Source organism: Vicia villosa, unplaced genomic scaffold, assembly GCF_029867415.1.
Source record: "Vicia villosa cultivar HV-30 ecotype Madison, WI unplaced genomic scaffold, Vvil1.0 ctg.000073F_1_1, whole genome shotgun sequence".
NCBI lineage: Eukaryota > Viridiplantae > Streptophyta > Magnoliopsida > Fabales > Fabaceae > Vicia > Vicia villosa.
In genome coordinates this window covers 424870-496958 of record NW_026704997.1, presented here as the reverse complement: position 1 = coordinate 496958, position 72089 = coordinate 424870, and the positions used below count along the sequence as shown (strand labels likewise).

At 35.4% G+C, this 72089-nt stretch overlaps 4 protein-coding genes across 5 annotated transcripts; 1 reads left to right on the top strand and 3 right to left on the bottom strand.

Annotated features, from left to right (window-relative positions):
* Nucleotides 1-39532: 39532 nt before the first annotated feature.
* Nucleotides 39533-41815, top strand: LOC131623485 (transcription factor bHLH63-like). 2 transcript variants are annotated; one of them, XM_058894494.1, is made up of 7 exons: nucleotides 39534-39972; nucleotides 40062-40277; nucleotides 40373-40507; nucleotides 40648-40719; nucleotides 40884-41096; nucleotides 41186-41288; nucleotides 41568-41815. In XM_058894494.1, the coding sequence occupies exons 1-7, from the start codon at nucleotides 39724-39726 to the stop codon at nucleotides 41603-41605; spliced, it is 1026 nt and encodes a 341-aa protein (XP_058750477.1). In that variant the 5' UTR covers nucleotides 39534-39723; the 3' UTR covers nucleotides 41606-41815. The 2 variants fall into 2 exon arrangements, with proteins under 2 accessions (XP_058750476.1, XP_058750477.1); XM_058894493.1 differs by lacking the exon at nucleotides 41568-41815 and having other exon boundaries at nucleotides 39533-39972; nucleotides 41186-41561.
* Nucleotides 41816-46581: 4766 nt separating this feature from the next.
* Nucleotides 46582-49088, bottom strand: LOC131623484 (probable pinoresinol-lariciresinol reductase 3). Its single transcript, XM_058894492.1, has 5 exons — nucleotides 48829-49088; nucleotides 48609-48743; nucleotides 48250-48493; nucleotides 47963-48166; nucleotides 46582-46901 (listed from the first exon to the last, which is right to left on the bottom strand). Exons 1-5 carry the CDS (start codon nucleotides 49006-49008, stop codon nucleotides 46735-46737), a joined length of 930 nt encoding a protein of 309 aa, XP_058750475.1. The 5' UTR covers nucleotides 49009-49088; the 3' UTR covers nucleotides 46582-46734.
* Nucleotides 49089-55293: 6205 nt separating this feature from the next.
* Nucleotides 55294-60825, bottom strand: LOC131623519 (adoMet-dependent rRNA methyltransferase spb1-like). The gene is made up of 11 exons (XM_058894529.1): nucleotides 60300-60825; nucleotides 60182-60229; nucleotides 59911-60069; nucleotides 59764-59810; nucleotides 59394-59550; nucleotides 59225-59286; nucleotides 58908-59097; nucleotides 58530-58616; nucleotides 57700-57839; nucleotides 57197-57323; nucleotides 55294-56615 (listed from the first exon to the last, which is right to left on the bottom strand). The coding sequence occupies exons 1-11, from the start codon at nucleotides 60777-60779 to the stop codon at nucleotides 55581-55583; spliced, it is 2532 nt and encodes an 843-aa protein (XP_058750512.1). The 5' UTR covers nucleotides 60780-60825; the 3' UTR covers nucleotides 55294-55580.
* A 7521-nt stretch (nucleotides 60826-68346) lies between these two features.
* On the bottom strand, nucleotides 68347-71161 carry LOC131623518 (protein RER1B-like). The gene is made up of 4 exons (XM_058894528.1): nucleotides 71006-71161; nucleotides 70282-70649; nucleotides 68827-69007; nucleotides 68347-68709 (listed from the first exon to the last, which is right to left on the bottom strand). Exons 2-4 carry the CDS (start codon nucleotides 70635-70637, stop codon nucleotides 68656-68658), a joined length of 591 nt encoding a protein of 196 aa, XP_058750511.1. The 5' UTR covers nucleotides 70638-70649; nucleotides 71006-71161; the 3' UTR covers nucleotides 68347-68655.
* Nucleotides 71162-72089: the final 928 nt, after the last annotated feature.

The following is a 72089-nucleotide window of genomic DNA, read 5'->3' as shown; positions in this document are numbered from 1 at the left end:
AAACCTATGATTATCCGACAAACTTTAACATGTTATTTGTTAAAACCTACCAATCCCTTTCTTTAAAGTGTAATTGATTAATCAAAGTTTGATTATCAAACATAAGCACTCTTTGAAAAGATTAGACTTTTATTAATTATTCAACATTAGATCTAGCATTCAAAGACAATCTTGTTTATTTTTAAGGTTGTACATTTACAGATCAAAATAAAAAAGACGCAAATTTTACTTTAAAGGTGGACATGACTAGTCAATCAAAAGATTGTTCAAAAATACAAACGTCAATAAAAAGAAAGATTAGAAAGAAAAAAACATTCATAATGAAAGTACGATTATTAAAGCATTGAAATAATTAGAAAGTTGATTGAGACGCTTATTATTATGAGGGAGAAATGGACGCCTATGTATGAAAGCTACTGAGGACAAGACCTTAATCCTCTAAGTGAAACAGAATCTTGGGCTAATTAATCATCAAAAGTTTTGATTATTTTAATAATTGAATGAGCTTGGGAGGACAATTATCGTTAACGTCACTACTAATATGGACTCCATATTAGTAGGGCTGGACATCGGTTGGTTAGGATCGGTTTCGGATTACAAATAGTTCATCCGAAGAAAACCACGGATGGAAGATAAGAGACCATTTCCGTCCGTTTTTGTTTTCGGTTAAGTCGGATTACGGTTTTATCGGATTTCGGTTTAGCTGGGTGGTTTCAAACGGGTTAGAAACAATCTACCTTTTGAACTTTTGAGAGATGAAATAATTTAGAAAAAACTAAACTTTGAACTTTTGAGAGATGAAAAAATTCAGAAAAAACTAAACTTTACAACTTAGATGTGAAAATCCATTAAATGACAGCATATGAGAAAGAAAAGAGATTAACCACAACTCAAGTCCAACAATAGAACAATATTTTTTTTATTGAAATATATGAAAGTGCTGGTGAAAGAAAGTGATGAAAGAAGATGAGATTTCTAAGGGAGAAGATGAAAGACAAAAGTTCAATAACAGAGAGATAGTGTGAGTGAAAGGGTAGAAGCAAAGGTGAGAACTCAGAGAAAAATGTGATCATTTTGATTAAATGAAATTAATAAATTATTTTTAATTATATATTAATGCTTGCTCAGAAAAAGCAGAAAGATTTGACTTATGAAAAGAATGCTCATAATTTACTTTAATTAATAATTATAATAGGAAAAAAAAGCAGAAAAAGTACTATGCACTTGTTTTTTCTCTATCCACTAGCTTAGTAGCAGTATTGTAATTAATTTTTTTCTTGGTGCAGTAGCTTAATAGCAGTATAATTATATCTTTTCCTATACATCGGTTATAATTGGATTACCGTGGATTAGATTAAGGTGGTCTTTTATAATCTACCATATTATGGACAATCATTTAAGGTGGTCTTTTATGGATTATAACTTTTTAACCATTAGATTCAAACATGTTCATAGCAACATTTGATAAGGATATAAGAAGAGCATCAAAAATAATAACGAGTTAATGATTCAAGATTTTTTTTTAGTTATTCAGCTCATCTTAAGTGGTAAAAAAATACTCTATAAAAATTCGAAAAAACTCATTTGATTTTAAAAATGTATTTTCGAACGCACATTAAATCTCATTAAAACACATCATAAGTGAGATTTGGAGGAGTTTTTCACTAGAGAACACTGATATATAGTGTTGGACTAGACACCTTTGTGAGAGACACCATTTTTTGAGTATTTCGATACATGTAAGAGCATTAGTGTTAGGACTATGCACTTTTGTGAGAGACACACCATTTATTCACCTAAAACCTTAAGGCTATGTTTGGGAGTTTGGAGGGGAAGAGAGGGGAAGGCTTTGAAAAATAGGAAGAATTCGGTGAAAAGGATAAAAAGATTTTGGGTAGGAGGGTTTTAGAGGGTTTGAGTTTATTCATAACACCAAAAACCCCATAAAATGGGGGAACTCAAAAATTGTATTTGAGGAGGGTTTTGGAGGGTTTTGAAAGGCTTACATAAATTTTCCAAATATCTTTTAGGTTGTTATAGTATTCTGAAAATTAAAAATTTAATAATGATAATGACTCTTTTATCATTCTAAACAAAATCATTTTTTCAAAAAATGTCAAATATTCTCTTATATTTTTTTAAATTTTCATTTTTGGAAGTCTTCCCCTCTCCTCCCCTCCAAACTCCCAAACATAGCCTAAGGTGATAGGTGAGTGGGTTCTTCCACTTATAAATGCTCAAGTCAGCACATTTCTATCAAATGTGGGACTATTTCTCACTACTTGCACTTTCTATATATTCTCAACAATGCGTCTCCTCAAATGGAAGCTCTTTCTTCCACATTCACTTGTACCGCGCGGAACGTTTCTTACTCACCACCCTTGTGGCGACGTTGATTTTTTGATAAAAGTAAGTCAGTCCCTTTCTCAAAACCAAAGGCTATGATACCATTTGTTGGGGAGTTTTCACTAGGGAGCATTGATACATAGTGTTGGACTAAACACCTTTGTGGGAGATACACCATTTATTCATCCAAAACCTTAAGGTGATAAGTGAGTGGATTCTCCCACTTATAAATGTTCAAGTCACCACATTTTTATCTAATGTGAGACTATTTTCTCACTACTCACACTTGCTATATATTCTCAACAATTTGTTAGTGCGTGAGGCACTTTTAGTGAGGAGAGAAAGAGAGAAATAAGGAAATAATAATACAGACTATAACTACTTATATACAACTATGATTGGATTTGGGCTTACACAACTTAAATTAAATTATATTTGATATTATTATATTAGATTATATTTGATATTATATCTAATATCTTAATAATATATCAATCTCAATAATATCTCAACAAGACTCAGTTCATTTTTTCCTAAAAATTCATTCTATATCATTTACACTAAATACATACGCAAATGAGTCACACTTTCGTTTGGTAAAAAAAATAGTTCTTCCGAAATAAATTTGAAAGTATATTTTTAGAAATATTTAAACTCAAATGATGGATGAGAATAGTAAAAGACGTCTGATATTGTTTGGTAATGTGAAGTATTTTCATTTCGTTTTGCCTTTGATTTCATTGTTGGAATAAAATGTGTCAGTACTCCTTGAATTTTGTTGATAACAAAGTACTTAAAGAACAATAGGGTCTACTAAAAGTTTCTTAAGTGTTCATGATCATTAAACTAATATTTAACTTGATTCTGACCAAGTTCAATTGATTATAAAGAATAAGCAATTCAAATTCTACTGAAGTAGAATTTGATTTTCATATAGAACCTCAGCGTCAATATTGACTCAGCCTCTGATATTCAAAATGGAGCTTTAAACGCCTTACTGAAAACATAGTACAAACGTTAACTTGTTAACAAAAAGATTATTGATCATTAAAACATTTTGTATAAAATCCTAAAACATTGGATATAATTGTAAAATGATAATTAATATTACTTTAATTAACAAAAAAATGATGCACATTAAAACACTTTGCATAAAATCTTAAAACATTTGATATATGAATCACTTCTTATACATGTTCAACATTTGACGAATTTGCAATTGATGTAACAATTAGTCACACACACTTGAACATAAGAACTTCTCCATCGGTGAGCGACTGGGAATTAGAAGTCTCATGATAAATGAAAAATGGATATAATATATATATATATATATATATATATATATATATATATATATATATATATATATAAAATAAGATTTATAAACTCAATATCTTTGAATTATCTATTAGTGGCTACAATTAATCCATTAACTATAAAGATCCTTGGGACTCTCTTCATAACTTACTAGTGGTATAAGAGTCATGGTTACTAAAGAACTAACTCATAGTGTCAAAAATCTTCTTAACAATAGTGGTAAACATTATGCCATATTGATCTAGTAAGTGTCAACAACAATGCAAGTGTATGTAGATGAACAAAACTTTAGGTAAGAGGGAGCATACCCAAATGAATGGATCTATTCACAATTAAGGAAAATATTTTAAGTGTGCAAGTGTGAGTTAGAATGAATGTTAAGCAACATATAAGTAAGAAGATTCATAAATCCAATGTCTTAACAATAAGTTAAGATGCAGTGTCAAATTCTTTTTATGATTGTTCTTAATCCAATGTAATAATCTTTTGACCTCATCTCATGACCCATAACGAGTGTGAGTCTTTATATATATATATATATATATATATATATATATATATATATATATATATATACACACACACACACACGCATTATTGCTATAAGCAAGAAACACAACTCTAGAAAAACTTTCAATATAAGGATTTAAACATTAGGGTATTATTGTAAAGTTATGTTGACAAAAAGAGTTACGCGTGACCACAAATATGAAGGATCCTATGAAACATAAACTATAAAATCTTAGGCTTCATGAGGAAGACCTTAAATATTTATCACCTTATGTGCGCAAATATCTCATGCTACAATACATTTTTTTCAAGCACAATAGAGATAACATGATGTACTATGATGATTTTATTGGGCCATAAAAGACAACTAATGGTAAAAATAATCTAAGTTCAATGATACTAGACCCAATTGTCCGACTAGGGTCGATCGCTTATTTGGACTTGGTCGCTCGATCTGATGTACATAATCCATTTCCCTTGTCAAACATGGGTTATGAGAATTTTGTAAAAGGAAAACTTTCTCCCCCATAATTTAGGGGATATTGAATCTTCCACAACTCCTACACTCCTTGTTATGGAATAGGGAAAACTACCTCTTGGATTTCTTGTCTAAATCCAATGAAACATTTATAAATACTTCAGCTCATAATTGAGGAGGACAATCACTAATTCAATAAAAGATACATAAATAGAGTCTCTTGCAACCTTAAACAAATAGATTCTTAACTCGTTATACTTTTTAGCAAGTACACTACAACAAGGAAGCCCTACAAGAGCGCTTTTTTTGGGCTTTAAGAGCGCTTAAAAGCGCTGTTAAAGGCTGCGCTGGCGTAGCCTACAAAAGCGCTTCTAAAAGCGCTCTGGTAGGCCCCCCCTATAAGAGCGCTTTTCTGGAAAAAGCGCTCTCGTAGGTCCCCCTATAAGAGCGTTTTCCTGGAAAAAGCGCTCTCGTAGGCCCCCCCTTTAAGAGCGCTTTTTCCAGAAAAGCGCTCTTATAGCCCCCCCTGTGAGAGTTAAAAAAAAAAAAAAAGCAACATACGAAAGCGCTTTTGGAAAAGCGCTCTTATAGGGTGGCCTTTAAGAGCGCTTTTTTAGGAAAAAGCGCTCTTAAAGCCCACCCTATAAGAGCGCTTTTACAGAAGCGCTTTCGTATGTTGCGTTTTTTTTTTTTAATTCTTTTTTATTAATCTTTGGCAGCGCTTTTACTAAGAAGCGCTTTAGTAGGTTTGTGAGGTTTTTTAATGTGCAGCCTGTAATTTAATCCTCCCAGTCGACCTGTAATATTTTCGACCTGTAATATTTTCGACCTGTAATTTATTTTCGACCTGTAATTTATTTTCGACGATATTATTTCAGCCATCAGTAAGACAATATATATACCAAAATAATATCCAAAATTATATATATACATCATATATTACAACATCAATAATGTTATATAAAATTGTAAGTAAATCGACACAAATCCTACATGAAAAAGTGCTTAATATAAAAATGACTCAAATCCTCTTTTATTTCTTCCAACTTAAGTTTCGGGTATGTAGCGGCACGGAATTCGTCAAGGTACTACAAAACAAAAAAAAATATGAATGATACATTTAGTTAAATGTAATAAGTTATATGAAATTATCTTAAGTTATAAATTCATACCGTGAGCGGAATCTCTAATTGATTTGCCTGAAGGATTTCTTTTATATACCTCAATACAAAGTATCCGCAATCGTAACTGTTTCGCTGTTGCGGACACTACATAGAAAAACAAATAAGATTCTATAGTTGTGCATTGTTTTATCAAGTAGCATAAATATATTATAAGCAACATTGTGAAAAATAATGTACCTGCACTTGGATCCAAGTAATGTTGCTAGATTTAGTTCGGGATACCTGTGCGTCCCGTTGACTTCGGAACACTTGTATTGATCTAATTAACAAATATATAAAAGCATATGTTTAGATCAATCCCACAAATAAGTAAATATATATATAAATATACACGAATATATATTTAGAACGATCCCACTTACAAATCAACGATGTCCTTCATGGCCTGATAATTGGTCCATTCACCGTTTACCGAATTCAGATAATACACGACTTCCCTTATAGGGTTGATAGCAAGCAGCAACCAGTGTGCTCTATAAATAAAAACAATAGGTTATATGAAAATTTTGCTATACACAAAAGAAACAGAGATTAGATGAACAAAGAATGAGAAACTAACCCTACTGGTCGGGTATTATACGCCCAAAGATGCAGACATTCTGTGTTGCCGGTGGACATGAATCTATCGACTAATCGCTGTCTAACTGATTCCCGTTCCGAAGCAATTGCCATTCCGCTGCAGTGGGCGGAAGACACGAAACGGAATCTGTTAGACAACGGAGTCCCGCGCAACACTCTGTCATACAACAACCTTAAATAAAAACATAACAAACATTAGATTATTTTCATTGAAATGTGTAAATAAATTATATTGTGACACTAATTAAATAATATATCGGATGAGGGAATATTACCGAATGTATGAGTGCATGTTATTGACGCCTAGTTGATCATGCTTAAAAATCTCCTCCAAGTCATCAAGTTCAATAAGTGACTTGAATTCAATACCGAAGACACTCTCATCCATAACGATTTCACGTAAAGCACCGTCCTTCAAATCGGACATATCAACCATTATTGCGAGCGTCGACCGGTACCGAGGCACAAAAGCACCGCCTTTTTTTCCCGCTGGCTTCGGAGGACCAGTGGGTGGTACGGTACGAACATGCTGCGTCACTTGTTGTGACTCCCGAGCGGATGCCTAAAAATCATATAAGTTAGGTAAAATATAAAATCATGCAGATTTAGATTCAGATTAATTATTAACACTTTAAATGTACCTCTTTTAGTGATGCAACAGACTCCTCCTCCTGTAAAATCCCTTTACCCTTATTTGCGGGTTTTATAGGAGCAATCTAAAATTAAAATGTAAAAAATAGTTAATAAACGGTTTAGAATTGACATTCGAAAACTAAATGATTTCTTAATCGTTTTCAATATACCTCATCACTAATGACAATGAGCTCCGAGGGCCATGCAACAAATGATCCTATTGCATCTCGCAGCAATGTCGTCTCTGAGACCAAGTCAGGTACCGGTAGCATCGCATCATGATCTACTACAACATCCACCGATACTTTCAGGTGTCCATCCGGGAGCGGTCTATGGTGAAGTAAATCTCCCACAGTGTTGTGCACTTTTCCCTTGCCAACTAGGCGATAACACGGTGCCGATAAGAATAGTTGGCAAGAAGAAATGCCCTAAACCAATAGTAAATATAAAGTCATTATCGTTAACAAAATAGAACAATTTGTAAGGAAATAGAACAATTTGTAAGAAATACCTCGGGAAATTTTCTTTGACCGTTGAAACTAGCTTTATCACTAGTTTCTCTCACCGATGCAGTATTGCACTTTTCTCTCATATACAAATCTTTATCTTTTTGCAATGCAGAGACTTGTGCTTGCAATTCCGCCAACTTTTGCAACACTTCTTCATTTGAAGGATTTCTTCTCCTAGGATTCTTGTAATAAGAGGTTGGAGTCACACCATGACCCTTACCCCTCACCCGACCGGGATACTCAGGAGCATGTAGGGCTCTACTAAGTACGCTCCTATCATCATGATCCTCACCGGTGGACACCGATTGCGACAAGGTCTCCTGTAATTCATTTATATTTCAATAATTATTAGTGGAGATAAAAAATCATTTATATATTAAAAAACATTTGATTTAAATAAAGACACGGTATTATACTTACACATTCAGTATACACTCTCTGAACTTCGGGATCGACGGCTTGATTCTTGCCCACCCGAGCTTCCCTCCACAACACATGTACAGGAAGTGAGGTTTCCTCACTTTTAGACTCCTCCAACTATGCATTGACACAAATCGCAAAATCGTCAAATAAAACACATTTAGACAATTAATTAAAACGCATTTCTATTTACTTACAATTTTATCCTCCAAGCGTGCATATCCCATACGCCCTTTTTTGTATGGATATGCGAGTTTTGATGCTCTCGCGCTATTTGTGACACTCCTTTTCCGAAAAGCTTCATCTCTTTGATTTACAAACTTAACCCAATCTTCTTCATCAATGAAGATCTTATACTTTAGTGGTCTTCCCGGCGCCTCTTCAAGAAAGTTTCCATCTTTATCCTTAATATAGTTATTTGTCAAAAAAGCTTTCCACCCTCTATATCTTTTTCCGGCCAAACTAAGTATGTACTTTTTACGCTCATCTGGTATGTCAAAGGTCCTCTGCAAAAAAACATACGCATAGTGTGTTAGTATAAGTAATGTAAACAATTTATCGTCAATATAATAACAACAACCATATATGGTATATACCTAAAGCTCTTCCCAAATCGCCTTTTTTTTATTATCCAAGTCGTCACTCTTCATATTCCATTTAGCTACGGAGATTGGAATATGCATACGAACAAGTGTACCAATGTAACTTGTCAACTTTGCAGAATTAGGACCAATTGGTTGGTTTTCAGAATTCCATTCCAAAGGGTATACTAATCCTTGGTCTCTATGTCGTATGATTCCCTTCATAATCGTGATGCCTCGTGCAACTTCTTTTGCTTCAGTATCAGGTGGAGCATTTGTATCCGGAGCATCTCTTTCTTGTGAGTTTTCTTGTGAGTTTGCAGGTGGAGCATCTTTATCTGAAGCCATTGAACCTGTATCAAACAAAGTAAAGCACATTAGTACACTATTAATAAGCTTACAATCTATACAAGTCAAACCATGCATGAACAAGTGTATCGGAAACGAAATCGGTACAAATCAAAATGAGCGTCAAAAAAGAAAGTTGTCGGAATTGAACGAAATTTACATGGCTATGGTAAAACGTCCCCACGGACTCAAAAATAAAGTCGGTTTTCCGAAATTCAGACCCTAAGCCCGACTTTTGATTACGGGCAGAAGCAAAACCGATAAAAAAACAGTCCCGAAATGTAAAGATAAGTGCATGAGCAGCTCCGGAATCGTCAAAATAGTATATTTACATGTAAAGAAGTCGACAAACGGATACATGGTTCAAAACAAATTAGTCGGTAAAAATTGAATAAAATAATCGGTACAAATTGAATAAAACAATCGGTACAAATTGAATAAAACAAATTGAATAAGTACTATACTATTGAATAAAACAATCGGTACAAAGTGAATAAAACTATTACCTTTATCACTAACGTCTCTTTCTTTTCTTGGTAGGATTGTGTTCAACGCGTCTCTTAACAACGCGGACGGTTGGATTAATCCAAATACCCTCATTATGATCATTTCTAGTACAAGATTCATTCTCATTTTGATCGCTTCTTGTACAAGAATCAATGCCAACACCAATATCACCTTGATCTTCAATGTTTTCATCAACTATTTTGTTAGATAAAAGCACTATAGACCATTTCGTACTTGAAGGATCATTGACATAGAACACTTGTTTAGCTTGAGAGGCTAGAATGAAAGGCTCATCTTTGTACCCTACCCTATTGAGATCCACTTGCAAAAATCCTGACTTATCCATTCGTATGCCACTATTATTTTCAACCCACTTGCAACCAAATACAGGAATCTGAAACTTCGCGTAATCAAACACCAAAATGCGCTCGATAACCCCAAAATATGACAAATTTGCAAATTTCGGATTTAAGTCATTCGCACTTGATATGTGCATTGCTTCAGCCACCAAGGTAACACCACTATTTTGCATAGTACTTTTATCATCCTGTTCTTTGGTATAAAATGTGTATCCATTAATTGCGTATGCGCTATAAGAAAGCACAATTACAGTTGGACCATAGGCTAAGCATCTCAACCTTTCTGTTACTGAAGCAGGATCTGAACGATACTTTGAATAAATATGATCCCTAAACCACGTTATGAAACTTCGATTGTGCTCTCGTACTATCCAGTTCTCATTTCTATTTGGATTTAAATCTCGGAGAACAATCTTGTGCATTTCAACATACGGCTCAACCTCAATCTCATTGTGCAGAACATACAAGTGCGCTTGATCCCGTTCGACCATTGATACTGTCACAACTTTATTTCCAATTAGCCTTTTTCCTTCTTTTTTTTCGACAATATGAGACTTAGGGAGTCCAATAGATTGAACATTTGACAGATATTCAGTACAAAACTCAACCGCTTCTTCAACAACGTATCGTTCCGCAATACAGCCCTCCGGTCGACTTCTGTTTTTCACGTACCCTTTTAATATTTTCATATAACGTTCAGCAGGGTACATCCATCTCATATAAGCTGGTCCGCACAATTGTGTCTCTTTCACAAGATGCACGACTAGATGAACCATTATGTCAAAAAACGAGGGAGGAAAATACATTTCAAGATCACATAAAGTAACAACTATCTCTTTTTGCAATGTTGGTAAGATCGCGGGATCGACCACCTTACTGCAAATTGACCTGAAGAAGAAACACAGCTTAGTTATTGCGCTTCTTACTTTTTCTGGAAGAATAGAACGTATACCTATTGGTAAAAAATGTTCCATTATAACATGACAATCATGCGTCTTCAAACTGTTTAACTTGAGGTCTTTCATGGACACAAGTCTTCTAATATCTAAAGAGTAGCCTTCTGGAACTTTAACTTCACTGAGAAACTTACACAATGTTTTCTTCTCCTTTCTAGATAGAGTGTAAACAGCAGGTGGCAGATATGTTCGTCTTCCTTTCGTCACGGGTCCCAATTCAGTTCTCATTCCCATGTTTACCATGTCCTTCCTTATGTTAAGGCCATCCTTAGACTTTCCTTGTATATTGAGTAACGTACCTATGACGCTGTCAAATACATTTTTTTCAATATGCATAACATCCAGGAAATGTCTTACGTACAACGACTTCCAATATGGAAGTTCAAAAAAAATTGACTTCTTCTTCCACCCACCCTTGACAAGTGAATGTGCAAAAGGCTTGCCAAACTGAGTGCTCACATCTTTCACCTTTTCAAAAATTTGATCACCTGACAAAAAAGGCGGGGTTGTACCGTGTTCGGCCTTTTCGTTGAATGCTTTTCTCCACCCACGGTAGTGATGATTAGAATTTAAGAATCTACGATGGCCGAGAAAGACATTCTTCTGACAAAGCTCCAATCGTGTCGTATCGGTTTCATCTTCACAAACGGGACACGCCTTTTGACCTTTATTGCTGTACCCGGATAGATTTCCGTATGCTGGAAAATCATTAATTGTTCCAAACAACATCGCCCTCAAGTTGAAACTTTCCTTCCTATACCCATCGTAAACCTCCACACCGTTCTCCCACAAAAACTTTAAATCTTCGATTAAGGGTGCCAAGTATACATCTATGTCATTCCCTGGTTGTTTAGGCCCAGAAATTAGCATAGATAACATCATGTACTTACGCTTCATACATAGCCACGGAGGTAGGTTATAGATCATAAGAATCACAGGCCATGTGCTATGCGAGATACTTTGAATACCATGCGGGTTCATTCCATCAGTAGACAATGACAACCGAAGGTTTCTTGCTTCTTTTCCAAATTCAGGATATTCAGTATCAACTTTCATCCATTGTGGTGAGTCTGCCGGATGTCGCAACTTTCCATCAATAATTCTTTCATCTGCATGCCAAGTCAAGTGTCTTGAATCGGTCTCACTACGATACATGCGTCTAAATCTCGGAATTATAGGAAAATACCATAAGACTTTAGCAGGAGACAACTTTTTCTTATATCGAGGGGCACCACATTTAGGACACTCATTCAACGCTGCATACTCGTTTCGAAACAAAACGCAATCGTTTGGACATGCATGTATCTTATCATAGCTCATGCCAATAGAGGACAACATCTTTTTGGCTTCATACGTTCGATTGGGAAGAACATTATCCTCTGGTAGCATATCTTTCATAAGGGCTAATAACTCTGTGAAACTTTTATCCGACCATCCATTGTCCGCCTTTAAGTTGTACAACTTTAACACCGCAGACAATCTTGTGAATTTTGAACAACCATCATACAACGGTTTCTCTGCATCGCTTACCAACCTCTCAAACATTTTGGGACAATCCGCAAGATCTTCTTCAAGCGCTTCTGCAATCTCTTCGACTCGATCGCAATCGTATGTGTCTGTGCAATCGTCGTTTGAAGCATACTTCCTATTACAACTCGACCCAGCATTCCCGTTACTTTTCTCACCATGCATTGTCCAACATGTATAACTTCTATCAATTCCAAACCGTAGTAAATGGGATCCCAACTTTTTCCCGTCAACCTTATCCCCATAACAGCAACCCAAGCAAGGACACGGCATTCGAAGCGGGTCTTCGGAGTGCGCAACCGCAAACTCAACGAATTTCCATACCCCTTTCTCGTACTCTTTCGACAATCGGTTTGATCTCATCCATGTCTTATCCATGACTTAATTAAGCTAAACAAAAACGGTCAAACTTTCACTCTTCACAAGTAACTCCTATGGCGAATTCAATTCACAAAGTTAGTAAGTACATCACTTAACGATTAACGAAATTGATATCATGTCGGAATAATGAGTATTACTTAATATAATCTAAAAGTTACAAAGTTAGTAAGTTCATCACTTCAAAATCAGAGAATATTCCACATGTCGGAATAATGAGTATTACACTCATGTCTTAATTAATTAAGCTAAACAAAAACAACTAATTATTTAGGAACAGAACGGTATAATGCGTTTCTGTCAATAAAACGCAATGAATCAGAAGCAATAAAACGCAACATATTACGGAATGAATCAGAAGCAATAAAACTCAACATATTACTTTGGCGAGAGAGAACAATATATTACCTGTATAGTAGTAAGCAACTTGTAGACCCACACAATGTAAGATTCTTGAATGAGATCAAACTTTCACTCTTCACAAGTAACCCCTATCAATACAAAAAGAATAAGTCACAAATCTATAACATTGACAACACTAGAAATTGTGTCAATGGAAAGCAATTAATTACCTGTATAGTAGAAAGCAACTTCTTGAATGAGATCAAACTTTCACTCTTCACAAGTAACCCCTATCTAGCAAAGATATTCCTAAAAAATATAAAATAAAAAACTTAATTGAAGAATATAAAAATTAGGTCATAATCCATAGCTTAAAAAAATCAGCATTGTATCATTATGTCAAATTCATTCAAATTCAAGTGATATACGTATAAATTGGCTCTCAAAATTCACTTCAAACAAGTTCAAGATGAAATAATGTAAAATTTGAAAGAGAATAATGTGAATGCTTCCCATCTCATTTCATTTCAGAAATAAATATAGATATTTCCTTCTTATCTCTTAAAGTCAATTTAATATATGAGCATGTTTTAATATAGTTCAATCCATTTCAAAACTTGTAGAATTCCATAAACCAAGTTGCAATAAAGTAGAGACATCAATATGAACTCATACATTAAATCCAAAACCAAACTAAGACACCTTTTTCAATTTACAAAATAGCAAGAGGAAGAGTTGAAATGTTTGTATTACATTCAAACATGCTCATAGTGCACAACGATCATGTTTTAGAATAAAGATAGCATTTTCATTCTCAATCCCACAAATAAGTAAATATATAAATATACTTCACGAAATAGTATGCCAAAGTTTTCATGTAATCAAAATAACAGTAGAACTTCAAAACTTATACTTTTATATAAAACCTCACGAAACATTGTTCCAATAAGTCAACAAAACCTGAAGCATAACAACCTAACTTAAGTATACTTAAGTATAGTTAAGAGCACAAACCTGAACTAAGGAGAAAGAAGAGTGGTGATATATTGGGAACAAGGTTAAGCAATTTTCTTTTAGAGATTCAGATTCTGCAGATACAAAGAGACAATAAAACAAGATTATAAAAATTGTCTCACCAAATCACCATCTCAAGTAAGAAAATATCATAAAAGTAAGAAAATATTCAATGAAAATTAAACACTCTAAAGACATTTAATCAAACATGTAATATGCTTCATTCTCAAATTGCAGTGCAACCCTTAGTTGAAACCCTTAAAACTAAACCCATAAATCATATTACCTTGTGTCATACCCCAAAATTTGCCCTCCATGTTCCATTCACAATGATTCAAGGTTCAAGATTCAGTGCCAAAAGCTTTGCTCAAACAATCCCCAAGATCCACAGTCAACTGATTCAAACTTGAAGGTCAACTGCAATCAAAGCATGATTCAAACTATGATCATTGGTCAAACATCAAGTATAGAGGTGCATAACTATCATTTGATCAAAGATTGATCATGATTCCATTAATAGAAACTCAGAGATGAACAAATGCAAAAAGGTTCAAATTAGGGTTTCTTAGGAGAAAGTCAACCCAACTTTGACTGGGCATAACTTTCACATGGAACATCAAAAATTCCCCACTCAAAGCCTATTTTGAAGGAAATTGGATTCCCTACAACTTTGTCTCTCACAAGCCAGGGCTAGAAATGATTCATTTGAGAGATACAATACAAAAGATTACAGGTCATTTTCAGGCATCCTCCAAAAGCAGTTTTTTCCCAAAGAGGATATGATCAAGATAAAAGCTCCAAATGAAAAATATATTCCAAAGTGGCTTATAGAGGACCTCTTGAGGTTTCCAAAAAGTCTTAGAACTCCCTCATAGCTTAAAAATTGAGTGAGATATGATTGATCAAAGTTGGGCGATTTTGGAGGACCAAATGTGAAATAAAGGAGGTCTAAGTTGGATTTCTTGCAAATGGGCCTATATTCCATGACTCAAACTTGGTCCACAAGCTACCCAAACCATATGCCACGAATTTTATCACTTTATTGAATTTTACACAATTTTATTTCATTTAAAATTGATTTTTATGATTTAAATAAGTGGGGAATCAAATAATCTTGATAGAAAATATATTTTTGTGATTTTCAATCATCATTAATGATAAAATATAGTATATTTTCGTGGCAAGTTGATTGATGCAATTTTGGCCAAATATGGTAGCTTAGGATTCAAGAATAAAGATCAATTTCTCAAACATGGCAAAGTTGGATTTAGTGAGCATTGGGCTTCAAATACTTGACCTAATACAAGCCTATAAATATCTGGAGCTATGCACACGAATAGGGGTTGGACACTCTGCTCAGAGGCATATATTCAAGAACCAAAAATCCTTCAAGAAAGACAAACTCGGTTTCAAAGATTGGGAGTGTTTCAGAAGGATTTAAGCATTGCTACATGGTCGTGGGATCACTCTGAAGCTGCTTGGATACTTGCATAGCATCAACAACCCCAGAAAACTCTCCGTTTAACTCAGGTATGTCGCTCTGAAACTTTGATCGATCTGAGTAATCCATGCACTTTCATTAGAAATTGATTGCATATTTTGGTTAATGATGATGCTCTGAACATATCTGGATTGTTCAATCTTTGTTTAAACGTGTAAATCATGTTTGGCCATTGGAGGCCGAGTTAGGGTTTTAGGGTTTTATTTGGGGCTTTCTGGTAGAGGCAAAATTAGGATAAAAAGAATGCATGGTTGTGTTCGCACGCTTCAAACGAGAGGAATTGGGGGGTCGCGCCATTTTTGTTTGCATCCGTGAGCTGTTCGCTATTTTTGGTGGTTTGGAGTTGCTACGAAATATTTCTAGCAATTTCGTAGCAAAAGTTGCAGGGTCTTATGAGTTTAATGGAGAAGATGATGATGTGTCTCCATAGCACTGGTTCATTTGAATTTCGCGCCCAGAATTTCTCTTACCAGGATTGTTTCATATATGACATGTTGGAAGTGTGTTTCAAACATAAGCGCGCGCTAGCTGGGTTGGTTGGGGAACGCTTGTTAAAGTTTAAGGGTGTGGGTTCGATCCCCCACGCCCACGCATATATTTTTCTGAATTTTCAGATCCATGATCCCATGTGCACGCACCATAGGTCCCCACCATACACAGCCAGATCTGGACTTTCAACCCAATCTCTCCAACAGATCCAACGTCCAAGAATTAATCCTCGTACCATAGACCTCCAATCCAGCCACATGGTATCATAATCCCTAATAACTAAGATTATTTTAATTAAATATTTATTTTGATTAAATCTCTTTTAATATATTTAATTATGTAATAATATTTATTTTTACAAATAAATTAGTACATGATATTTATATTAAAAATGCAATTTATTGTTCGTGCCGATTAAATCGATTAATCGCTATGGGCAATAATGATTTTAATTAAAATGTTTATTTAATTAAAATACAATTAAATTCTATTCGATTAAATGGTTGCAATCATCTTATTGATTGTGATGATTAATCCTCCCTTGTTCTAAATTTAATTTGTTATTATTTGTAATCGAATCAATCGGTTATGAGGGGTAACAATACAAAACAAAATTCACAAGAATAATAAAATACAATAATCCGTTATTAGCGATAATCGAATCAATCGATTTGAATTGGTAATGGTGCAAATCAGTAATCTGTTAACTATGGCGATTGAATCTATTGATCGTTGCGGTTAATAGTGCTAAATCAAATCAGGGTTGTACGCCCAGAACATCTAAAACAACTTCAAAACCCTTTTCAAACATCTTTCAAACTTCAAGTTCAAAATACAGATTTTTATCTACGATGGGCTATTCAAAGCCTTCAAACCTTCAAATCAAATTTCAAACCTCAAGGGCGTACAACCCGTCCCCCGAACTACGTTGACTCTGATTCTCCATAAGGAGATACGTAGGCACTTGGCAACAAGGCGAGTCCCCTTCCCAAAAATCTCAATTTTCCCCCTTCTCATTTCCTTAGCTATTAACCTCTGTAATTTTGCTATAAACCTTACCTCAATACTCTTAGCCATAAAATTATTAACCCTGTTCTGTTTGTCACTTTTCTTTATATTTTGCCACAAACCTTCATCTTTGTGATGGTAGCCTTTAGGAAAGGGTTGAGGGTGCCTAACACCTTCCCTCGACCTGAATATAGTATCTTACCCTGATCTCTATACTGCGTAGGGTTTCCTATTCGCCCTTCAGAATAGGTGGCGACTCTCTCAGTCTTAATTTTTAGGGCAGGTTGCTACAGCTGGCGACTCTGCTGGGGATAACTTAAATGGTGAATACTATGCTCCTATAGGTTTTAGGTTTTGACAGGGTTTAGGTTTGGCAACTTTTTTTTAGGGTTTGACTAATTCGCCTTTTTTAGGGTTTGTAATTATTTATTTTTTTTTTTAAAAAAATTTTTGTTTATTTGTTTTTTATCTAAAAAATATTTAATTGTTTATAATATGTTTATATTTAATTATTTATGTTAATATATTTATATCTAATTGCCTGTTGTTATATTTTTATATGCATTGCTGGTATTTTCTATGTTGTGTTAAACCCTAAGTGTGGGAGTTAACTTTGAGATCAATAGGGGAGCATGAATCGCCTACGAGTCTCATTGATAACTCCACTCGGAGTGGGTTGAATATTCGGAAATGTCCAAAACGAGGCTTGACTTTGTTGAGGGCAGGACGGGATATTTAGCTGATCTCTCCGGGAACCTACCCCAAAAATTCGAACCTCATGGATAAAATGAGTTGTTCCAAAATCCGAAGAGACAAAAAGTCTCGGAGGCTACGAACGACCCCATGAGACCTTCTAGAACACCCCCTATTAAAAGGTTGGCTCCCAAGAGCCGCTACGTCGAACCTATGAACTTATGTGATTATGTGCTATATGTATATATGTGTGGTGATCATTATTTTTATTATTTCTTTTTTCATTCATCATGCATCATGGGCATTCTTGCATCATATTTTATTCAAAGAAAAAAGGAAAGAGAAAAAAGGATATCATACATATCATGCATGGCATACACATCATTTTCATGACATTAAGAGAATATTCCTCTTCTATCTCCAGAGCAAGGGACCATTGGGAAGGATAACCTAACATCCCGACCATACTATCAAACAAGATTTCAGCAGAAGAAATCAATGGATCAGTTGGAACAGAATCAAGCCGCCCTTCGTGAGGAAGTAGATCAACTGAAGGTCAGCGTGGAAGAGGTTAAAGGAGGTATGGCTCAGATGCTAGAGTTCATGAAGGCCCTCTTAGACAAACAAGACAAAGCAAAAGAGGTTCAGTCTGGGGATACCCTGGTTCAGGACGAGATCCCTAACGACAAAAACCCGCTGCTAGGTTTTGTTTCAGGCTTTGACACGGATAAGGACAAATCTCAGGCCCGATCTGTTAGAAGGGCTATCCAATTCCAAGAGAAAGGAGAGGCCTCCCAAGAAGGATTTGTCCCCACTCCACAAACAAAAGGGACAACCCGCACAGTGCGCATTCCTGCTAGCAATGTCCCTAAGGACGATGATTACCTGGATCTACAATACGGAGTGCAAGAGGTGGACAACTCAGACCAAGTACCTCAGACACAACAGTCTATTCCTAACTCTAGGGAAGACTCCAAGGGTAGTGAACAAATCAAGGCACTGGAGGAGAGACTAAAAGTGATAGAAGGATACGATGTCTTTGATGTGGATGCCTTCGAAATGAGTTTGGTCTCAGACTTGACTATCCCTCGCAAATTCAAGATTCCCGACTTCGAGAAATACAAAGGACTCACATGTCCGAGGAATCACTTGCGCATGTATGTGCGGAAAATGGCTGCTTACGCCCGCGATCAAAAGCTAATGATACATTTCTTTCAAGAAAGTTTAAGCGGAGCGTCTATTGACTGGTACATGCAATTAGAGAAGTCCTCTGTCCGAAGTTGGAATGATCTGGCCAACACCTTCTTAAAGCATTACAAGTACAACCTGGACATGGCACCCGATCGGATGCAATTACAAAATATGTCACAGAAGAAGGATGAATCATTCAAGGAGTATGCCCAAAGGTGGAGGGAGATGGCTTCTCGAGTCCAACCTCCCCTAATGGACAAAGAACTGGTGGACATATTTATGAGCACTTTGCAAGGACCATACTACGACAAGATGGTCGGAAGCATATCTTCAGGGTTCTCGGACTTGGTAGTCATTGGTGAGAGGATTGAAGATGGAATCAAAAATGGGAAGATACAAGGGGCACCCTCAGGTTCCTATCACACAAAAAAGTCATATGACGGAAAAAAGGAACCCAACACTGTTGGAGCGATCCTGGTTAATCAAACACCAACACTACAACAGAAGGATCAGCAAAAACAACAGGGTGGCCAACGCCCCTGGAGGTCCAAGCCAAAACGATCATTCACCCCATTGCACATGCCGCTGTCTCAAGCTCTACAACATTTGCTCAGTCAGAACTTGGTAACTCTGCTGCCTCCATACTCAGCTCCGGCTAACCCCGCTCCCGGGTACAAGCATCATGCTAGGTGCGCTTATCATTCAGATAGTCCTGGTCATGACACAGAGGATTGTGGTCCATTGAAGCACAAGATCCAAGATTTGATTGAAGAAGGGCTCATTGAGTTCGAAGATCCTAGCAAGTCTAACACCATAGGTGGCTAGAAGGAGGATTTCTTAGATCATTAGTTTTGTTTCCATTTGCAATTTCTTTCCGTTTGTTTAAACATTAGTCTTATGACATATGCTATGTACTTTTCAAAAAAATCATTAATGCATTGCTTACGTTTGTCTTGATTCATTCCTAGTGTTCTCACTATATTTAAAACTGTGTTTTTACTCGATTTTCTCATTTGTGATATTCAACTCTAGTAGAAAGTTTTACATCTTTTGAGGGAGAATGACGAAAACGATACCATAATTTCATGCACTATGCTTTCGAACAGACCATGTTGACGATGTACAGGCATTTGTTCAATCCCTAAAATAATGGAGATATAAGGATGTTAATCCCTCGTCAACCCCTTTGAGCCTAAAGAAGTAGGAGTTTTCCTTCATATAAAATAAAACCCTTAATATATAACCTGGGGTAGGGTAGTTGCTCAGTTAACTTAATTGTTCCATGTTGTTCCTTTGAACATAATCACCGATGGTTCCCCGTCATCAGTTAAGTCCGGCAGTCAATGTCCGCAAAGAAAAAGAAAGCAATACAAGGGCCTGCTAAGTCAAAACCTATTAAGGATACTTAGGAAAAATTGGGGCATCCCGCTGACTGTAGTTTTAAAATGAAGAGTTCAGGCAAAAGTTAGGGATAACAAAGTCGAAAAGAGGTCACTATGTACCTTCGACAAAAGGAAAGATATTACAAAAAAGGAGAATGACTGCCTTTGCAGATAAACCTTTGGTTTTTGAACCATCATAAATGTCAATGTCATAATTCTCAAATTCTTTTGGAGACTAAATACATAGTTAACTGAGCATAGGACTGGAGAACATCACGAAGATGGGGATGGGTACAAATGAACTTTGAGCCTCTATCTTTTGTTTCTTTAAACCGTGAACCAGGCCACGTCACAACCCTTAAAAGTCCTAACTGAAGCATGGTTAGTTCGAAAGCATACCGTTACCAAAGGTATCCCGACTCCTTAAGGTCTACTATAACTCTTGAGTTGATATCACTTTCTTACAAAAAAAAACTTTGTTTTACTCAAAAAAAAATGTTTTCAAACTTTCAAGACAGACGTATGCATTTGCATTTCATTATAAAGTACACTTGTCTATATAGATTTAAATGTTAACATCAGGGAGAAGTTGCATGGGGCATGGTTAATGTCTAAAGATCCTACTGACTGACGAAGTAGCTTTTAAAAGCTTGTCAAAAGAAGAAGCATCTCTTACGCATGACTGGGATGGCTAATGTGTACACAGGGCGTAACCCATCATTATCCCATTTTCATGGGGCAATCTAATCAAGATCCATTGGAGTCTCTCAAGGACGCTGAATAGCCCATGGGGCAAGTCCATTACCTAGGGGCACATTGCAAAGGTCACTCAGTATCAGATGGTGTCAATGCCAGTCTCACATCCTTTCCAGGAACCTTTATAGGATACTTCTCAATCTGTCCATATAGTCTTCTTTAAGACATGTTCAAACACTTCTCACCCTTTCTAGGAACATTTTTCAAATAGTTTTTTAAGACACATTTTCCTATCCCTTCTATTTTCAAACTCTTTCAGATAGTCTTTTTAAAGACCAGACTCCTTATCCTTTCTATTTTCAAACCCTTGCAAATAGTCTTCTCTAAGACACATTCCTCACTAAGAGCCTTTTCTAGGTAGTCTTTTGTAAGACATCTCTTGACTTTTTCAGTTAGTCTTTTAAGACATATTCAAACTTCTCTTACGCTTCCAAAAAACCTTGTCAAACTTTGTTTAAAGTACAAAGTCTTTTCTAAGACAATTCACCGTCCTTTCTAGGGGTAATCTTCTCCAAGATGTCTTTTCCTAAGTTTTGTTTAAAACACCACAAAAACAGTCCTTGTCCTCTATAGGAGTATTTTTGACACTCCTCACAAACATATCCCTTTGAGCTTTGTTTAAAGCGCAGTCTTGTTTAAGACAATTTCTCATTCTTTCCAAGGACCTCTTCAGGTAATCTTATAGCAGACATCATCTCATTCATGAGTACTCAGCAAATCACTATCCGTCAGGCGCGACTGAAACGCATGACTCAGCATCTGCTTCATATTCAAACCAACACTTAGCATCAAGGAGACCTCTAAATTGGTCTAATCAAAGACGATCATTCCTGATAAAAACCCTTAGATGGGGAAACCACGTTCAGAGGGTTTTCCTAGAACAGGGGCATACAATCCAGAATCCTATTGACTGGGGGGCATATCTTTCAAGAATTCAAACCCTGGGGCAATGCATATCAGGCAAGACATGGTGAAATTCGAGTTCCCTCGAAAGGTCCCTCCTTCAGATTAAGGGGCACGTCTCTCAAAATTTCCAATATTCGGGAAGTCACATTGGCATCATACAAAAAGCATTGTTGCATATTTGATATTCTCACGCCTGTACCATTCACATCCCGCAGTGTGGGATAGGCATACATGCATAATTCTCATTGAGAATCTCATTACATGACACATGCATCATGACATTGCATAAAACTAACGCTACCTTTTCAGGTCACTTCACTTCAAAAAGATGTTATCATCAAATTACCACGCAAACATGATCGTATCAACGATTCAATCTTAACAGATACAATTCCAATACTTCATTCCAAGTCTTTCTTCAAAGGCAATCCAGAAGCAATCAAACAGTTTCTTACCTTTCCAGGTAGTCTTGTCCAAGATAACTATCCTAACCTTCCCAAGCAGTCTTGTTTAAGACATACCCCAAACCTTTCTAGGTAATTCCGTTTAAAACGCTCGCATCCTTTATAGGAATCTTTTTAGATGGTTTTGTTTAACACGTTTCATGTCCTCTATAGGAATCTTTTTAGATATTTTGTTTAAAACATTTCATATCCTTTATAGGAATCTTTTTAGATAGTTTTGTTTAAAACTCATCATATCCTTTATAGGAACCTTTCTAGGTAGTTTTGTTTAAAACGTATCGTATCCTTTATAGGAACCTTTCTAAGTAGTTTTGTTTAAAACATGTCGCGTCCTTTATAGGAACCTCTATAGGTAGTTTTGTTTAAAACATGCCATATCCTTTATAGGAACCTCTATAGGTAGTTTTGTTTAAAACGTTTTATGTCCTCTATAGGAATCTTTCTAGATAGTTTTGATTAAAACATATCATTCCCTTTATAGGAACCTCTATAGGTAGTTTTGTTTAAAACGCTTCATATCCTTTATAGGAACCTTTCTAGGCAGTTTTGTTTAAAACGCTTTCAAATACTTTATAGAAATCTTTTTAGATAGTTTTGTTTAAAACTCATCATTCCCTTTATAGGAATCTTTCTAGATAGTTTTGTTTAAAACGTATCGTTCCCTTTATAGGAACCTCTCTAGGTAAGTCTTGTTTAAGATATCCTGTATCCTATCTAAGAGCCTTTCCAGGTAAGTCCTGTTTAAGACGTACCATAACCTGTCTAGGTAGTCCTGTTTAAGACTTTTCATATCTTTTAGGAGCCTTTCTAGGTAAGTCTCATTTAAGACGTATCATGCCTTTCTAGGTAGCCTTCTTAAAATGCTTATCCATTCTTTTCTAAGACACACTTAGTTCTTTTAAAGAACTCCTCAGTTAGTCTTCTCCAAGACATTCTTCCTAAGCATGGTTCAAAGCCTAAGCTTCTCCACGTCAACCTTCAATACATCCTATTCAGGAATCTCTTCAGGTAGTCTTATGTAAGACATTACTCTCTCTCCTCAAGATACAATCAAATAATCCAGGACTGAAAAGCATATGCTTTAGACAAGTACCTTACCAGGCGAATGGATGGCATCTATAAGCCCATCTCCCACAGATCTCCCTTCCGATGCAAGCAAATTTTAGGGCATTTTAGTGTCCAATCGTCTTCCACCTCTTCAGGTTCAAGAAGATTGAACAGGGGCAGCTGTCATACCCCAAAATTTGCCCTCCATGTTCCATTCACAATGATTCAAGGTTCAAGATTCAGTGCCAAAAGCTTTGCTCAAACAATCCCCAAGATCCACAGTCAACTGATTCAAACTTGAAGGTCAACTGCAATCAAAGCATGATTCAAACTATGATCATTGGTCAAACATCAAGTATAGAGGTGCATAACTATCATTTGATCAAAGATTGATCATGATTCCATTAATAGAAACTCAGAGATGAACAAATGCAAAAAGGTTCAAATTAGGGTTTCTTAGGAGAAAGTCAACCCAACTTTGACTGGGCATAACTTTCACATGGAACATCAAAAATTCCCCACTCAAAGCCTATTTTGAAGGAAATTGGATTCCCTACAACTTTGTCTCTCACAAGCCAGGGCTAGAAATGATTCATTTGAGAGATACAATACAAAAGATTACAGGTCATTTTCAGGCATCCTCCAAAAGCAGTTTTTTCCCAAAGAGGATATGATCAAGATAAAAGCTCCAAATGAAAAATATATTCCAAAGTGGCTTATAGAGGACCTCTTGAGGTTTCCAAAAAGTCTTAGAACTCCCTCATAGCTTAAAAATTGAGTGAGATATGATTGATCAAAGTTGGGCGATTTTGGAGGACCAAATGTGAAATAAAGGAGGTCTAAGTTGGATTTCTTGCAAATGGGCCTATATTCCATGACTCAAACTTGGTCCACAAGCTACCCAAACCATATGCCACGAATTTTATCACTTTATTGAATTTTACACAATTTTATTTCATTTAAAATTGATTTTTATGATTTAAATAAGTGGGGAATCAAATAATCTTGATAGAAAATATATTTTTGTGATTTTCAATCATCATTAATGATAAAATATAGTATATTTTCGTGGCAAGTTGATTGATGCAATTTTGGCCAAATATGGTAGCTTAGGATTCAAGAATAAAGATCAATTTCTCAAACATGGCAAAGTTGGATTTAGTGAGCATTGGGCTTCAAATACTTGACCTAATACAAGCCTATAAATATCTGGAGCTATGCACACGAATAGGGGTTGGACACTCTGCTCAGAGGCATATATTCAAGAACCAAAAATCCTTCAAGAAAGACAAACTCGGTTTCAAAGATTGGGAGTGTTTCAGAAGGATTTAAGCATTGCTACATGGTCGTGGGATCACTCTGAAGCTGCTTGGATACTTGCATAGCATCAACAACCCCAGAAAACTCTCCGTTTAACTCAGGTATGTCGCTCTGAAACTTTGATCGATCTGAGTAATCCATGCACTTTCATTAGAAATTGATTGCATATTTTGGTTAATGATGATGCTCTGAACATATCTGGATTGTTCAATCTTTGTTTAAACGTGTAAATCATGTTTGGCCATTGGAGGCCGAGTTAGGGTTTTAGGGTTTTATTTGGGGCTTTCTGGTAGAGGAAAAATTAGGATAAAAAGAATGCATGGTTGTGTTCGCACGCTTCAAACGAGAGGAATTGGGGGGTCGCGCCATTTTTGTTTGCATCCGTGAGCTGTTCGCTATTTTTGGTGGTTTGGAGTTGCTACGAAATATTTCTAGCAATTTCGTAGCAAAAGTTGCAGGGTCTTATGAGTTTAATGGAGAAGATGATGATGTGTCTCCATAGCACTGGTTCATTTGAATTTCGCGCCCAGAATTTCTCTTACCAGGATTGTTTCATATATGACATGTTGGAAGTGTGTTTCAAACATAAGCGCGCGCTAGCTGGGTTGGTTGGGGAACGCTTGTTAAAGTTTAAGGGTGTGGGTTCGATCCCCCACGCCCACGCATATATTTTTCTGAATTTTCAGATCCATGATCCCATGTGCACGCACCATAGGTCCCCACCATACACAGCCAGATCTGGACTTTCAACCCAATCTCTCCAACAGATCCAACGTCCAAGAATTAATCCTCGTACCATAGACCTCCAATCCAGCCACATGGTATCATAATCCCTAATAACTAAGATTATTTTAATTAAATATTTATTTTGATTAAATCTCTTTTAATATATTTAATTATGTAATAATATTTATTTTTACAAATAAATTAGTACATGATATTTATATTAAAAATGCAATTTATTGTTCGTGCCGATTAAATCGATTAATCGCTATGGGCAATAATGATTTTAATTAAAATGTTTATTTAATTAAAATACAATTAAATTCTATTCGATTAAATGGTTGCAATCATCTTATTGATTGTGATGATTAATCCTCCCTTGTTCTAAATTTAATTTGTTATTATTTGTAATCGAATCAATCGGTTATGAGGGGTAACAATACAAAACAAAATTCACAAGAATAATAAAATACAATAATCCGTTATTAGCGATAATCGAATCAATCGATTTGAATTGGTAATGGTGCAAATCAGTAATCTGTTAACTATGGCGATTGAATCTATTGATCGTTGCGGTTAATAGTGCTAAATCAAATCAGGGTTGTACGCCCAGAACATCTAAAACAACTTCAAAACCCTTTTCAAACATCTTTCAAACTTCAAGTTCAAAATACAGATTTTTATCTACGATGGGCTATTCAAAGCCTTCAAACCTTCAAATCAAATTTCAAACCTCAAGGGCGTACAACCCGTCCCCGAACTACGTTGACTCTGATTCTCCATAAGGAGATACGTAGGCACTTGGCAACAAGGCGAGTCCCCTTCCCAAAAATCTCAATTTTCCCCCTTCTCATTTCCTTAGCTATTAACCTCTGTAATTTTGCTATAAACCTTACCTCAATACTCTTAGCCATAAAATTATTAACCCTGTTCTGTTTGTCACTTTTCTTTATATTTTGCCACAAACCTTCATCTTTGTGATGGTAGCCTTTAGGAAAGGGTTGAGGGTGCCTAACACCTTCCCTCGACCTGAATATAGTATCTTACCCTGATCTCTATACTGCGTAGGGTTTCCTATTCGCCCTTCAGAATAGGTGGCGACTCTCTCAGTCTTAATTTTTAGGGCAGGTTGCTACAGCTGGCGACTCTGCTGGGGATAACTTAAATGGTGAATACTATGCTCCTATAGGTTTTAGGTTTTGACAGGGTTTAGGTTTGGCAACTTTTTTTTAGGGTTTGACTAATTCGCCTTTTTTAGGGTTTGTAATTATTTTTTTTTATTTTTTATTTTTACTTTTTTTTTTAAAAAAAAATTTTTGTTTATTTGTTTTTTATCTAAAAAATATTTAATTGTTTATAATATGTTTATATTTAATTATTTATGTTAATATATTTATATCTAATTGCCTGTTGTTATATTTTTATATGCATTGCTGGTATTTTCTATGTTGTGTTAAACCCTAAGTGTGGGAGTTAACTTTGAGATCAATAGGGGAGCATGAATCGCCTACGAGTCTCATTGATAACTCCACTCGGAGTGGGTTGAATATTCGGAAATGTCCAAAACGAGGCTTGACTTTGTTGAGGGCAGGACGAGATATTTAGCTGATCTCTCCGGGAACCTACCCCAAAAATTCGAACCTCATGGATAAAATGAGTTGTTCCAAAATCCGAAGAGACAAAAAGTCTCGGAGGCTACGAACGACCCCATGAGACCTTCTAGAACACCCCCTATTAAAAGGTTGGCTCCCAAGAGCCGCTACGTCGAACCTATGAACTTATGTGATTATGTGCTATATGTATATATGTGTGGTGATCATTATTTTTATTATTTCTTTTTTCATTCATCATGCATCATGGGCATTCTTGCATCATATTTTATTCAAAGAAAAAAGGAAAGAGAAAAAAGGATATCATACATATCATGCATGGCATACACATCATTTTCATGACATTAAGAGAATATTCCTCTTCTATCTCCAGAGCAAGGGACCATTGGGAAGGATAACCTAACATCCCGACCATACTATCAAACAAGATTTCAGCAGAAGAAATCAATGGATCAGTTGGAACAGAATCAAGCCGCCCTTCGTGAGGAAGTAGATCAACTGAAGGTCAGCGTGGAAGAGGTTAAAGGAGGTATGGCTCAGATGCTAGAGTTCATGAAGGCCCTCTTAGACAAACAAGACAAAGCAAAAGAGGTTCAGTCTGGGGATACCCTGGTTCAGGACGAGATCCCTAACGACAAAAACCCGCTGCTAGGTTTTGTTTCAGGCTTTGACACGGATAAGGACAAATCTCAGGCCCGATCTGTTAGAAGGGCTATCCAATTCCAAGAGAAAGGAGAGGCCTCCCAAGAAGGATTTGTCCCCACTCCACAAACAAAAGGGACAACCCGCACAGTGCGCATTCCTGCTAGCAATGTCCCTAAGGACGATGATTACCTGGATCTACAATACGGAGTGCAAGAGGTGGACAACTCAGACCAAGTACCTCAGACACAACAGTCTATTCCTAACTCTAGGGAAGACTCCAAGGGTAGTGAACAAATCAAGGCACTGGAGGAGAGACTAAAAGTGATAGAAGGATACGATGTCTTTGATGTGGATGCCTTCGAAATGAGTTTGGTCTCAGACTTGACTATCCCTCGCAAATTCAAGATTCCCGACTTCGAGAAATACAAAGGACTCACATGTCCGAGGAATCACTTGCGCATGTATGTGCGGAAAATGGCTGCTTACGCCCGCGATCAAAAGCTAATGATACATTTCTTTCAAGAAAGTTTAAGCGGAGCGTCTATTGACTGGTACATGCAATTAGAGAAGTCCTCTGTCCGAAGCTGGAATGATCTGGCCAACACCTTCTTAAAGCATTACAAGTACAACCTGGACATGGCACCCGATCGGATGCAATTACAAAATATGTCACAGAAGAAGGATGAATCATTCAAGGAGTATGCCCAAAGGTGGAGGGAGATGGCTTCTCGAGTCCAACCTCCCCTAATGGACAAAGAACTGGTGGACATATTTATGAGCACTTTGCAAGGACCATACTACGACAAGATGGTCGGAAGCATATCTTCAGGGTTCTCGGACTTGGTAGTCATTGGTGAGAGGATTGAAGATGGAATCAAAAATGGGAAGATACAAGGGGCACCCTCAGGTTCCTATCACACAAAAAAGTCATATGACGGAAAAAAGGAACCCAACACTGTTGGAGCGATCCTGGTTAATCAAACACCAACACTACAACAGAAGGATCAGCAAAAACAACAGGGTGGCCAACGCCCCTGGAGGTCCAAGCCAAAACGATCATTCACCCCATTGCACATGCCGCTGTCTCAAGCTCTACAACATTTGCTCAGTCAGAACTTGGTAACTCTGCTGCCTCCATACTCAGCTCCGGCTAACCCCGCTCCCGGGTACAAGCATCATGCTAGGTGCGCTTATCATTCAGATAGTCCTGGTCATGACACAGAGGATTGTGGTCCATTGAAGCACAAGATCCAAGATTTGATTGAAGAAGGGCTCATTGAGTTCGAAGATCCTAGCAAGTCTAACACCATAGGTGGCTAGAAGGAGGATTTCTTAGATCATTAGTTTTGTTTCCATTTGCAATTTCTTTCCGTTTGTTTAAACATTAGTCTTATGACATATGCTATGTACTTTTCAAAAAAATCATTAATGCATTGCTTACGTTTGTCTTGATTCATTCCTAGTGTTCTCACTATATTTAAAACTGTGTTTTTACTCGATTTTCTCATTTGTGATATTCAACTCTAGTAGAAAGTTTTACATCTTTTGAGGGAGAATGACGAAAACGATACCATAATTTCATGCACTATGCTTTCGAACAGACCATGTTGACGATGTACAGGCATTTGTTCAATCCCTAAAATAATGGAGATATAAGGATGTTAATCCCTCGTCAACCCCTTTGAGCCTAAAGAAGTAGGAGTTTTCCTTCATATAAAATAAAACCCTTAATATATAACCTGGGGTAGGGTAGTTGCTCAGTTAACTTAATTGTTCCATGTTGTTCCTTTGAACATAATCACCGATGGTTCCCCGTCATCAGTTAAGTCCGGCAGTCAATGTCCGCAAAGAAAAAGAAAGCAATACAAGGGCCTGCTAAGTCAAAACCTATTAAGGATACTTAGGAAAAATTGGGGCATCCCGCTGACTGTAGTTTTAAAATGAAGAGTTCAGGCAAAAGTTAGGGATAACAAAGTCGAAAAGAGGTCACTATGTACCTTCGACAAAAGGAAAGATATTACAAAAAAGGAGAATGACTGCCTTTGCAGATAAACCTTTGGTTTTTGAACCATCATAAATGTCAATGTCATAATTCTCAAATTCTTTTGGAGACTAAATACATAGTTAACTGAGCATAGGACTGGAGAACATCACGAAGATGGGGATGGGTACAAATGAACTTTGAGCCTCTATCTTTTGTTTCTTTAAACCGTGAACCAGGCCACGTCACAACCCTTAAAAGTCCTAACTGAAGCATGGTTAGTTCGAAAGCATACCGTTACCAAAGGTATCCCGACTCCTTAAGGTCTACTATAACTCTTGAGTTGATATCACTTTCTTACAAAAAAAACTTTGTTTTACTCAAAAAAAATGTTTTCAAACTTTTAAGACAGACGTATGCATTTGCATTTCATTATAAAGTACACTTGTCTATATAGATTTAAATGTTAACATCAGGGAGAAGTTGCATGGGGCATGGTTAATGTCTAAAGATCCTACTGACTAACGAAGTAGCTTTTAAAAGCTTGTCAAAAGAAGAAGCATCTCTTACGCATGACTGGGATGGCTAATGTGTACACAGGGCGTAACCCATCATTATCCCATTTTCATGGGGCAATCTAATCAAGATCCATTGGAGTCTCTCAAGGACGCTGAATAGCCCATGGGGCAAGTCCATTACCTAGGGGCACGTTGCAAAGGTCACTCAGTATCAGATGGTGTCAATGCCAGTCTCACATCCTTTCCAGGAACCTTTATAGGATACTTCTCAATCTGTCCATATAGTCTTCTTTAAGACATGTTCAAACACTTCTCACCCTTTCTAGGAACATTTTTCAAATAGTCTTTTAAGACACATTTTCCTATCCCTTCTATTTTCAAACTCTTTCAGATAGTCTTTTTAAAGACCAGACTCCTTATCCTTTCTATTTTCAAACCCTTGCAAATAGTCTTCTCTAAGACACATTCCTCACTAAGAGCCTTTTCTAGGTAGTCTTTTGTAAGACATCTCTTGACTTTTTCAGTTAGTCTTTTAAGACATATTCAAACTTCTCTTACGCTTCCAAAAAACCTTGTCAAACTTTGTTTAAAGTACAAAGTCTTTTCTAAGACAATTCACCGTCCTTTCTAGGGGTAATCTTCTCCAAGATGTCTTTTCCTAAGTTTTGTTTAAAACACCACAAAAACAGTCCTTGTCCTCTATAGGAATATTTTTGACACTCCTCACAAACATATCCCTTTGAGCTTTGTTTAAAGCGCAGTCTTGTTTAAGACAATTTCTCATTCTTTCCAAGGACCTCTTCAGGTAATCTTATAGCAGACATCATCTCATTCATGAGTACTCAGCAAATCACTATCCGTCAGGCGCGACTGAAACGCATGACTCAGCATCTGCTTCATATTCAAACCAACACTTAGCATCAAGGAGACCTCTAAATTGGTCTAATCAAAGACGATCATTCCTGATAAAAACCCTTAGATGGGGAAACCACGTTCAGAGGGTTTTCCTAGAACAGGGGCATACAATCCAGAATCCTATTGACTGGGGGGCATATCTTTCAAGAATTCAAACCCTGGGGCAATGCATATCAGGCAAGACATGGTGAAATTCGAGTTCCCTCGAAAGGTCCCTCCTTCAGATTAAGGGGCACGTCTCTCAAAATTTCCAATATTCGGGAAGTCACATTGGCATCATACAAAAAGCATTGTTGCATATTTGATATTCTCACGCCTGTACCATTCACATCCCGCAGTGTGGGATAGGCATACATGCATAATTCTCATTGAGAATCTCATTACATGACACATGCATCATGACATTGCATAAAACTAACGCTACCTTTTCAGGTCACTTCACTTCAAAAAGATGTTATCATCAAATTACCACGCAAACATGATCGTATCAACGATTCAATCTTAACAGATACAATTCCAATACTTCATTCCAAGTCTTTCTTCAAAGGCAATCCAGAAGCAATCAAACAGTTTCTTACCTTTCCAGGTAGTCTTGTCCAAGATAACTATCCTAACCTTCCCAAGCAGTCTTGTTTAAGACATACCCCAAACCTTTCTAGGTAATTCCGTTTAAAACGCTCGCATCCTTTATAGGAATCTTTTTAGATGGTTTTGTTTAACACGTTTCATGTCCTCTATAGGAATCTTTTTAGATATTTTGTTTAAAACATTTCATATCCTTTATAGGAATCTTTTTAGATAGTTTTGTTTAAAACTCATCATATCCTTTATAGGAACCTTTCTAGGTAGTTTTGTTTAAAACGTATCGTATCCTTTATAGGAACCTTTCTAAGTAGTTTTGTTTAAAACATGTCGCGTCCTTTATAGGAACCTCTATAGGTAGTTTTGTTTAAAACATGCCATATCCTTTATAGGAACCTCTATAGGTAGTTTTGTTTAAAACGTTTTATGTCCTCTATAGGAATCTTTCTAGATAGTTTTGATTAAAACATATCATTCCCTTTATAGGAACCTCTATAGGTAGTTTTGTTTAAAACGCTTCATATCCTTTATAGGAACCTTTCTAGGCAGTTTTGTTTAAAACGCTTTCAAATACTTTATAGAAATCTTTTTAGATAGTTTTGTTTAAAACTCATCATTCCCTTTATAGGAATCTTTCTAGATAGTTTTGTTTAAAACGTATCGTTCCCTTTATAGGAACCTCTCTAGGTAAGTCTTGTTTAAGATATCCTGTATCCTATCTAAGAGCCTTTCCAGGTAAGTCCTGTTTAAGACGTACCATAACCTGTCTAGGTAGTCCTGTTTAAGACTTTTCATATCTTTTAGGAGCCTTTCTAGGTAAGTCTCATTTAAGACGTATCATGCCTTTCTAGGTAGCCTTCTTAAAATGCTTATCCATTCTTTTCTAAGACACACTTAGTTCTTTTAAAGAACTCCTCAGTTAGTCTTCTCCAAGACATTCTTCCTAAGCATGGTTCAAAGCCTAAGCTTCTCCACGTCAACCTTCAATACATCCTATTCAGGAATCTCTTCAGGTAGTCTTATGTAAGACATTACTCTCTCTCCTCAAGATACAATCAAATAATCCAGGACTGAAAAGCATATGCTTTAGACAAGTACCTTACCAGGCGAATGGATGGCATCTATAAGCCCATCTCCCACAGATCTCCCTTCCGATGCAAGCAAATTTTAGGGCATTTTAGTGTCCAATCGTCTTCCACCTCTTCAGGTTCAAGAAGATTGAACAGGGGCAGCTGTCATACCCCAAAATTTGCCCTCCATGTTCCATTCACAATGATTCAAGGTTCAAGATTCAGTGCCAAAAGCTTTGCTCAAACAATCCCCAAGATCCACAGTCAACTGATTCAAACTTGAAGGTCAACTGCAATCAAAGCATGATTCAAACTATGATCATTGGTCAAACATCAAGTATAGAGGTGCATAACTATCATTTGATCAAAGATTGATCATGATTCCATTAATAGAAACTCAGAGATGAACAAATGCAAAAAGGTTCAAATTAGGGTTTCTTAGGAGAAAGTCAACCCAACTTTGACTGGGCATAACTTTCACATGGAACATCAAAAATTCCCCACTCAAAGCCTATTTTGAAGGAAATTGGATTCCCTACAACTTTGTCTCTCACAATCCAGGGCTAGAAATGATTCATTTGAGAGATACAATACAAAAGATTACAGGTCATTTTCAGGCATCCTCCAAAAGCAGTTTTTTCCCAAAGAGGATATGATCAAGATAAAAGCTCCAAATGAAAAATATATTCCAAAGTGGCTTATAGAGGACCTCTTGAGGTTTCCAAAAAGTCTTAGAACTCCCTCATAGCTTAAAAATTGAGTGAGATATGATTGATCAAAGTTGGGCGATTTTGGAGGACCAAATGTGAAATAAAGGAGGTCTAAGTTGGATTTCTTGCAAATGGGCCTATATTCCATGACTCAAACTTGGTCCACAAGCTACCCAAACCATATGCCACGAATTTTATCACTTTATTGAATTTTACACAATTTTATTTCATTTAAAATTGATTTTTATGATTTAAATAAGTGGGGAATCAAATAATCTTGATAGAAAATATATTTTTGTGATTTTCAATCATCATTAATGATAAAATATAGTATATTTTCGTGGCAAGTTGATTGATGCAATTTTGGCCAAATATGGTAGCTTAGGATTCAAGAATAAAGATCAATTTCTCAAACATGGCAAAGTTGGATTTAGTGAGCATTGGGCTTCAAATACTTGACCTAATACAAGCCTATAAATATCTGGAGCTATGCACACGAATAGGGGTTGGACACTCTGCTCAGAGGCATATATTCAAGAACCAAAAATCCTTCAAGAAAGACAAACTCGGTTTCAAAGATTGGGAGTGTTTCAGAAGGATTTAAGCATTGCTACATGGTCGTGGGATCACTCTGAAGCTGCTTGGATACTTGCATAGCATCAACAACCCCAGAAAACTCTCCGTTTAACTCAGGTATGTCGCTCTGAAACTTTGATCGATCTGAGTAATCCATGCACTTTCATTAGAAATTGATTGCATATTTTGGTTAATGATGATGCTCTGAACATATCTGGATTGTTCAATCTTTGTTTAAACGTGTAAATCATGTTTGGCCATTGGAGGCCGAGTTAGGGTTTTAGGGTTTTATTTGGGGCTTTCTGGTAGAGGCAAAATTAGGATAAAAAGAATGCATGGTTGTGTTCGCACGCTTCAAACGAGAGGAATTGGGGGGTCGCGCCATTTTTGTTTGCATCCGTGAGCTGTTCGCTATTTTTGGTGGTTTGGAGTTGCTACGAAATATTTCTAGCAATTTCGTAGCAAAAGTTGCAGGGTCTTATGAGTTTAATGGAGAAGATGATGATGTGTCTCCATAGCACTGGTTCATTTGAATTTCGCGCCCAGAATTTCTCTTACCAGGATTGTTTCATATATGACATGTTGGAAGTGTGTTTCAAACATAAGCGCGCTCTAGCTGGGTTGGTTGGGGAACGCTTGTTAAAGTTTAAGGGTGTGGGTTCGATCCCCCACGCCCACGCATATATTTTTCTGAATTTTCAGATCCATGATCCCATGTGCACGCACCATAGGTCCCCACCATACACAGCCAGATCTGGACTTTCAACCCAATCTCTCCAACAGATCCAACGTCCAAGAATTAATCCTCGTACCATAGACCTCCAATCCAGCCACATGGTATCATAATCCCTAATAACTAAGATTATTTTAATTAAATATTTATTTTGATTAAATCTCTTTTAATATATTTAATTATGTAATAATATTTATTTTTACAAATAAATTAGTACATGATATTTATATTAAAAATGCAATTTATTGTTCGTGCCGATTAAATCGATTAATCGCTATGGGCAATAATGATTTTAATTAAAATGTTTATTTAATTAAAATACAATTAAATTCTATTCGATTAAATGGTTGCAATCATCTTATTGATTGTGATGATTAATCCTCCCTTGTTCTAAATTTAATTTGTTATTATTTGTAATCGAATCAATCGGTTATGAGGGGTAACAATACAAAACAAAATTCACAAGAATAATAAAATACAATAATCCGTTATTAGCGATAATCGAATCAATCGATTTGAATTGGTAATGGTGCAAATCAGTAATCTGTTAACTATGGCGATTGAATCTATTGATCGTTGCGGTTAATAGTGCTAAATCAAATCAGGGTTGTACGCCCAGAACATCTAAAACAACTTCAAAACCCTTTTCAAACATCTTTCAAACTTCAAGTTCAAAATACAGATTTTTATCTACGATGGGCTATTCAAAGCCTTCAAACCTTCAAATCAAATTTCAAACCTCAAGGGCGTACAACCCGTCCCCCGAACTACGTTGACTCTGATTCTCCATAAGGAGATACGTAGGCACTTGGCAACAAGGCGAGTCCCCTTCCCAAAAATCTCAATTTTCCCCCTTCTCATTTCCTTAGCTATTAACCTCTGTAATTTTGCTATAAACCTTACCTCAATACTCTTAGCCATAAAATTATTAACCCTGTTCTGTTTGTCACTTTTCTTTATATTTTGCCACAAACCTTCATCTTTGTGATGGTAGCCTTTAGGAAAGGGTTGAGGGTGCCTAACACCTTCCCTCGACCTGAATATAGTATCTTACCCTGATCTCTATACTGCGTAGGGTTTCCTATTCGCCCTTCAGAATAGGTGGCGACTCTCTCAGTCTTAATTTTTAGGGCAGGTTGCTACACCTTGCACAGTCAGACGGAGGAGAGAACGACGGTGGTGGCTGGCGACGGAGGGACGAACGTGGTGGCTGGCGACGGAGGGACGAACGGTGGTGGCTGGCGACGGAGGGACGAACGGTGGTGGCTGTGGCTGGCGACGACGGAGGGTTTTTCGGTTGCAGAGAAAGTGAGAAACAGTAATAAAAAGAAAACGAAAGAGAGAAAGTGAGAAAGTGAAAGCGTGTTTTTGTTTTTAATTTTTACTAATAAAGGCTACTAAAGCGCTTCTGAAAAGCGCTCTCATAGCCTGGTCTATACCAGCGCTTTTTAGCAAAAAGCGCTCTCATTAAACCCCCCTATAGCAGCGCTTTGAAAAGCGCTCTCATACCCCCCCCCCCTTACCAAAGCGCTTTTCAAAAGCGCTCTCATACCCCCCCTTACCAAAGCGCTTTTCAAAAGCGCTCTCATACACCCCCCTACCACAGCGCTTTTCAGAAGCGCTCTCATACCCCCCCCCTTTAAGAGCGCTTTTTTAGCGTGTTTTTTTATTTTGTTTTTAGTGCAACCTATAAGAGCGCTTTTTACTAGAAGCGCTTTAGTAGGGGTGCTGTTAAAAATTAAATTTGGCGTAGTGGTACACATAATAAGAACAAAAATATTATCGAAAGATAAAACCAAGGAAAAAATTTCACGGGGAGACAAAAATATTTTCTTTATGTTGATAAATGGTAAATAAGGGAGTATTCATAGCTTTAAAAGCTTACTAAATCATATTTTGTGCGACTTTAACTTTTTTTAATATCTCAATAACAGTGAAAAATAATTGATCTCACTCACTCTCTCATTAAGCCAAACAATAACTCTAATACCACTTGTTGGAGAGTTCAAATGAGCATAGGAAGCAAAGAGTTAATGATCTGAGATAACTAAGAAAAAGAGACATTGAATCTCCAACTAAATTGTTAAGGCCTTGAGCAATGTGTTAAAAATATTTATTTCTAATATTTAACCGATGCATTTTCAATTTAGGACTTTATGCACACTATAGAACCAAAGAATATGATGTACCATTTCACATTAATTTTTATATTTTCTTTCTTTTTTATTTTCCTTTATGTCTTTTTTCTTTCTCTAACTATTCAAAGATTGTACATTGACATGTTCGTTTTTCAAATTTAGATCACTCGAACAACATTCATTACAATGATATGTGCATATTTTTCATTAAGGTCTTTAAGGAAGCGAATAACCTGGCCTCCTTTGTGATAATATTTGATCTTGGAAAAAAATCATAAGAACATTTGATAGGAAAGGAGCAAACAAGAATAAGACGAATATTTTTTAGTTCTTGCCACAATTTTTTAGAGTAGTCTAATAATGATTAATAAACTGTATAACATGGTGAATGGCATAAATGTCTTCTTGCAAATCCGAAATGCTAAAGATATCACCTTGATAATAAAATTTCTTCAATTCTTGCCAGATTTCTTAAGTAGTATTCATTCACACCATATTTTGGACAATTTCAGTATCAATCAAATTAGTCATTGTTGTGAAATTGAATGTTTCTACCACAATAAACTATCACTGAAAGCTCACAATAATATTACTTTCATTGATAGTAAATATGTGTGAGACATAGAACAATGACAATCAATATAATTGGACTCAAGCAACAAAATAACATACAATCAATGTAGTATACTCTAAGAGTGTGTTTGGATGAGGTAATTGAAATTTTTTAAATTTTAAGCAATGATTCAATTAAAATTCATTAATTTTTAAATTCTTTTGTTTAGATAGACTATTAAAATTATTCATTGTTAAATTTTTGGGGTCATTATTTTAAATTTTAAATTTTTTAGGCCAAATTTAACATTTGAAAAATAAGGACCAAATTGCAAATTTTAAAAATTCAAATGGATCAATTTGTAAATTAAAAAATTATTAAGGATCAATTTGCACTTTTTGAAAAATTTCAAGGGTTAATTTGTAAAATTTGAAAAACATGGAGACCAACTTTCAAAATTTAAAATAATAATAATATCCAATTCGACATTCATATTATATGGAGTATAAAAGAAATTTTAAATTCTTTGATTTTAGGTGTAATTTCAAAATCATAAAATTTAACTTGAATAAAATACTTCATAGATTTACATAATTTTAACAATTATTCTAATTTTTAATTCGAACAATGAATTTAGTCTAAATTATTTAAAATTCTCTCAAAATATTATATTTCCTAATTAAAATGTCTAATACAAGCACACTCTAATTAAAGGAGAGAACAAATCTCTGATTCACTATACTTTCAGAAATTGTTACAAGAGATTACAAAAGAGTTAGAGGAAAATAATCACCTACGTTTTCAAGAACAAACCATATTTTCTACCTAAGTTTTTCTCAAACTCTCAAATTCTCTTATATATAACATAAAATGTCAAGTGTTTAGAAGTGTTTCTCAATCTCCTTATCTCACAAGGTTTTCCAAATATCAAAAACTCGAAAAAATTTCTATCATTGTCTCTCTAATTAGTATTATCATGTCTTAATTCTATCTTTAAATCTTATATACACATATTTATAACTGCTAAAATCCAACAGATCTATAACATTCTCAAAAAAACGACTCTAACAAACAGATCCGCGAATCAAATTGACATGACACGATATCCACGAATTGAACTACCCAAACAGGACCCGCAACCCAAGGATTGCGCCTACCGGACCCAATCGCCACAGCCTAGACCTAAATGGCGTCGTCAGTCGTCAAACCGTCGCCATAGTTCTGACTCTGCCTCTGTCAATTTCGCCCAACTTAATGTCAGACCGCCACTTTACGGTGCCAACGTCCTTTGTAGACTTCCCAATAGCTTTTTTTGGCATTCTAATTTATAAGTTTGGAATCATATTTTCCTTCTATTCATCACTTAAGTTCATGACATACTTCTATAGTAATCCAAACCATTATTATTGTGTTGTATTTACCCCCAAGTAGTTGATAAGTAATCAAAATCTTAAAGACAAATTAGAATTATGTAGAGAAGAGAAATCTTAATTTATTATTAAAGGCGGGTGTGAGGATTGTGTTTTCAAAGTTGTCATTAAGATGCTTGAAAAAGAGATTGAGCATGAATATCCATGTGACTTGAAAAAACCCTATACAATTTTTTATCTATATATACAAGTTGAAAACTTTTTAATTTAATAAAGACTTATATTTAAAAATCTCAATTAAATGAAGGTAATCATTGTACCTATGTATCCCAAAAGTAAAATAAAATAGTTTACTTCAAAAGAGTGTGATTTTGCTCACCAAAAAAAAAGTGTGATTTTAGTGCTATGGAACACACCCACGTGGCAGTCATATCAGTAGGACCCAAAGCCCACGGCCTCGGTTATGGATATATCGGTTGGCTCTCTGTCCCACACTCACTAATACCTCCTCCCACTCCTTCTCACATTCCGCCATTATTATTATTATTTTTTTCTAAACTCTTTTTAATTTCATCAAACCTTTTTAATTAAAAAATAATATCCTATTATTATCATTATTTTCCATTAATTAATTATTATATATATGTTCTTCAATCAACACCCTCTTCTCTCACATCACTATTTTCTTCCCTCCCTCCCTCGCCTTTTCTACAAATAGTGCGAGCGAGCGTAGCGTAGCGCACGTTACCAACATTACCCACCACTGCGCAATTTAGCAGCAACAGAAAACAGTACACACCAAGAACAGTAAAGTAGCTATTCCTATTAACAATAACAAAGACAACAGCAACATGTTACACTGTCTCAACACTTCGGGTAATCTAACAGGAGGAGAAACAACCATTTCCGACATGACACTATTACAAACACAAAAACCAACAATCAACTTTCAACAATTCTCTTCTTCTTCTTCTCCTCCACAGTTTATGATGGTTGCTTGCGATTCCGCTCTTGGCGAAGTCGTTGCTAATAATGGATTCGGAAAAGATAGCATTAAGAAAAGAAAAGCCGAAATTAACAATAACAATAATAATTCTAAGGTGTGTGATTGATTTTGAAGAGTTTTTGTTTGTTAAGGTACTTTTGTTTGTTTGGCTGGTTGGTTTTAAGGTTTGTTGGTTTTGTTTAGGTTGTTGTTAATCATGACAAGAGGATCAAAGTGAGTACAGAAGAAGAGGAATCAAAAACCAGTGAGCAAATTACAAAGACACACAAGACTACAAAGTCCAACAATGGAACAAAAAGAGAAAACTCTGGTGATACTAATTCTAAGGAAAAGCTTGATTACATTCATGTTCGAGCGCGTCGTGGTCAAGCCACTGATAGTCATAGCTTAGCAGAAAGAGTAAGTACTATTTAATTTAACTATTCTATTATGTTTTGTTCAGTATGTTTTCTTCTGTGTGTTTCAATGCCGATGTTGTGTTCGGTTTCGTGCAGGTTAGAAGGGAAAAGATAAGTGAGAGGATGAAGTATTTACAAGATTTAGTGCCGGGATGCAACAAAATTGCAGGAAAAGCTGGAATGCTTGATGAAATTATTAACTATGTTCAATCTCTTCAGAGACAAGTTGAGGTTAGAGTTTTAGTCCTGCTCAATTTCTTAATATTGGAATGCATGACAGTGTTTGATTAAGTTTTAGTTTATTAGCTTTCGTTTTTAGGATCAAACAATTGAAATCCAACTAACTCGTAGTACGTTATCACTAAATGCAGTTCTTGTCAATGAAATTAGCAGCTGTAAATCCAAGACTTGACTTCAACATTGATGAATTGTTTGCCAAAGAGGTAAGTGTTCTCCATATGCAACATCATGTAACAACGGATTAAGGTTGTATCAGTCACTTTTGACTGTGGTTATTGTGATTGCGACCGCAATTTAAAACCTTGATTTTATACTTATCTTTTATCTTTCATACTAACATGCTCTTTATGTAATTTGAATTTTACAGATTTTTCCCCAAAATTTTCCAACCATAGGGATGCAATCAGACATGACTAACCCTACATATCTTCAATTCAATTCAGCGCAACAATTACTTTCGAGTTGTGGTGGACTAATAAACAATATGGGGATGATCCCTCCGGAAATCGGGCATCGCAGGAACATGAATATCCCCACCTCTACCTCTTTACCTGAAATCTTTGACTCGTCATGTTTCACCGTATGTTTCCCTTCTGAGTATCTAAAACATTGTTCATGTTCGTTAATGATTATTACTCTTTAAAGAATCTTAATTTATGTATACTGCAGCATATTTTACCCTCTTCAACTTGGGAAGGTGATTTTCAAAACCTTCACAGTGTGGATTTTGATCAAGGAAGATCAATGTCCTTTCCTTCTCAGCCATTCACAGGTATCTACCAATTTATGACATGTCAAATCACTTTTTTTCTTAGGCAGCTATCATAGAAGTAGAAATTAGATTCAAGACAAATTGAATTTTCATTCATGATAGAGACCTGAGAGCCCCACAGATAAGGATAAGTCCTTTTTCATCAAAATGAAGATTCTTTACTCACTTTTCTTTTTATCCACCAATTGTTTTAAACAACGGTCGCGGTAATAATACGTTGCAAACCTTGATTGTGACCGATGCGAGAGCAATTCTAAATGATTTGTTGTATGATTTCAGGTATGGTTGAAGCTAGCAATTTGAAGATGGAGATGTAAACAAGATGTTCTGTTATTATTTGTTGGATGAGCTCATTCAAGATGCTTCATTTCAACATTCTTCTTCTTCTTCTTTTGAAGTACATAACATATTTTTGTTGTATACTGTTCTCTATTAATAAATAAGATCATTTTACTACTTGGTTCACTCACTTTATTTTTCTACATTCAAGTTATAAAAAGCCACATGAAATGAAAAGGTTACAATGCATTTACTGTTTCTTACATTAGATAAAAACTTCGGCAGAGATTCAAACTATATTGTAATGAATCATCATCATAAGCAAGAAGAGAAACTTGACAGCAAGTTGATAAAAAAGAAATTACTGTAAGAATTAATTTGTCTAGTTTATTTGTCCACCATATAAAAATCGAAGAAGAGGAAAGAGAATTGAAAAATATTAACTTATTTGAATTTATTTATCATTTAAATATTTGTAAGGCTCTTTACAAAGTTTTTAAAACAATTTTAAAGATGTTATTTTCATAATCATCTACGGGAAAGTCCGTCTCATTGATATTATTTTGCGTTATTAAAATTTTCTTTTTGTTTTTTGAGTTTCAAACGAGTCCTTTTTTTTTTTTGGTGCCAAGTCTCGAACTGAGTACCACCTCGTTGAAGGGTGCACTTGCAACCAAGGGACTTCTCAGGAAACTGGCTTCAAACGAGTCCTTTTAACAACCAAATGTTTGTAACCATGGTCAATAACATAGGCACAAATATTAATAAGTCAAAATTTAAAAGAGTAGTTTAATGTCTTAAATGACCGGTTTAAAACTCCAAAAATAAAAATAAGCAAAACGCTATTAAGACAAAGCATTAAGGATGAAAGATACATTTAATCTGCTTCATAATGAAGAGGGATATATTTACTTCAACAGTAACATCTTGACCATTAATTATTTTAATTATTTTTAATCTAATGGTTAAAAATAATAAAGAATAATTTTCCCTCTCCGCATTTAATTACTTATTATTTTTAACCATTAAATTGAAAAGAATAAATGGTCAAAATATAGAATAAGTTATAATAATTTACTCTTTGAGTAAATATATCTCTCCTCACCTATAATTTATAAAACAAGTTATAATTCATCTAAGTTAAAATGAGTGTCACTCTATATCACACAGTTATTTAATGTAACTATAGTTAGAAGTGTATTTAATCGGTTAAGATAGTTAGATGTTGGCATAGATATAAATACATTCTAACTGACTCTTGTAAATAGATTATTTAATTCCGTTCACTTTTAAAACTATAAATGGATGTAATTGGTTGATGCGGAATATTGAATATGTGGTGTTAATTTTCTATATGGGGGCATGCATATGAGGTGGACCTGCAAAGTTAGCGCTCTAACGCGCAAGTCAGTTTAAGATTTAAGAAGAGTGTAGGAGAAGTGGAGATCATAAAGTGTACCTTACAATCCGTGTGAGATGACTTTATAGCTTGGGTCATGTGGAGTGGATTTGAGTTTGCTTGGGCCATAGCCATTTTAGACCTTTGGCCAGCGCAGAACAGTTGCACCCAAGGCTTGGCAGGCGCTGAAGGAACCGAGAAAGTCTTTAGCAGTCGTGGCCGACCTCCAAGGATGTCGTCTGATTTGAACTATGAGTGAAACGTTTGGAATCAGTTGAAAAGGTAATGGGGAACAAGCACATTAAATCCATTTCCATCATTGAAACGTTTTGCCGCTTCCTTCTGACCATGGGCTAACGTGACTAGTTAAAGGATGGTGTTGCTTATAGTGCGCTCGAGTTTGTTTGCATTTCCAAATAGAAATGTAATCGTTGATTTTGCAACTCCATTCCACTATTGATCTGGATCATTCAATCATTTTTGCCTATATATAGGAGTCTTTTAGAGAGAAGGAAACTTTTCGCAATCCTAAGAATCAATTTTCATTCCTAGGTGTTTATTTTTGGCAAGTGACTTATACTCTTCTCAATTACTTTGCTTCATCATCATTGCCTTTCTCCATGTACCCTTCTCAACTCAAGCTCACCTTCAACATTTTTTGTTTTCTAGTCAAGATAAGTGGTAGCCATATTCGCCAAGATACTGATTCTGATTCTGAAAGTAGTGTTTCTTCCGTTGTGGGAACAGGGGTATCTCCTGGTTCACATTCTCTTTTCCTTACTCACGATTACATGGGCCACGAAGTTGTGTCCTTGACTGATGATTCTGATTCAGAAAGGATATCTAGGAACTCCCTCGATGAGAAAGCTTCTTTGTTGGATTCTCTCAAGGCTCTTCTATCAGATGGTGGTGGTCAGAAAGATTACTCTGAGGTCTCCATGCCCCCTCCTGTTCTGACTGATGTAGGAATACAAGTTGCTAAGCGGATGAGAGAATGCATTGATGATTTCGTCCAAGTTTATCAAAAAATCAGTAATTGTGAACCTAGCGATGTTGAAATTAAGGCCTATTTGGAGTGTCAAGGTAGGTCAGATGTAGTTTTTTAGATCAAATCCGCCAAGTATTTTAAAATTGACGAATTGTCCCAAAGGAGTGTGACGTTGGTGGAGTCGGCTAACCCTACTTTCAAGTTCACCAATATTAGTTGTGAAATTTTTTCTAATGAAACTGCTTCTAGGATTTGTCTAAGCTCAAACATAGCTTACTCTATGCAACAACTTAGTCAGTATTTCTCTATGTCACTTTAATCTATTTTTAACCTGCCATTCATATCATTTGGTGTCTCAAGTTGTCATTTCTCAAAGATTGTTTTTTCCAACTATCAATTCTTTGCAATTAACTAGTTTTGCAAATTATGGTTGAACTTATTGTGTTGACCCTAGAAATTCTAGGATATTGTATTTTCCTTGGTCCTGCCATTATTTCATGGAAGTCTAAGAAGTAGGAAATTGTGTCATCTTCTTCTTTTGAAGCTGAATACATGATTTTGGATAGGAAAATAGAAAATATAGGAAATTTTAATCAATAAAGATAGATATTATCTATACTTTCTATCTTCTTCACCGTGAGTGATACTAAGACTATAGATTATATAATATATAAAAAAAATTGAATATTTTTTTTAAATTAGAGATGGATAGGGATACATTTTAACTAGGGTGGCAATAAAATCCATTAACACAATATCCATCCAATCCATCCAAAAATTAATCCATCCAATCCATCCATCAAACAAAATAATATTTAATGGATTGAATTCAATCCATCCATTTGATTATATGGATGGATCCAATCCATCCATCTCATTTTAGAAATCCAATGGATTACATTTTTATTTTTATTTTTTTTTTTTTTACAAAAATTAACATTAATTTTCTTACTGAATTTTATTTTATATTTTAAATTGACAAAAAATACTTTTTTGAAAATTTCTCACTGTTAATTAATTTTACTATAAAAGACACATGAAAAATCTCTCACCCTTTTCCCTCTCTCTTCCTCCCTCTGTCTTTCTTCCTATATTTAAATCACTTACAGATTAAGTTATTTAATCAATAAATAACTACCGCTAATTAATCTAAGTGGAATATCAGCGAGAAACAAATGATAAAGAATGTCCGAAATTTTCTCATAATTTAAGCAAGTGTAAATTAGATTTTTTTTTTATTGTTTTAATTTGTATTTATATTTTGATTCTTATTAGAAGATGGAATCACATAATTATAATTAGAAATATACATATTCTGCATATTGTATATTCATAAGAAAAAAATTAAGATTAAGGCTAAATTGACTTTATTAATTTCTTTAGCAGACTAAATGTCATAATCAGTAGCAATTAAATTAAACTACTTAATTGAAGATAAAGGTAAATTTGACCATGGTTATAAAAAAAACGTTGACAATAATTTTATTTTATTTTTAGTAATTGAATATATTTAAGTGAAACTAATTACGCATTAGTGTTCTATTTTATCATAAGAATTCTACAATTTAGAATTTTATCAAATGATTTATCATCGTAGTTGTGCAAATGGTCAAGCTGATAAAAATTGTTTGATAGAATATGTGATCTGCTAGCTACAAGATGAATTATGAAATTTTTTATACCAAAATTCAATTATGATCTTGAAATAATTAAAGTAGCAGATTATGATTATAAAATTTCAAAAAAATATGATTTTATCATGACTAAAAAGAATAAAATTGAAAGGGAACATAAGCAACTAAAACATGGAAAAATACGGATAAGGAGAGAAAAGAGAAATATTTTTTGAAATTATTATTATCAATAAAATGTAATTTTTTGTGAAAATTTAAATTTTTTTAAAAAAATAATAATTAAAATGTTTAAATTAAAATTATGGATGGATGGATATCCATCGATTAAAAAGTTGTTAATAGATGGATTGAATTATATTTTTAATGGATGAATTGGATTGGATTTTTTAAAGGTAATATTAGTGGATTGTTAATGGATTAACGGATTGTTGTGATTCATCCATTAACAATCCAATCCATATTCATCTAATCCATTCATTTTGCCACCCATAATTTTAACTTTCTCAGTCATATTTAATAGAGAAATAATAATGTAACACGTAAGTTTAACCTTTTAATATGGAGTGTGCTCTTGGCTCTATTGAAGAAGTTATAGAGAGAGTTGAATCTGTAATTTCCTTCTTACTACAACTCCAATATATCTTTTTCCATAATCACCAATCTAATGAATTTGAATATGCTGCACTCATTTTTTTCATGCAGTCACACACTGTTAAGGAATTTGAACCTTAGTTTTATGGATCATACATTGTTTTGTTTTATTGAAGGACTTGAGGCTGAAGGAATTCCCCATACCTATGTGGTAGCAAACTTTCTTACTCAACATTTCATACCAAAACAATCACAGCTTATGGACATAACTTCTCCATTACATTCAGTTATTAATATTATCCTTGGGGATGGAAATATCAAATGTAAAATAACACAAATTGTCTTTAAGATTACTAGTTTACATACCACAAGTTTATTGCTCAATTTTGTATCAACCACTCCTTGCCAAAGAACTAGCATTGTTAATTTGTTCAAAAACACATTTAAACATTCTTAAGCTGCGTTGACAAGTACAAAGATAAACATGTAACATAGGAAAAATGGTATTTTCAATGCTAATGTGTTCATTTTCCAAACATCCTAAACAAACTAACTTTACATAAGTGTGTCTAAAAATTCACTGATTGTGGTATATCTCAGCTGTGGATATAGTTCGGTACCATTCACACCAAAGGAAGAGTCAATATCAAAGTATGTGTGATCCCCCTTTATGAAAGCTGAATATATAAAAAGCATCTCGAAGTTTGCAGGGAAAGTTGTTTCTGCAAAGCCAGAAAAATTGCAAACAATATGTGAATTAGTTGTTTTGAATACATGTATTTATGAAGATACTTCGTATCCATATGTGTGAGAAGTGATTTTTCTTTTCTCCTAAAGTCTTGACAAAATAAGAAACTGCAACAAATGTTTCGAATAATTTATAGGTTTGATTTCAATTAATATTTAGATAATGGAAACTTTTAAATCAAACTAAATCTTCAACATTTCGTTCTCTCTCCTAAAGCATCTCGTCCCTACGGACCTCATGCTTGAGAGACTGCTTACTCTGGTCTCTCTTAAAGTATCTCGCTCCTACAAGACTCATATTTGAGGGGACGGTGTACATTACGGTCTCTCCCCTAAATCATCTCGTTCCTACAGTCCTCGTGCTTGAGGAACTGTGTACATTCCGATATTTCACCTAAAAGAATCTGGACCGTACTCAAATGCAACAGAACCCGCCCCACCCTGATCAATTCACAGGAAAAGACTAGGCCAAATCACTTTTAATGGGTCGGGTTGAGAAAGCCTACTCACGATCAAATACAACTCACTCCTGATGATTATCTATTATATGTATAGGCATGATGCTTTAAGCCATTGAATAACCTTAAAGGCCGACTTCGGACAAGGGAATAAGGGACTTTAACTCGACATGTACCATAACGAGTAACGACAACTAAATTAGCATAAAAGACTCAAGGCAGGCAGAGAAGGCTCTATAAAAACCAAAAATCACTGAGTATAGAACACGGATGTTTTTCATACAACTAACACTGACATAAATATTGCAATTCTAAGTATTCTAACTGACTTAGCACCGGTAGAGTTATCAAATAATGTATTCAGCATGTACAGGTCTATTGGGTGTGAAAAGCCCTTATGTATAAGCTCATAGATTGTAAAATCGAGCTTAAACATAATTACTTAAAAGCTAAATGAGAGAGGTTTTTGAAAATATCGAAATACAATATTATTCCTAGTAAGTGATCCATGTGTTGTTAGTTGTATGTAGTGCTATTATTAAAATTGAAACCAAAAAAGAGTAGTATTATTATAATACCTTGGATTTTCTGCAGCAGATCTTCTTCTGAGACATGCAACCTCTCAAGCTTCTTCCCTATTTTAGTTTCCCACAACTCAACCAGCTCATTCAAAGAACAAACATTTCCAAGAGGTCTCAAATACAAAACTTTATTCAACGTGCGGGGATCCTCAACCGCGTTGATAGTAAAGTCAGCAACATCACTTTCCTGCATAAACACGCCTGCAATTGAAAACAATTCATGAATAACCAAACACTTCAAAAAACAACAATCATCTTCAATTCTTGACGAAGTAAGTAAAGACCTTTTGTATCGCCATCGCCGAATATGCTGACTTTGTCCCTAGGAGGAGCTTTTAAGCCAGGTTGAACGAGAGACGGAAGCAAAACTTTCATAAAGAAATTGCATGATATGAAAGTATAAAGAATGCCTTCCGACTCCACAAGTTTCCTAATCTCAATTTTGGGTGCATAGAAGTTATAACCATCTTCGAGTTCGCATACTTTAGCCTTGATAGGGTCCGAGCCGAATTCAGACGGAACAAACCTCTGCAGCCGCCAACGCCAACCAATAATAAACAAATATTGCACACATTTTTGTAAGACTAAGAATTTGAAGGGTTCATGCACAATTTGAACAATGTGTACTATGGTAATGGCTTACCTTGATTGAACCAAGTTGTTTAATAACCCTAATGAGAAGCTTTTGCTGCAGAGTCTGTTTAGCTGAAACAGCGCAAATTACAACATCTACTAGCTTCACAGCTTCAACGAGGCTAGCTTCATCTTGGAGAGAACCCTGTGCGTAAAATATGAACCAGAAGAATGAGATAAGACTAAAAAAAAGTACTATTACAAAAGAGAGAAGAAGAAAAAAAACATACTTTGAGAAGGGTGACTCCGGCATGGGAAAGGCATTGAAGTTTATGGGATTTGGTTGGGTCGGAATAAGAAGAATCTCTAACAAGAGCAAATGTTGGGTGACAAAATTTGAGGCTTGATTCTGCTAAATGGTAACCGAGACTTCCCGTAGCACCAATTATCAGAATTTTGCTCTTTTCCATATGATTCAATGTTGATAAACAACCTAGCTATGTAGTACTTATGAAACATTAATGTCAATCTCATGTAATGATGTAAATGACTTATTATCACTAGCCTAGGTTCACCAAAAAAGCGGAACAATCTTGTTTAGCCCGTGCGCATACCTCTACGCCCGAGTCGGATGAGTGGCCCACCTGTGGTGGGTCGAATCGGTGCGAATAGAAAAAAAAATACCCATAATTTTGTTGGGTTTATTCCATTAAATTTGGATTTATCAAATGAATACAAAATTTATTGAAAAAATAAGAATTACTCCGTCCTATATATCCATGTATAAGAAAAAATTTACTAATATATCTAAAATATATTGATTATTCAATTAACAGAAAATAAAATAATTTTATAGTATTAACACTATTAGAATTATTTTAATAATAAATACCAGCAGAAGTATTATTTTGTGAATTTAATTTATATATACGGATCAACACTATATGCTTCTATTTTAAATTAAAAAATTAACAAAGGGATTCTGAGGCATTTTCATCAACTTATGATGGGAAGATGCGTGACTAATAGTTGTAGGTTATAGGTCTTAGAATTAACATGTCACCCTCCAAGTTATACATGTCATCTCCCAGAGTTATGAAAAAATTAAATTGTCTAATCAATTATTATTATCACATTTTTACAAATTTATGGAGAGAACTGAATTTTTCAAAATTTTTGACGATATCAAAAATTTCGAAGGCGTGTTGGAAATTTGGCGAAAATAAAATTTACGGTACTTTTGTGAAATTTTTGGTATATTGTACCGGAATTTTCAAAATTTCTGGTATTTGCTACTGAAAATTTTAAAAATTCTGGTATTTCGTACGAGAAATTTCACAATTTCCGGTATTATTATTTAGCAATATAATTACCAAAAATTTTGAAATTTCCAGTTCCTATTATCTTAAAATTTCCAGTATTTCAATTTTTTATAAAAAAAAAACTATTTTTCTTATATTTTTAAATTTTGCAGTGAGGACTAGAAACAAGGACGATACTATTGCAGGACAGACCGATAGAATCGGCGCGGTTGCTTGAGCTGTTGATGAGGCGTAGGCCTCAGAGCTACATGTTGGACGTCTTCCTCTGACTGGTTCTAATTGAAAATGGAGGGCTAAGCAGTAGGAGGTGACGGGGTTTCGCACACCTCCGCCGGACTGATAGAACACTGTTGTGGAGGAGCAGTTGATTCAGGAGTCGGTGGCTGAGGTTGAGGTGTCGGTGGCTGAGGATCAAATAGGTCAGGAGCGGGTGGTTCAGGATACAAACACCACCACTTGTGCATCTACGCAGCCATCAGTACACACTGATGGAGGTTTCCCCAGAGGACCTTCTGACAGGTCTGTGTTGACGGAATACGCTGACCATGTCGCTTATAGGATATGGCAAGGCGAGGTATGTAATATTGGTCTTGTTTAAATGCTTAATTTTTATGCTTATTACGCGATTTAATTTATACTAATTTATTTTAATTGTATTATTCTGTTACAGGAGCGTCCAGTGTTGAAGGTCGCTTCTCACGGATCGAAGTTTAAGAAATTTCCCGAGAGTCAGATACCTGAGCAGGTGAGGAGGATAGTTCAAGAATTCCATCTGATGGACTTTGTTGAATGCTCCTTGACGATGTTGGACGCCTCCCTGTTATCAGCTTTTGTTGAGAGGTAGCACCCGGAGACATCATCCTTCCATCTTTCATTTGGGGAGATGATGGTGGCTTTAGATGATGTGAATGCCCTCTTTCACATTCTGATTGCTGGTACGTTTTTCACAACAGTTTATAAGGACCATGCGACGGCGGTGTGCATGGTTATGGATGCTTTGGAGGTTGATGAGGTGGATGTGCTACGTGAGTTTGGTGAGACTCGGGGCTTTCACCTTAGGATATCTTGGTTTAGGAGAACTTATCAGGAGCTTGTGGATGCAAAGAGGTAACAGGTTTCCACTAGGGCGTACATGCTACATCTTGTGGCATGTACTCTCTTTGCGGGCAAGTCTGAATTTTATATAGATGTTCGATACCTTTCTCTATTCAGCGCCCTTGACACCCCGTGTTGGGCTTCGGGAGTGGCAGCATTGACGATGTTGTACACGGCACTTGATGTTGCATCTCGTCCTGACACCAGATAGCTTGTTGGTTATCTGAGTTTTTACAGGTATATTATAATTTATTAAATGGTTTTGTGTTTAATTATTTTGGTGTATTTATTTTATGGTTTTTATTTATGCAGTGTTGGATCTACGAGCACTTCTCTCACATCTGTGAGCGGAAGATCCAGTGTGTTGCGGCTACTGACCCATGTGCAAAGAGGTGGAAGGCAAAACAGACCATTCCAAGAGGGTTGGTGGAGTACAGGCGGAGGCTGGATGCTCTGACCTTGGATTATGTCATCTGGAAACCGTATACAGCTCAGCACCCTCATCGTCCTTTTGAGGTATCTACTTTATATTCAGGATATGTCAGATGGGAGAGCCATGTGGCTAGACACTTTCCTGAGAGGTGTGTACGCCAGTATGGTTATATACAGGGCATCCCTCCCACATTTGGTCCTAGAGGCTCCAACTGGTAGCATTGATCGATGGTTTCAGAGTCACATCATCAGGTTCTCCCGTGAAATCATTGATGCAACCATTGAGGCTCAGAAGCCTGGGCAGTGCGAGGATGGATACCTGGAGTGGTTCCACAGTATGTCACACCCTAGGGTCATACCACCTACCATAGCATCTGATGTTCTAGGCCTTTAGCTACCAGGGATTCGTGCGATCCACCACCACCTCCACCTCCCATAGGTGACCAGAACAGCCGCCTACAGTTCATTGTCGTTCAGTTAGATAGCCTCATGGATTTGGTGAACCTCGATGGTGAGGTTCATATTATTTTAGCTAGGTTGGCCGATGTTGCCCGTGGAGAGGTTATGTAGATTTATTTTTTATATGGATTCGTCTGATCCACCACCACCTCCACCTCCCACAGGTGACCTGAACAGCCGCCTACAGCTCATCGTCATTCAGTTAGATAGCCTCATGGATTTGGTGAACCCTGATGGTGAGGTTCATACTATTTTAGCTAGGTTGACCGATGTTGCCCGTGGAGGAGATATGTATATTTATTTTTTTATGGTTGTATTATATGTATATTTGGGATACACGTCCTTTTTATTGCATCATCTTTTTTTGTAGTACATGTTTCGATTAGGTAAAGAAACATAAGACGACAAACAACAAACATAAACAGTACTCTGAAACATGAAAACCTACGCACTAACAGATGACTTTGGACTTTTCAGACACTTCATTATATCGTCCACGGAACTTCGGATCTGCGCGTCCAACTCGATCGAACCTTTAGTTATCCTATGGAGAAATGATTTCCACATGGCCTTCACATCTTCATCATTCTTCAACTCGATTAGCTTGTATTTCACCTTTCCATTTGTATCAATACAGTCCTTCAGAAACTCAATCTTTGTCACCCTTCTGTTATCAGAATCAGACAGTGAATTATTCAACGTTTCTTTCCAGGTGGCAAAGGATTCGGGGCCATCTGGAATCTTGGTTTCAACACCAGGGTTGCAGCCATAGAAATACACTGCTACATTAATCAAATACTGAGGAAGAGACATTTTGTTGAGATATGTTATCCAATAACCCTAAGACCCTTATTTATATAAATGGTGATGCATTCTAGGTCACACATATGTGTCTGTGCAATAAGGACCCTCCAAAAGTGTCGGCAAAATCTCAACCGTTGAAAAAACCTAATATTAAAACATACCGGAAATTTTTAGTACTGCCCGGAAATTTGAAATTTCCGGTATACCAAAAATTTTTAATACACTACCAGAAATTTACTCGTATCGAAAATTTGGTAGGATGTACTGGAAATTTTGTTCGAAAATTCTTTGAATCTTATCAGAGGTAAAAATGAAATTAAAAAAATAAAAAATTGACATGTATAATTTAGAAGGTGGCATGTTAATTCCTCAGAACTTAGGCTTCATTACCTTTCTATCAATAGAGGTTATTTCATCTCAAAAATAGATTCCCTTCAATATCTTAACAATGAATATCTTGACTACGTAACTAATGAAATTAGGAAAGAGTATAAAAACTCAGTTTTCTAAAAGATGGATTCTTGTTTTTACTTTAGTATTGAAAGTTAAATGAAGAATTGAAAAGTAAATGTGAATGTACAAACAAACAAAAAAAAGAAAAGTAAATGTGAATGAGTGAATTCTTCCATTATGAGAAAGATTATTACAAAACTGTGATAGTTAGGTACTATAGTACTACTAGTATTATAGTGAGCATGACTTAACCAATAACTTAACCAATAACTTAACTGTCTTAACTAACTAACATTAGAAATACTAAATAATTAACAAAAAGTTACTATAGTCTATTATCCCCTCCTCAAAATAGATCAAGCATCGGAGTATCTTGCAAGTACAACTCCTTTTTTTCTCAACCATCACCGAAGATCAAACCGTTCGTTGTTGGCCACCTGTTCTACTCAACATTTAGAGAGTTGCCCATAAAAATTCAAAAACTTGTCACTGACCTCCTAGTATTTGAACAAGTAGTCCGGACTCTGTCACAAAATGCTTTGATTTGAATGGATGGAAGAGGTTGATGTCAGTACAATGCCTAGAGATTGAGCAAATTTGAGGTACTTTAGGACATGTGTGGCTGCCTCGTGATGATAATTTGTAGGAATAGGCATATGTTGATTGAGTCATTGTAGAGCGTAACATATATATGGCCCGTTGTATTTGGGAGGTAGATTAATTTTCCAATGACCTTCATGTTCATGTATGGAGAGGAATCAGGGAGAGGAGTCACAACAAGGGAGAGGAGTCACAACAAGTGAGTCTGTTTAACTTTGTATTTGGCCATTGGTGTATTACAAGGCTTTAGATCTAATAGTCATGTTTCTGATAGAAGATGAGTTGTGTACTTTCTTTGCCATACATGATTTCATGGCCGGATGCGGAGGAGGCTTATTCATAGATTCTTCACAAAATTAGTTTGTTTAATGATCTCACCGTTGAGAAATGGGCTATGTTGCAGGATAGAACTAATTGGATAAGAGAGAATTACAATTTAGTGGTTTTTTCTAATAAATCAGAATATATTAAATAAAAATAGAATAGTACAAAATACTGAGAGGCAAAACCTGACTCAGTTAAACCAGATCAAATAGTCATCATTCTAAAGAGAAAAACACTGATACAAAGAAGAAATAAAAACACTCACAACACAAACACTACCCAACGAACTTGCGTGCAAGAACGAAACCAGATAGCAAAATAAAAGATGTTGTGTGAGTCTTCATAATCTTTAGGAAATGGTGAATGAATCGACCGCCAACACGAATCAATTCAAGTACCAACAACTCCCTGCAATAAATCACAGGCACAGCAAGTATAAAAGCTCTTTCAAGCTTAGTAAACTCAGATCACAACAGGCTATAACAAAGTATAGCACGTCAGGGACAAGTTTATGAAACCGAACAAAATCATTGTTGTGGAGACACCAACCCGAACGCGATGATAACTACAGATCTGAAACGAATCAGAAATCAAAAGCAAGACACGCCACTACCAACCACGAAAATAGAACCGAAATCGATTCATATCGAAAAAGACAACCAAAAATCCAAATGATAAAACCGAAAAAAACCTGCACAACTCCGAAACAGTAGTTACCGGAACCAAACCAACGGAGCCAGAGGGACCAAACCGTCAGAATAGGACAAAGAATCTAAGGATCATCAAAGCAACCCTAAAAATTTTGGATTTTTGGGAGAGGAAAGATGCAGGGGGCGGTTGGCTTTTCTTAGAAGAATAGAGAGAGAAGAGAGCGTTAAGAACAATTAGGTCCATTACTATGATAATTGGGAAAGTGTAGATGATCACTAAGCTACAATTTAATGGTTGAAAGTGTAGATGATCATAATTTCCTAACTTTAATCCGAAGAATTAGAAAAGTGACCCAATAAAATTGACACATTAAATTCAACTATACGGAAAATGAAAGAAATACTGCCGGTCTTATTAGAGTTTATTAAATTTTTTTCCTCTAAATCTTTGGGCCCTCATTTGTATCTATAAAAACCCTGATTAGAGCAGCATACACTCATCCATCACCTCCCAAATTACTCAAAAAAATGCGGCAAACCTAAAACTAGAGTTGTGGAATAGCAAAAAGCGTAATAATTTTTTATGAATAATCTACCTATATATTTAATATAAAACTAAACAAATAATACAACATCCGTAAAAATTTATAAAATTAAATATCAAAGTACAATGCTTTAAACTACTCCGTTACGGCTATATAGGCCACCCATAATCAAATTCTAAACAACTTTTAGCTTCTATAACAGAATCCATCAATCAAATTTGGAGTTTGCCTTAATGAGAAACTAAACAGCACTAATCTTTAATTTATATTATCATCTAAAGCAAAGTAACAAACAAAGGAAAAAAATGAGCATACAAAATTTTGCAGAGAAATTAAGACAGGCCATGCCTATTTTCATTTATTTTCTTCCCTTCTTTGCAGAACCCTTTGAAAATCCTTTTCCCTTTGGCGTGTTACCCTTGGGACCATTGCCACCCTTGGGACCATTGCCACCCTTTGCCTTTTTTCCTCCCCTACCCATTCCACTTTTTCTCATATCCTTCTTCATCCTGCGATCAACAAGAACTTTTCCCTTGCCAGTCTTAACTTGGACACCTTTCTTTGCGACTACATACTCCTTTTGAGGCCTTTTTGGAACAGCCTTTTTATATAGTCGGTCAATTTGCTTACTCTTTGAACGTTCGGATATGTCTGGCTGATCAGATATAACATTGGCCTTCTTGCGTACTTTCTCAAGCTTCCTCATTGCAACACGCTTCTTTCGGGCTTTGGCCTCAGCAACCTTCTTTGCAGGCCGGGCATCAATTGCTTTAAATTGTGCTTTCATTGCCTCGACTTCCTCTTTGGTGATAGGCTTCTCTGGTTGACGGTGTTTCCTTTCCTCATCTAGAAACCACTTGGGCAATCCTTCATCATGAAACATGTGCTTATTATATGCATCATCTAGTATCTCTTCCCTACGCTTTTTCCTCAACATCTGACTAGCATAAGCCAATAACTCAGCTTTTGCTGCATCATCTATCTCCGACTCATCAGAGGACGAATCATCTGAATCGGTATCAGGTTGAGGAACAACTTCATAATCAATTTCTTTAGATGCTTGACATTGAGTGTGATCCTTCACCACAGAAGCAGCCAATTTATTTTCTTTTATCTTTTCAGAAACAGGCTTATTTCCTTTGATATTGACAGCAACAGGGATCTTCTCCTTTGGCCCATCAATATCCATTTCATTTTCACTATCATCCCTCTCAACATCTCGTTCCTCTACAACTTCAGCAAAGACATCCTGATTAAACCATGTATTTGTGATCTCCTCTTGGGTGAGCTCTGCCCCATCATTAAGGGGCACCATCAAAGGGTTTGCTTCTTGAACACCCTGATCTTCATCTGAATCATAATTGGTCTGAACAATGTCATCATCCTCACCAGCCTACAAGGCAAAAGATAATAGTACATGTGTAAATATTTCTTTTTGAGCACAGAATAAAAAAGGACATGCCATTCCACAGTTCCCAAGAATAAGATATTTGTCAACTCTTCAAAATGCCACTCCTAAACAGAAGTCCAAGCATGTAAAACCAACAGGAACACCATAAAAACATGTCTATATTACCGGTAAGCTGCATTAAAAGTATCGGGCCGATGATATGTTTGAACGTGAGAAAGGGCAGAAAATAAAGGAAACTGGTATTAAAGGAATGGGAGTATAACTTATGAAGCACACACACCCCAAATACAACTCCGATACTGACACGGCTACACCGATAATAAATAGAAAAAATGAAAAAATTAAACGCTATCACAAGTGTCAGTGCAGGTGTCCGACACCAACACGCCTTTTTTCATAGGTGTCGGTGCTGGATATTAATTTCAAGAATCGGTTTGCAAAGATGTTCATAAAACAATATGTTCTCAAGAATCGGAGTATAATTCCAATTCCTTTATATTTATAACTCTAAAACCAGAAGATGTAATTACATCTACAATCATACAAAAAAGAAAGCTCCATACCTCCAAAAGTTGGGAGTCTGCATCATAGGAGTTTTTAATACGCTTACGCTGCTTTGCAGTCCCTTCCTTTTTTATCACAAACCGCTCATAAGCCTGTTCAAGTAAATCTTCCATTTGTTCATCATATCTGATACAAGTATACAGTTAGATTACCCAGTTATGAAAGACCAACAGAATAAAACAGTTGAGACGTAGGAACAAATGTGATTAAAGAATGGTTTTCATAATTTAGAAAAACAAATAAACAAAAGGACAAATATACAACTCACACTTCTATGTTTTCCCTCTCAATATCCCCTTGTTTAACTATAACTATTAAAATCACCCCCTGTAGCCAACTCAATGGTCCCCAACACTTTAATCCCTAAGAGGTATACCCCTCACACTTTCTTCTCAAGGTCCGGGCATAAGAGATACTGGTTAATAACTATTACCAAGAGGTATGCGAGAATGTAAGTGATCTCATAACATTAGAAACAATATCAAAAGAACCTGTCAATCACCTTTTACGTTCTTCATCGGAATCTAAGTCGCTGGATGAATGTTCTGAGCCACCTTTATTTTCTTCATTATCACTGTCATCCCCTTCACCCTCACCACCTTCATAGTCAGTGGTGTCAACAGCTACCAGATCCTTTTTACCCTAAAACCCCGTGACAACAACCAAGAAACAGTCAACAACGACTTAAAAATACATCTCCTATCTAAAGATGAGTAATCAATAAAACTCGAGCTGTGAATAATCATCACAAAAAGGTAATATATGCTCTCATTCTGTTTTACTCGTGAAAGGAAAGACCAAAATGGACATTTGCTAAGATAAAAAATTCATATCACTAATACGTAGTTTACTCCAAAGAATAATGGATTAGTAAGGACATTATCTAGGAAATATGGTAAATTTATAATACGAGTAATTTACAACATGGTAAATCTCTGTCGCAAAGGGAGTAAATTCTCATGAATGTGTTAAACAAACAAAACAACCAGTATGCACATGCCTCCTTAAACAAATTATATTAACTTGTAAACCATAAGATACTACTTCAACATAAAATGATAAGAATAATTTGATAAAATCATTCCACTCACCGAGTCTTCGGTTTCTTTTCTTAATTGTTAAAAAAACCGTAAACACTTGATTTGAAATGGAGGAAATAAAGAGATTAAAGAAAACCTTATTAACTAATACTTCAATATAGTTAATTAGATCAATTAGGAAGAATTATTCTACTCATTAAGTCATTGGTCGCTGTTCTTAATGATTGTTAAAAAAAACAAAGGAAAAAAGGACTTCATTTTTAAGGTGGAAGTAAAATGATTAAAATAAAACCTTCATGGCGGCAAGGGAAAACAACTCATGATCAACATAATCTTCTACTGCATCCATTTGCATCCCTGTTGCTTTCCGCACCTTGTCCTGTAAAAAACCCAAATGGGTAAAGCAAAGAATCAGCTTGATATCATCCACAAAAAGGATTAAGAACCACAATTGGGCTTAGAATGTAATGATACATAATGGATTAACACAATTTTTGGCTTTGAGCACACCATTAAACTATTTGAGACTAACATCATGTAAAATCTTGATATCAACATCATATTAACCCATAATGGTTTCCAAATAAGTATACACAACAATTTTGGCAAAGATGAGAAAATTTCTTTGTATTGTATCCATATCCACTGAGGCAAATAAGAAGACACGAACCTTGGCTCTTCTTTTCGCTAAAATCTTTTTTTCACGTTTCTTCTTGCGGTCCAATGCATTTGTCAGTTCCTCCATTTCGTTGAGTAGTCTATCATCTTCATCCACCTCATTCTCGCTTTCTACCACAGCTGTAGAAGCAGGTTCGGTCTTTTTAGACGATGAAAGAGCTTTTCTAATGTGAATCCTCCACCTACAGGCAACCAGCAGATACAACATCATTTCCCCCAGATAAAGGAATATAATAAACATATTCAGGATTGATCATTTGAAAAAGAAAAAAAAAATCACAAGCAGTGAAGCTCTATCCGAGTAATTACTTTAAGAGATGCTTGAAGTCTTGCTTCCCCAAAACCCTCAAATCTTCACATAGAGTTTTTACCTGACATACAGCCATAATCAAAGCATTTAATATTAACAACAATAAGCATGGTTCATACCCCCACAAATTAAAAAAGTTAGATACTATTGTATATACCCAAAAAATACCTCTCCAGTAGTTAGTTTGTCATCCTTGATTGGTAAATCAGCTGGATCGGTAAAGCTTATAGAAGTAACAGAACCAAGAATCTCCAGAGGAGCATCAGACCAAATAAAATTTGCAGCTGAAGAAACCTTCCTCAAAGTTGTGTTTCCATCTTCATACCTATAGGTGTAAAACAAAATAAAATAGTTAAAATAACAGCAAAATCAGTTGAACTAAGGACTTTCCCATAGTCCAACTATTAGTTTCTTATGAAAAAACACACATGATGACTCTAGCACGCACAAATTAATAAATTCCATTTCAAGACGGGCAGAACTATTTGAGAAAGCATAAACAGATTAAAAGATAAAACACAGTGCTGATGGTAATTACCCGTCACGGTGCCTCTTTTGCTTATTGTCTCTAAGTACATCGACAACCTGTGTTAACAATTCAACCCCCAAGAAAATCAATTGAAATGAGCAACAAAAATATATGTACACAACGCCAATCCAAAATGGCCAATCAAAAACAATTTACCTTAGCTTGCGGCTGAGCAGATGCCTGAAAAAGATGCTTGTAATCGAGAAGACGGGGATCAATCTTAGCAGGAGCCTTGTACTTAAGCCCCACAAGATATATCTCAGCAGATTCAGATCGACTGGCAATCGGTTTATCCACCTCAACCTTCTCAAACAACTGCAATTCAAATATTCCACCACGACAGCAAACAATTTCAAACATTCAAAATTCCACCAAATCACATAAAAACACAAATAAACAAATAATTGAAAAATAAATAAACAATTACCTGCTTCATACAATACACAACCGCACTGTAATCCTGCGACCTGAAAACCTATCACAAAACAAAGTATAAGCAATAGTTAAAAAAATCAGAACGAAACGATGATAAACAGAGTTAAAACCTTGGTGACAAAAGTGCCCTTAGCTGCTAAAAGCTGTGTAGCCAACTTGACAGAGTCAATAACAAGAGCATTCTGACTCGTAGCTTCTTGAGCCCAAGCACCACCGACATTCGGCGAACCATCATGAAGAATAACATCAAAAACATTAACACCATTTTGGTTCATGATTTTCTTAATCTTCGACTTGCACTCAGGTTTGGTGATATCCTCCTGAATGGCGGTGGCTCCTATCATGGGAGCGATGGGGGCAAGGTCAACTCCGATGACAAGGTTGCCGTGGGGAACATGCTTGACCGCCACCTGCATCCAACCTCCGGGAGCGGCGCAGAGATCGAGGACGGCGCGGGCGGAACTGAGGAAACCGAACTTTGAATTGATTTGGAGAAGTTTGTATGATGCTCTGGATCTGTAACCGGATTCTTTGGCTAGGTGGTACCATTTGTCCAAACGATGCTTACCTTTTGCCTTCGCCTTCCCCATTGTTGAAGGTTTGTAGTTTGGTTAGGGTTTTGGAAGTGTAACTATGTAAAGCGTAGAGGTTTTATTCATTCCTTCTTGCCTCGTTTGGATTCGTTTACGTAATGGACCGGGTTGGATAATCGACCCGTATAGGTTTGTTTTATTATTTTTCAGCCCATTACGACTTATTGTATTTTTCTTTTTTTGGCTACTATACTTCTTCCAAAAGTTCTTATTTTTTAAAAATTTAATTTAGAGATGCTTCTCTGAATTAACCTTTATTTTTTAATTTAAGCGGGTTTTCGGAGATGCATCTTCCAACGTGTTTAATTTATATATAACGCGTGCAGACAGACATTTTTCTTCTTCTTCATTTTTTGAAACTTTTACAAACTCTCATTGGAGCTCGTGAGCAACTTTCTTCTAGTCTTTTTTTCATGGATCAACACTACCTCTACTTCAAGCTTTCCAATCCCAACTCACTCTACTAAAAACATTCAACATTTTTCATCCACAACTCTTTTTTGAGTAAGTTTTTCATTTCATTTTTTTAGTTTTGATTAATATATTAGGTAAAATAGGTTAGTTTAAATGCATTAGATAGTAGTTACATTCGAAATAGGTAGATGTTAGAGACATGCATTCTCATTTGGTTGCATTTTGGTAGATTAAGGCAAGAGTGATCTGCATTTCTGTCATTGTTGAGAAACACGAGCTTATTCAGATATGCATCTCAGAAATGTGTCAAGACTGGTTTTCGAAGATGCATATCTGAAAAGTGTCTTGGATGCAAATTAATGTCGTTTCCTGATGTCATTTTTTATTTATTTTAGGAAAATGGTTGCAAACAACCCTGACAATTTGAGACTCGGTCGTGAAACCCAACACGCATTTGTTCAACATGAGAAGGCTAGACGTAAGAATGAGCAGGTCAGGGTTAGACGGAGAATCGTCCTTAGGCCTCAAGACAGGGAAGCATCGACTTTTAAGAGTCGTCTGTCTTAGGGGTCCTCATTCCAATGGTACGCTGTCATACCCCAAAATTTTCCCTCCTCTTTTTATTTTTTATCTAACTTATAGCTTTGGATCCATCTGCATGCAATCCTATCACTCACTCATTTTATTCAAGAACATTCATTCATTTACATTTACATATAACATCATTGGTTCAAAGAACTCATGGTTGCAATTGGATTGTCTCAACACTTGGACATTAGTGTTTTGACCAGATGATTAGATTGATTTTCTATTGTGACTTATGATGCAAGATATTGTGAATTCCATTGGATATTATTGGATAAAGGTTTCATCCTATGGAAAGCCTCGTGAACTAGGGTTTTTTTGTGTGATTGCTTAGAAAAGAAGATACTACATTGCAGTTGACTTTTTTGTCAAAGTCAACTTTTTAGTTGACTTTTGACCTAATTCATTAAATCATCTACATTCATATTCAATGCATGGTTATTGTATTGATACACATCATGAAAAAGAAATAGTTGAAAGCCATTCATAGTAGCACCGTTGACTTTTGGTCAACTGTTGACTTTTGGTATAAAGGACCATAGAGATTGCCCATCCACTAATGAACGAATACCACGTCACTAGAGATTGTATCATCAAATAAATATAACGATTGTGGTTCCCATACAAAAGTTGCACCACACCTAATAATATGACATCACCATACACAATATGAATGGCATGTATAGAAAATAAATGTGACACAACTTGAAGAACTCCATCGAGTCGTGACAAAAAAAGGAAGCATACTAAAATTCAAGATCAATCAGACATATTATGATGAATAAAATATATGCAAAAACCTTAAGAGTACGAACTTCAAGAGGCATCTAAGAAGAAGGACCTAGGTTGCAGGCCACACCCTGACTATGCTAGATCGGACTTAGGGGGAGCTGTTTACACATATGACTATGAGTATATCATACGACTTAATAGAAGTATGGACCAATAATGAATAAAGTCCAATTTTTGCTCATATACCTCCTTATGAAGACCAAAGATTGTCAAAATCAAGAAACAATCTCATTGGTGTGACGTCAAGCTCGTGATGTCGGGTTGAGGACATTATTTCCCAATTATATACCCAAAGAAGGTTTTATGACCTCGTAAAAAGTGTGGACCTTCCCAACATATAGGCATCACAACTTCACCACTATATTTTATTTTAATATAATTTGTTCATTTGGTTGTGTAGTTGATTGAGTAGTACTCATAATATTTTGTTTCAATGAATTCCTTTATTTTTTATCAGTTTATTTTGATGCACACTCTTTTACTATTGTGCCACGGTAATTCTATAAATTTTTATGTTATTTTTAATATTTTTAGTGTTTGTCCTAAGCTTAGTTTATTTCTGCTTTTATTTTAATTTTGTTACATGTTTTCTGAATAAGTAGTAATTTGATACCTTCTCGTTGTGCATGTCATAACTTGAGCAACGGGATGTCATTTGACGCGTTCTAATATGCGTTGAAAAGTTGAAAGGATAAGCTACAAGTTTCATGTTGAAGTCAGAACCCAATTTCGAGTGTAGAAGAGTCGAATTTTGCATTTTCTTTCATACAAAAAATAATAATTAGTTTTGAACCTGTTTTTATGTTTTATGGGTCGGTTATTATTAGTGTCTGATTTCCCTTGTTCTATTTAAACAAACTTCAGTATTACATTAGGATTCAGGGATTCTATTTTCACAAAATAAAATTAGACGGATACAGTTTCTATGAAAAGCAAATCACCATAGTTTAATTAACTGTATTCATATTCCATAACTTTAAGTTTTTTATAATTTTCGATTCAATTTCAATTTCTTTTATATTCTGTCAATGAATTCGTTTGCTTCTGTTTTCTTGATTCAATTGTTGTTTATAGGATAGAATTGATTAAATTCGATTGTGTTCATGTCCCTTATTTTTAACCGCGTTTGGTGTAGCTTTTTTGTTGATTCGCGTGATCTTTAACCGTTTGCTTAATTTAGAAAATAGGAACATAAACCATACAATATCAATTGCGCTTCTTGATTGTTGTTGTAAACGAATAGGATCGTATCCGTTTAAGGAATTGGAATTATAAGAATCGATGATCAGTCGAAAAATGAAACAATAGATTAACTTGCTTGCCATATTTGTTTTAGTTTACTTTTTTACGATTACAGTTCTGAAAACCTAAACCCCTAATTGTTCCAATCGGATGGTTAGAATAATCTAAAGTTTTAGTGATACGACTTGTGTATCGCTTCCGTTTACTATGTTTTTAAACTCGTTTTTTAACCTGTGTGCGACAGCGGATCAATTTTTATAAATTTTTTCAGATTATTATTAATAATTTTATTTACTTTTGGAATGTTTGGTTTGGGCAATATATCGTGTATGTTAATTTTTGGAAATGGAATTTAGGAATAGAAGCAAAAGTATTTTTCTTGCACCAAGAACATACGATGAAGGTGTGCTATGAAGTTCAATATGATAAATTTTGAGAATCTCTCTATACACCCATAGAGGGTGAAAAGTACCCCTGAAAACCCCAAAATGTCCTTAAAATATGCATATCTGAACACACCTTTTTCACATTTCAGGATGTTTCGGATATGCATATTTGAAATGATCTTTTTTCCAAGTTTTATAATTTAAACGTTGGAATTAAAATACCAGAGTTTTTTCGCATATGCATCTCTGAAACCACCTAAAACACATTTCGGATATGCACATGCAAAAATTTCTCTGAGTCTTCCATTTTTGAAAAAAACTTCATAATTACATTGTTAAAATCGGAGAAACAAAATAACTAAATTTGATACCTTTTATCCGATAACACGATTTAGAAATAACAACAACGTAAAATAAAATTAAGTATCAAAATACAGTACAACGACTGTTATGAAAGTGCAAAATGTACAAATATTACAACTCTAAATAAAAGTCATAAAACATAGGGTACTGCTACCACTGAGTAGGCTTAATTCTAACCCCATGCGACCTCCTCTACCTCCTATAGTCTGTCGCACTGGACGACTCTTTGACAATCCTCTCCATTATGGCAACCACCTCTACACCGCCATATTGCATAATCTCTAGGTCCAATGCCTCCTGCCCAATCAACTGTATCCGTTGACATATCGGCAGGAGATCAATGGCATGCTCATCCTCGACTTGCTCATTCTCCTAGAGCTTCTCATGCGTTGGCCTAGGTGGACGCTCAGGAGCATCAAGTGTCATGATAGGATGTGACACTTAAAAAAAACATGTCACATATCCATCTACGCAGTGCCAGCTCTGGAATGCCCGCATCGCCCGATATTCCTCTGGCACCAAATGATGCTCCCAATCTTGAAAGATATCTGTGAGAGCTTGGCGGATAATGGTGTCAGGAGCAGCCTCAGATGGAGACCTAGGTATCAACTGCACACATCCAAGTTGTCTCGTGCACCTTTCTGGCAGATATCTGACCATGGTGTTTGTCCCACATGCTAACCATCTGAAATATACTCAGATGTGGTCGAAGGGGACAACATGCTGGTAATCACGGAAGGGTGTCCAGTTTATGTCATCGTGAGCAGTACGACCGAGTTTACTATTTTATGCTTTATTGTACTATTTCTCATCATTATCATGTTTATGTTCATATTTCCTTTGTCCATCTAGACCTATGTTTAAGCTTATGCACTTTTTCTTTTGTCCATTTGGACTTCTATTTTGTTCTTAATACATTAATATTCAACTTGAACCATAAAAAGTTTAATAAAGGACTTGGACTTTGGTTACTATACCCTAAGTCTGGGGGGTGGACTATTGACCTAAGACCTTAATACTTTGACTATTATTATATGGATATTCTGGAGTCCTTGGAGTTTACTCCAAGCCATTGGTTTGATTTTTTTTTGTGCATGTTATTTGAGTTACATACTTTTTCAAAGCTCCCACTGTTTGTCCTAACTTATCCAAAATTCAACTTTTAACATCCAAACACTAACATTGAATTACAATAACATCAACCTACACATTGTCCTAGATTCTAACAAACCTAATAACAAGTTTGAGGAAGAGGTAATGAATAGAGAAAATTTACTAAATTTTTTGAACTTTTAGGATAAGTTGGAATGAATGTGAATGCTTTTATGGAACTTTTGGAGCTTGAGAATCTTCAATGGAGCTTTTTAACCTAAATGTTGTGTTAGGAGAAAATGGGTTTTGGGGTGTATTATGTGTTTGAAGAGAATGGCAAGAGTGGGGGTGTCTGTTTGCATTCTCTGAACAAGTCAATTTACTTCAGAGATGCATATGCGAAGTCACTTTTTTCTAAAAAAATGTGACTTCGCATATTTGGAGTTTTCACCATAGGTTCCTAAGAAGGTGTATGGGTGCATAAAGAATTTCTCTAAATTTTAGTGCAACTTTGAAGCCTATTGACAATTGAGATAAACTCAACTCAATGTAGAATGAGATGAAGACTTAATGGATATTCCTTTATACAAATAAATCATAAGATTATTGAGTTATTTATGCAATATCATGTTTGATCTATGCGAAAGTGTTGGTTTGGTAAATTGGCTTATGGAGCAATCATAGACATATCAGTTGAGAGCTTCAAAGAGAATCCAAAGAAATATGAAATGAACCATGGATATCACATTATCTTGATAATATACAAAGAAGAAACAAAAAGAATAAAGTTGTAGCATTAAGCTTCTAAAACTCAAATTGGGGGTGTAGATCAAGATTACAGAAAGAACAAAAAGGCTATTTGTTCATCATAGGTAAAGCTTCATTTTCTTGGTGTTCAAAGAAGTTAGAAGTTGTTGTTTTATTTTTATCCTCTCAAATACTATGAATTGGACTGATGATTAATGAAATTGAAATAACTTAAACTATAATAATTGAGCTACTTATAGAAAGCAAATCAACAATAAATTTGACTATGCACACTGGGAGTCATATTGAGAATAAGCACATATAAATAAAGTTATATTTACTGCATCATTAAGTAAACAAAGAAAAGTTTGAACTTGATTACTCTAAAACTGTTGCGATGAACAAACATTCTCATCAAACTATTGAAGAATACAATGTTGAAGACATTGAGGAAAATCCAATTATTGAAAATTATGAATGAGGGGGGGCATTGTATGTGGTTCAATGTTAATGAGTTAGTTTGTTACTTGTTAAGTAAGTAAGTTGTTATGTTAGTTTCAAAGTTATTTAGATCGGTTATGGTTGCTACTGCTTAGTTGATTGTATTGACATGTCCTATAATTAAATTGACCAATCAAGTAACTTGTATCTCTTAAAAAGTCTAACTCGGGGAAGGGAATAATTTATTTAAGAACTTATAAAAAATCAATTTATCCCAATGAGTGTAGGGCTAAATGTTTTTTTTATCCTTATAAATATTTCAACTTTCATTTTTAGTCCTTATTAAAAAAATAATATATTTTAATCTCTACAAAAATTTCATGCATGCAATTTTAGTCTTTACTATTTTCTAAAATTTAGAAAACTGTTTAATTACCATTAAACTTTTAAATTTTTGAATAATTTTTCATACATGTTTAGAATACAATAAAATATTTCTTTACTAAATTTTAGAATTTTTTAAAATAAAAAGAATATGTTTTAATTTTTCAAATTTCAAAAGATAATGATAAAACATATTTAACCCATGATTGTATTGACTTAGGCAATACTACATTTTGATTCTCATCTTACATAAATGAAGCTTTCTTATCCTCCTTAATCCTCTCAAATCATACTTCTTTCGTCTCCATTCATTTCACTTGAAGAATTTTGTCTATGATTAAAGTTTGTCTATTAAAACACCACAGACCCCAGAGGAAGAACTTTGATTCATAGTATTTTTTAAAATCAAGCACAGATTATGCAAAAAGTAAAGAGTGGAGATGAAGATTTACTCACCGGCACTAGGAACTTTTTGGAGAGAAAATGAAAAATAAAATGAATGAATAAGAGAGCGAATGAGTAGGAGAAACAACTTTTAAAAATATAAAATTTACTTTTAAAGCTTCCACATATAATATAAGCACATCAAATAGCCATAAAAAACATCTACACTTTTATTAGATTCTTTCAGAATTAAAATATTCAACAATACAATAAATCATAACTATCAGAATACAAACACGAAAACGGCACTATAAACTCCGAGTCTAAATAGAGATTAAAAGCCAAGTTTCATCATTACCAAATTATGAAATCAGATAGCAAATTATGAAATTAGAGACTTTGAATTTTTAATAGCCAAAGTTATATGGTTTCAAAAAAAATTAAAAAAAATTAATTATTAATGTATTTTTATTATCTTAAATGGATTATGTGTAGGGTACAGTTTGAAAACTCATCAGTTTTCGAAAGCTGCAACACCACAAATTGACAATTGCCCACAAATAAAAAATATATTTTGGAGAAAAATTGTTCTTAATTTGACACAGTCAATAGTCAATATAATATGATAAATGATGCTTAATTTGCCCAAAAATAAAAATATCTTTAGAAGAAAAATTGTGCGTAATTTGACAGAGTCCATAGTCAATCTAATATACTAACATTAATGCAGAAACTTCAAAAGCAATATAGAAATATCCCGAGTAGGAGAAAAATCAAGGTTCTGTGAGAATCTGTCCAATGGCAATACAAGACTAAAATTGCAATAAATCTAAAACTATATCAACAATGAAGTTCACTACCAGCATTAGCATGTCTTCTGGTATCATAAAACCATAAAACGAATACTTTCTGTAACTGCATATAGGCATCCTTAATACTCTGACTACAAATTCCTTCAAATAAAAGGGAAAAACAAGTACCCTGAATGCCCACAAAACCTAACTTTGAGATCTGTGTTCTTCAAATCATGACACAGCAAAGCTTCAGTCTGCCCGAGAGCCAATGCTACTTCCAGAAGATTTCTTCCCACCGTATTTCTGCATTAAGTTAAAACAAACAGACTTTACCTTTCATGCAATTGATACAGACCAAACAATCTTGCTTCTGTCACAGGGCAAATGATTAAAGACAGTCTAAGGATAAAAAGTAAAAACCTGTTTTCCCAAGTTGAATGGAATATATCTGTATTTGATCATGTGTGCAATCTGGCGCCTCATTGTAAGGACAAACAGAACAACCCAGTAGCAGAGTAATATTGGCCAGAATACAGGAACGTCAAATACAGAGAAGAAAGTCATCAAAAATGCAATTAGGAAAGCTTTTGTGAAAGAATACCTGCAACCATGATAACAAAAATAATACAAATCGTCATTCTTATATGAATGGAGATACCTATGAAATGTTACCAAACGTAAACATGCCAGCTTTAGCAAATCATAGTTGTACAAAATTTACACAAGTCGTTGGAAATTTTTTTAAAAGAATGCACAAACACCACTCTGTTTCAAGAAAGTTGAATTAAATAAAACAATTCATACCACCAAAATTAAATACAAATACCCTTATCATGCCATAACATTTAATCTTGATTGAAACAAAACTTGTTCCACAAAACAGTTCTCAAGTATTGTAATGACATATACACCTGTGCCAAGTAAGAACTTCCCCTTATAGATTTTACACTTTTGGATTCTTAAAACTGAGAGCTTAGAAGGTGTGAAATTTTCCAAGGAAACCCTGAGACAGTTAAGGAAAGTAATTTTGGAAACATGAAATAAATGATAAACCGAAACGACCAAATTGAATGATTCGCATAAATACTAAACAGGTATGTTCCTTAGTCTTCAGGGCGACATATCAAACTCTAAAGCTTCTAAAATCATATTTGAAATACTTATTAATGATACAAAAGGGTGTTGAGGCAAGAGTTTGTTCAATGGAAAATAATGTGATTAGAAAATTAAGTTTTTTGAGAAACATTTTTTAACTGGCTACATTGAATGCACTGGCAGCTGAGAGCAAGTGATGAAATGATTAGTTACAAAAAGACCCGCTTGTTTTAGTTTTAAAAATGATTTTTCCAGCTTTTTTAAATAATAATTTTTACAGTATTACATATTTTTTCAGCTTCTTCAACGATGTATAATTAAGTTGATGTCAAAATTGGTCTTTTAATTTATAAAAAATAAGTTAAAAATAACTTCCTGTTTTGAAATTATTTTTCCTAAAAATCATTTTTAAAAATATAAAGTAAAAAAACTTTTTTTTAATCTAAACAAACAGGCCCATAAGCTTCATGAACATTGGAGGTGTTAGCTATATCTATAAAATGGAATTCAGAAATGATAGTCAGATTAACATAAAAAAGCTACGACATGTCAAATTCCCAAACAAAAGGTCCAATATCCAAGAGAGGAAATGAAGCAGCAAGCTAGAAACTACAGACAAGAATCCCAAATTAAATCAAAGCTTCCTCACAAATAAATACCTATGATTTCAAAATGTTATATTAAAACTTAGTAACAAGCGGCAAAAATGGTATGCTATTAAGCTAATCAACATATTATATTATACTACGCACACAATAAAATCCGAAACAAGTAAATTACCAGAACTTAAACTCAGGAAGTCGGCGGATGAACGGTTTGAACTCATCCGACCCTTTAGTTGGTAGCAAGGGTCCATCAGAAGGCTCCATCTCAGGATCAACCAAAGGTGAGAGAAACCCAATCAACAGATTCAGCATATAGATTCCCAGTCCATAAGACACAATGTAAAATCCTTGAATATAAAAAACCCTCAAAAGATATATAGATGCAATAACAAAAGTCCCAATCCATCTATACGTCGAGTGCGGCGTAGATTTATCCAAATAATATTGAAATAGCTTCGAAAATTCCTGCAACCGTTGATTCACAGGTTGCGCAGCAGCAGCAGAGGCACTGCTGCCTCCAGTTCCTTCCATTCAATTCACAATCTGCAGAAAGAAAATCTCGCGTGTCAAAACCCTAATCTACTCACATTAACACTAATTACAGCAATTAACCAATATTTAAAACCTTGGTTAAATAGATTTAAAACAGCGAAATTAACAAGAAATACTGTTGAGAAATTAGAATCTCAGGATTTAATAATCGTAAGCTTGATTTATGAAAAATGATGAATATGATAAGAAAATAAAGTGAATCCGGTGTTGTTTTCATGGTTTAAGGTGGTGTAGAAATCAAGATCTAGGGTTGAAATTAGTAAAATCTGAAAAACCCTAACATTTTGGAAACGAAAGAGGAAACACGAAGAGGAAGAAAGAAGTGAGAGCGGAGAAGATGAGCTGACCTGCGACGACGGATCGGAGGTGGAGATCGAAGAGGATAGAATTGATGAAGGGAGGAACCGAAGGGTTAGCAGTAGATCTACAAGAGATGCGAATATTTGTGTGTGCGTTTTTTTACTCCTCCTTCTGATTTTGATTTTTTTTTGTTATTATGCTACGTCGTTTTGGTATTTTAATATGGTTTTGTGATTGAGCTGTGTGCTGAAATTTGAACGGCAGATATATCGTCTGTCGTATAACTAAGTTTTGTTGTGACGTAATACTGCCTGTGGGATAATAATAACTAAGTGTTGTTGTGACCTAATACTGCCCGTTTGGGAAGTAACTTGATAAGTTAAATATGAAATACGTAAATTTAATTTTTCTCCATTGTGGTCTTGTGGACCTCAAAAACTTCTTCACAAGGGGTTTAAAATTAGGAGGGTAAAAAACTCACTAGTGTTAGAGTAAAAATGAATTTTGAATATTCTTATATTAATATTTTTTTAACTAATATGATGATATAAATTATTAATACATTTATTGTATGAGAAATGCTAGCAACACTCTCTTTTGAACACTCTCTCAAACACTTTCTCTTTTATTGGTTGAAACATGTGTGGGTCCTACTACTTTATGTGGGACCTATTTTCATAGTGAGGGGCCCACACATGTATCAACCAATAAGAAAGTGAGTGCTTGAGAGAGTGTTCAAAAGAGAGTGTTGCTAGCACTCCTCTTGTTGTATTAGTTTTTTTTTTCCTCCTTTCATATTTTCACTCATTCCATATTTTTACTCAAAAGTCTTTGTAGATCTCTCGCCTCAATTGTGTTTCACTAACGAGCAAAACAACAACAAATACAACCTTCTTCATTATTGTTGGAAGAAAATCACAAACGCAACGAAATAATCCAACAACACAAAATCTCCCAAATATAAAATGCAACTTAAAGACAATCAACAAAAAAACACACCAAACAACACAACACAATTTTAGTGTGGAAAACCTCTGTTAACTAGGAGTAAAAAACCTCGGGACTCGTAGGCCACTTAGAATCTCCACTATAATCAACAATGGGTACAAGTAAGGCTATCTTTAATACTAG

Bases quoted from the DNA above. Each gene is read 5' to 3' on its own strand.
- LOC131623485 (XM_058894493.1), top strand. From the start codon at position 39,724: ATGTTACACTGTCTCAACACTTCGGGTAATCTAACAGGAGGAGAAACA. The intron at 39,973-40,061 runs GTGTGTGATTGA...GGTTTTGTTTAG, and splicing joins ATAACAATAATAATTCTAAG to GTTGTTGTTAATCATGACAA. The intron at 40,278-40,372 runs GTAAGTACTATT...GGTTTCGTGCAG, and splicing joins GTCATAGCTTAGCAGAAAGA to GTTAGAAGGGAAAAGATAAG.
- LOC131623484 (XM_058894492.1), bottom strand. From the start codon at position 49,008: ATGGAAAAGAGCAAAATTCTGATAATTGGTGCTACGGGAAGTCTCGGT. The intron at 48,744-48,828 runs GTATGTTTTTTT...TTTTACGCACAG, and splicing joins CCGGAGTCACCCTTCTCAAA to GGTTCTCTCCAAGATGAAGC. The intron at 46,902-47,962 runs GTATTATAATAA...CTGGCTTTGCAG, and splicing joins TCTGCTGCAGAAAATCCAAG to AAACAACTTTCCCTGCAAAC.
- LOC131623519 (XM_058894529.1), bottom strand. From the start codon at position 60,779: ATGGGGAAGGCGAAGGCAAAAGGTAAGCATCGTTTGGACAAATGGTAC. The intron at 60,230-60,299 runs GTTTTAACTCTG...GTTTTGTGATAG, and splicing joins AGGGCACTTTTGTCACCAAG to GTTTTCAGGTCGCAGGATTA. The intron at 57,840-58,529 runs GTTTTATTTTAA...ACGGGGTTTTAG, and splicing joins TTTCCCTTGCCGCCATGAAG to GGTAAAAAGGATCTGGTAGC.
- LOC131623518 (XM_058894528.1), bottom strand. From the start codon at position 70,637: ATGGAAGGAACTGGAGGCAGCAGTGCCTCTGCTGCTGCTGCGCAACCT. The intron at 69,008-70,281 runs GTAATTTACTTG...TCATGGTTGCAG, and splicing joins CTTCCTGAGTTTAAGTTCTG to GTATTCTTTCACAAAAGCTT. The intron at 68,710-68,826 runs GTTTTTACTTTT...AACTTAATGCAG, and splicing joins CATTCAACTTGGGAAAACAG to AAATACGGTGGGAAGAAATC.